Here is a 72089-nt window from a genome sequence, read left to right as displayed (position 1 = left end):
ATAGGGTTTATCAAGAAATTTGGGCTAGTTTGTTGTTAGAATGGTACCCAAATGGGTTTTAAACTTCATGCATCCTCCCCGATCCGTGCTTCAAAACAAGTTTTTGATCCAAAAAGTGGGACTTGAAATTTAGGAATTTTTGTTCTTGCTCGGGTAAGGTGGTACCGCTGCAGAGGTACACTGACCGCGCCAGCCGGCACCGCCCGGTGGCCTCATCGGCCACCGTGGCGGTTCACCATAAACCTTGCCGCTTGCTGGTGGCGGTCTTCTTTTACGCTACAGCGGTATATGCCACGGCGGTCTTCGAGGCTTGTTGTGGCGATGCTTCACGATTCTGTGGCAACCGTGCGCCCAACGCCGGCGCTCTTTTACTCAATTTTTTGCTTTGAAGTTCTTGCTAGAATCGACATGTATGTTTTAACAATTGACATGCTTCTAATTTCCTTGACAGCAATAATGGTCGAACACGGGGAAAAAGTACCTCAAATCAAGGGAGGTGCCCTAAAACGTAGGTCACATTACGAGAGATTCTTCCCTCAGAAATTTAGAGTAAATGGCCACATACGGAACGCAGGTTACGCTTTTTCACTATTAGAGCGGGGTTTGACATGACTCGCCGAGAGGCGGGCTTCGAATTTTTGGAACGGTTGGGTGGCGACCAAGTGGACTCGGCACGGTCCGAAACCCAGATACCGTAACGAGTCTTGGGTCGGGGAGTTCTATTGTCTTGCCCTTCGCCATCGAGACGCCTGTGTTGATCATAATAACGGTACTCCCGCGAAAGTAGGCAAGTGCTATCAACCAAATTCTGCTGTGCTAGATGATCATCACTGCGGAGCCTTGAGGACAGAAACCGCGGAAAAGGATTTGCTGTGGTTGCCACCCAAATGGATGCCGAGCGTTGACATACTAAAGGTTTCAAGGCTCGTGGTAGGAAAACATATACGATGACGCATCGCTTTATCGAAGCAGGAGATGACGCGCATTGTTAGCCATCGGATCCGCCCTTCCTCAAACACTCATAATGTTTCCTATGCCCGTACCCTTGTTATTGCTTGCGTCCTTGCCGACATTCCTATAAATGTGGGGGCGCAAGTCATTGAAGTGAGTAAGGAGTTTGTGGATATTGGTGGAAGAAGCTGATCTTCCTGCTTTGACACCTTTTTATGTGCGAAAAGGCTGAGGTTCCGGAAGGAGGATGACAGTGGGTCCACCGAGGCCCCCTGCCATTCGGCGGGTGGGAAGAGGGTCACGGAATCGCGATTGTCGTGGGAAGAGAAAGGAGCGATGATGCGAGGGCGGGGAAAGTGGAGGGCGGGCCGACGCCGCGAGTGGTGATGCGGGGCCGAGGCTCCTCATGCCCGTGTCCCTTTCGAGCCCATAAAGACGCGCTTTGATGACATTGAGGCCGTATCGAGCGATGCCCATGCCTTTGGCGATTCCGGTTCATCGGATCTTTCTTTGCACCACCCCACTCGCGGGAGATGAACGGGTATTTTGACACCCAGACGCACATAGGTGAGTCACTCACTGGACTCCAGACTGCCTACACCACTCTGGCTAAAAATTATGTTGAGCTTCGCACTGATTTTGATAGGGAGAGGATGAAGAAGAAGGCGCGCGACAAGCTTAGAATCAGGTCTTAGAGGATTGCTAAAGGGATGTGGGGTAAGATGTACCCCAATGAGCCGCTGCCAAAGGAGGATGATGACTCCAAGCAGTACTCCTTCGAGAGTGGCCCCCGAGAGGATGGCGGTCAGGCCGGGCCAGACGATGTTGGTGATGGCCACTCAGGTGTTGATGGTGCGACTAGTATGCGGATGGCCTAGAGATGTCCCCCTCCCCACTTTTATGCTTGGTTGCCCTTGTAAGGCCTTTATTTCTAGACAATCTTTTAGAGGTTTGCCTCTTTCTTTTCGAATAATTTTGTTTTGGTTTTTGGTTGGCCTGGTTTATGGCTAATGTCTGGACAATTTGTTTTGGATGTTGAACTATTTAGCTTCCTTGTCATTGGTAATGGTAGTGGTCTTTGTAATAGTGTCACGACCTAACCGGAGGGCCATGACGGGCACCCCGATCTAACCCACCGGGCACCTCTCATCGTACATTCACGTTCATATCTAGGTGAGCCACATGGCCCATTAACAATTCTATGCCTCAATAATACCATTTCCAACTGCTAAACCACTTTTATATATCAATGTCAACGACTATGCCCATACACATGTACACAAGCCAACAAGGCTAGCAAAATAATATACCAAAACATGAGCCGACAAGGCAAAAGACATCTACTATACACATTTGTCTACGAGCCTCTACAAAGGTATGAGTATCATCATAAGGATGGGACAAGACCCCGCCATGCCCATATATATACACAAAAGAATCGTACCAACGGTACAACGGCTCCGGATCGAATGGGCTCCCTAAGCAATCAACGGATATACGGCCTAAAGATCAAGTCTCTCTCTGTCCACACAACGGGTATGTACGCGCGTCCACAAACAAAAGAACGTCAGTACAGATAATGTACTGAGGATGTAAGGCATAATTAATAACATAATGGAAGCATAAGAAATAACATAAGATAGAAGAGCCATAGGATGATAGAGCCATTTGTACCTCTAGCGACAATCATCATGTTTTCTTACCCTTTTATTAATAGGAACATTCCATTTCTAATGTACTTACTTTATATATTAGTACCATGCGACATAAGGTTTGTTGTTTCACGTACCCGAGGAGCCATGACAAGGCTCGGTGTTATACGTACACACAGCCTGCCAAGGCTCGGTGTTATCCGGCCTGCTCACGCCCCAGGTGGTGTGCGCGCGATAGATATCATACCTGGCCATATAAGCGCGGAGTTACATAATAGCCATACATAGATCTACATGTATACATAGGAGTCCATAAGTATCATCAACGTCACCATCATTGTTGTTTTCACTATATCACTTTCTTAGAGGATCGGCTATCAATACAATGAGGGTAATGGCATCGAGAGAATGCCAAGAATCATGAGCTTTAATAATTCAAAGGATGAAGTCATTCGGGAGACATTATGGAACTCATGAGGAGGTATATAGCAATGGAATCATGCCTTAATAAAAGAAGGGTTAGCCTTACATACCCCATCATCTTCTTAACTACTTAACACTCCCCGTCGAAGCTTGGAGAATCTACATTTAGAAGGATTCATACCATGGTTAAGCCTTAAAGATACTCTTAAAGTCATACTAGAGTAATTCATGAGTTAGCGAAAATTGGGCAGCATTTCTCCTATTTCATCGACTTCCACTATATTACTAAATAGCTCCCAACAACCATAACAACATCCACAATATCATAATCAAGTAATCACATTTCATTAAGTCTTCAATATTTATCCTCATATTCAACTTACGCTAACAATTTCACACCAACCCTTTGCACATTTTTATACAACGCTTCCTCATCATCATTATTACCTTCGATAACAAGATTATACCCATATTATACTAAGAATCACAACTCAAGTTAGCCTACTACTCAAAAACATTATGAAATCTATATTTAAGTTTCACTTTCTACTTCCTTTCCGCATCCAATTATTCAACAACTAAACATGCTCAACAACATGTAATGAACATGAAAACTAACCTTTTATCTCCTAGGAATGAGCTTTGGAGCAAGATATCAACTTGTGTAAAACCTTAGCAACAATACCCAAGTAAATCTTGAAGTCTACTAACCCTAGTGAGCCTTCCAACACATGAACACTTCAATTCTTGCTATTTGATCTTTATTTTCTCTTGGGTTGGAGTGGAATATGCTTGGAGAAGGGTTTTGGAGCTCTCAAGACTTTTAGAAATGTGGGAAATGAAATAAAAGAACAAGGGTCATCTATTTATACAAAAATAAAAAGCTGCCCGATGGACTTATACGGACCACTTATACGGTCCGTATAACTTATACGGTCCGTATAAGTGGACCGTATAATCCCACCACGAAAATACCCTTCTCTGGAAGGGTTTATACGGACCGTATAAGTGGTCGTATAACCCACTATTTTTCGAAACTTTCTCTCGTTGATTCGTTTGACTCCAATCCTTGAGGAACCTTCTTGGCACTTATATAACAAATCCTTGAGGAACCTTCTTGGCACTTATATAACACTTCATTAACCATACAATAAGCCCTATAGCAGCCCCTCAAGACATCGCAATATACGTATCAAATAAACTATCACGAAAACCCTTCCAAACATGACTTACATTCACTTCCTTCAACAAACTTAGTCTCACATATCCATATGACTTCGAAATCTTATGATACGCACTTTAAGCTATCTAATACTTTCCTTAATCTCGTAAAGACTTCATGTTCATCTTAAGCTCACATTAGTCTACTTACAAGGCAACAAATTCGAAATTTTCGAGATGTAACAAATAGTGACTTAGGTGTTTCTTGCTCTTGTCGACTTATTTTTATACAACTAGTTATGCTGCTGGTTTTTTTTTTTCGTCGATCTCGTTGAAGGTTAACGGGGAAATGGTGGGAAACGGTAAGTTCGATTTACGATCGTGATGCAGCTCGGCGGTCTCTCGGTTCAATAGGTACATGCGCGCAAGCGGAAGGAACGCGGAGCGGTCCGCTTTGAGATGGGATCACCGCTTCGGCGGTTGTAGGCCCCTATCGCGAGCGCCGCCCGCGACGTGGCCGACCGTCAGCGGTGTGCACAGGTGGCATGCCCAATTCCTCTCGCATCCAAAATCTAACTCACATCTTACAACGCAGCTAGATCTAACTCCGAAATATAACTTACTTTTTGCACGTAAATACCAATTGGAATCATCTAGATACCAATTGGGTTCACCGAGATACCAATTTGATCGGAGTAGCATGATTTAAAAGAAAGAAAGGAAATTTTCCTAAATGCCCTATAGCCTTCCGTGGACGGGTACGGACATCTACGTACTATTCCATGAGACTGCAAGACAGAACGTTAAAATTTGTGTACACAACAGACCGGTAACCTAGGCTCTAACACCAACTTGTCACGACCTAAATTCGGGCTCGTAGAGGCACCTACCTTTCCACTTTCGTAGGCGAACCCTCTCATTTATAAAACGTTTTATAATACAAGACATTCCATTTAAAAGCATTTGATAATTAAGAAATACGGTAAATTCCATTTATAAATATTCGAATAAACACAAGTTTACATGCTAAATACAACACTAACTTGCTGGGACTAATACGACTTCCCATGACTCCGGTCTAGACTAGTACAGAGAGACTATTGACTCGGTTACCATTACATTCTACACATCCCCCGTCCCGAATAAAGTGGGAGGAGGCCGCATAGGCACCGTGGAGTTCCTCTTCACATCAATAAATACAAAAACAATCTACAACCTTCATAAAGGTGTAGAATGTGCAATATCGTCCTGAAAACATACGCAGGTCTTGGTAAGTATCATAGGCCGACAATGGTTAGTAATACATATTAGTAAGGAATTCACGAATAATGATGATAATCATTAAATCAAATCACATATCCTAAAACGATGGTCTAACGTCACTATAACTTAAGTCACAACTACTCTTCAGTGAATTATAAGTTGGCCAACACCTATACAGGTTCTCAACATCTTTGAAATTCCCAAATCGCTCGCGTGTGTTTTAGGAGCAAGCTCATTGTTAAGACACCTTTTTATCCGACCTCGCTTAAACAATTTACTACCAGTTTTAGGTTAAATCAACAGAACATATGTCAACAATATAGTTCACAATGCTAGAGTCCAAATGTTCGTCATTGCCTATGTATAGTATCTAAACACAAATAGGATAGTCTGAGCATATCCAATCCAATCCAATCACCACAACAGAATCATCACTATCCAAGCATCACAAAGAATTCAATCAAGTCGCCGTGGGTACGGTACGATAATGCAATAATGGATGTCATTCCGTCTAAATGGGTGTACACGTACTTCGGACGAAAATATCAACGTCTCGGTGTACAACCCGGCATGACTCGCGAAGTCTAAGTTCCACCCGTCTCGGATCTTTGCCTAACGGGCGACGGGACCCTAGCTAATATACAGGAGGAGTCTCACCGGCACCACCCTAGGGGACCCGCGGAGTCCATGCACTAACAATGATTTCGGGATAACATCGGAATCGGCCATGCAACAACGATGCCCGAATATAACCATCGGACAACGGCCTCCTCACAGTCACTCAAAAGAGTTTGTCAAATATCAGTTTCATAAATCAATGATTCCGGAATTGAACCTCGGACATCGGCTTTCTCACAATCACTCAAGTAAAAGAGTTCATCAAATATCCGTTTCATAAAATCAATGATTCCGGAATGGATCTTTGGACATCGGCCTTTTCATAATCACTCAAGTAAAAGAATTTATCAAATAGCATTTCGCTCAATCAACAATACCGGATCATCACCGGGTATCGGCCATGCATGATAAATATGAGAAATACGTGCAATGCATATGTCAATCATCAACAATCAAGTTCAATATCACAAGTACCTTAACGGGGTATGCTAACAACGCATCACATCACAATACCAATAGTGGGTATGCCAACATATATCAAGTCAAGTACCAACAGTGGGTACGCCAACATATATCTATAATTCAAGTACCGATGGTGGGTACGCCAACATATATTGGGCACAATACCAACAATGGTATGTCAATTCTATCCAAATCAGGACAACAACATAACTCGATATCTACCAACTACACATGGCGTCAAGCCAACATATTTTAACAATCAAGCACGCATAACGAGGTGGCTAGTCCCAACACACATCAAGTCAATCATTGGCATACGGTATTATTGTTTCCCTAAATCAGCATATTGGCTTAGGATAAGAATCTCACCCTGCACTTGAGTCATTCGTCACCATTTAACTAGGACATCATTCACAACCATGATACATTTTATATTCCCATCTAGTGTTTAGATTCACTACAAATAATTTCATCGATAGGCATAATTAGATTCCGTCCGCTACTCCCAAGTCACATAAATCCACCGATAATCAACAAGGCCACATCAATACCTAAGGAGTCTACAGGCCACAAGCCCGAACAAACAAGTCACACACAACAGTATCATCCTAAAGTTCCATCCCAGATCTCTGATTTTCTATACATGCATTCTCCGTTTCTTCTACATAACAATACGAAAAACTAACCGGAGTCTACCGAAAGGGAAGCCGTAACCTACCTCATGGCCGAGCAGGTGCCACGAACATCCATTGATTCCTTCAAATAGATCACTACAAATTTCGCGTGATATAGTTTGGAGACAACCATGTTACCCGAGATTAAAGTTTTCCACTTGAATCCTTCATAAGAGTTTTGGATTAATAGGGAGGTTTAGGGGTCTTAACCCAACTCTAGCTTTCTTCTATATCAACATTAAGAGGTTTTTCCCGTTTTCAAGATTATATTTGGGAAGAACCCAGTTTCAAAATCCATACAAGAATCTATTTTTAATGGAAGAGGAAGGTAGAGATCTAAGTTATTAGCTCATTTAGGTGGAAGGGGAAAAATATTGCTACTTCATCACTCTTCCAATTCTAGATTACTTGAAACCCACTTGATGATTCTCTAGGTGAACAGGTTTAGGAGTAATTTCTTAGGTGGAAGGAGGGGTTATAGGGTGTTAAGAAAAAAAATTTTGGACTAAAAATCTCATTTTTGAGCTTTCCCATCAAGCTGGATGGCTGGAACTTAGGGTTACGAAAAATGGGACAATTCCCGAAATGATCCCTTAAATAGGAAAATTCACTGTGCGAAACCGCCCCGGCGGTAAGTGTACCGCTACAGCGGTACCGCTAGGGCAGCTAATCTGCTGCTATGATGACTGTGCAGTCATAGGCGGTTACTACTACGGCGATTACCGCTACGGCGGTTAGTATACCGCTATAGTGTCACCACTGTAGCGTTAAAGTGACCGCTGTGGCGGTCTAGCTCTATCTGTTTGCCCACGCTTTTATTGCTTACGCGATACGCACGACAATCTTGGTTTGGCTTGGAAGGTTTTCAGGACGTGAATAGGTGGAGACACTGTTAAGGGCCATAGTTGTCGTCTTCCTTCCAATTTCACAATAATGACGAACCGGGTCGTTACAATCACCAAAACAGAACAGCATTTCCTTGTCATCACAATACCCAGCCAATACCTCTATCAGCTCCGGGTGACCTTTCATTGTCATGATGGAGGGTAAGTGTCCTAAAGTGCAACTGATTGTTCTCTGGTGGGCATCACCCAACCATTCATACCAAGCTCTTAGCAGCTCCAGAGCTTCGGTGACTATGTCAAATTAGATTCTGTGTTCCATCCACAAAAAAAAACACAGTTAAGATTCCCCCATTCCCATAGGATCAATGGTTCATCAAAAAGGCACAAACATGCTTCCACATAGCACATAACTGTAATGCGGTATTTTTCGGGTGATCGACCGTTCGAGAACAAGGTAGTCTCTCTTAATGAGCCTTAGGTAGTTCTAAGATACTCAAGGCCCGTCTAAGTATGAATGCTCTAGTTCAGTAGGGATTTGGCTTAGCTCTAGCCTAGTTTTCACTAGAGTGGGCTTTTCACAAAAGACCGGGAACCCAAGAGGACTACTGGGGCTGAACCGTTAGGGCTGTTGGACGACCACGAACCAACCCCTCCTCATAACGGTTCGAAAATAAATATTTGATTTTATACTGAAGGAACGACGGCGCGCTCCGCGAAGTCGCCTTTAGAACAAAGTGTAAATATAAATGCCAGGAGTGGCGGAATTATGATATACATGCAATGACAGTTAATAATTGCGACAAGGTAAACACATACACAGTTAAGGAAAATATACTCATATTATATCGGAATCCTTATGGTTAGAACCTTTAAGTCCCCAGCGGAGTCGCCATCTTTAACTGTTCACATTTTCGCGCGCGAGGTTAGCGCTTGGAAAAGCTACTTCTAACTTGTTGATGCTCTTTCAGACTTTGTTTCAAAAGAGTCGCCACCTAATTTTTAGAAAATTAGAAAAATCGAGGGTGAAGGGTTTATTCAAATACCGTGAAAAATCATTCGTAATCCAGAGTTCCAGGTAAAGGTTACATGATCCCCTGGGGAGGGTGTTAGGCACCCCAGTATTAAGGATCCATAGAATACAGTTAACCTTCGAATTCTAATGTATGAGTATTTGCATGAATTGTTTATTTAGCATTTATTCCCGCAAAAATCTTTTCATTTGTATACCATTTTTTTGAGAAAAAAGAGTTTGAACATGTTCCCTTTATATATAGGGTACTTAGATTTGGATTTATAAGATCCGGATAAAATAATCTCCGTTCATATATATAGGGATGGTATATTTTGTTCGTAAAGAAAGTACAGAAGTTGTCATCCTTTTACACATGTGATTTTAGAAAATTGTTACGTTTTGAGTATATAATTTCCTCCATGCTTAACTCAAACTTTATTTGGATCGATCCGTTTAATACGTTTGGAGCGCCTTATCCAAGAACTAGTATATATGAATGCTTTGTTTGAAGCGTATTTATATTAAAGAATGTACGTCCTTTATAAGTCTATAAAATTGATCTCGGATTTGGGCTTACAGCCAAAAAAATAATAATAATTCTCCATTAAAAGGTCCGTCCATTTTCTGGGCTTGGCCCAAATAAACTCATGTATGAAATTTTGTTTAAAAGCTCAATGTCACAAACTCTTTTATTTCTAAGTGGGCTTTAGCCCCAAAAAAAGTCTTTATTTTTTATTATTTATTTGGTTGGACTTGGCCCATTATGGGTCCTTATTATTTTTTGAAAAAAGAGAAGGTTAGCGGGCACTTTCTGCCCCAAAACTTTTGCCAAATTTGTTATTTGGATCTGGTCCAAAACAATTTATCCTTAGTCTTGGTTTGGGTTTGAAAACTTAGTTTAATCTTGTAAAAATGTGTGTGCTTTGTTTCAAGAACCAGTCCGTTTTGCTCAAAATGATATTTGCAACCTTTTGTGACTTTGAAAATTCCTCTTATTCTTGTTAACCCGTGTCAAAGTAGTTCGGCTGATTAGCCATTTGATTTTGACAAAATCGCTATGCTAAATTTGGGTTTTGGAAAATTATTTTGGGGACTTAAAGTCAATCTAAATGGCGTAGGTATTGTTATCCTAAGACGACTAGTTCATACAATAGGGATTCCCTTTTTTTTTTATGCAATTCCACTAGGCTTTTAAGGGCCTAGGGCTGTTTTATTAATTTTTCCAAAAGCAAACACAAAAGAATCTTTATATCTGAAGCCAAATTGGCTAATAAAATGCAAAAAAATAAACTAATGATCATCCTAGGTCTAACATGCTCCTGGATGATGCTATCTAGTGTCAAAACTAAGACTAAAAGTGAACTAAAACATAGAACTAAATATCTAAAAATAAAGTTTCTTGAAATTAATCCATGCATCTTGCATTTTCCATCTTCCATGTTGGACCACGTGGCATTGTATCTTGTAAGCATCTCCATGAAAAACAGCAGCCCCAATGGCATATTGAATCAACGTAAAATTCTGCACCATATACCCACCCTGAATGTTGTATATCAATGGTACATTCATGTATCTCAGTCTCTGCCTGCACGTAGAACTTCCCCTCTGTGTTGCTGAATCTTGTATGGCCAATGAGACTAACAATTATTTGTAAACTTATGTAATATACAGTTAATATACCACAATATACATAGAGTATACTGCAGTATGTCTTGTGTCTGTCTAACATATAAGTAGCAGCATTTGTAATTGCTGATTTCAAATAATGTCCCAAGTCTTCACCCTTGGTGCACCATTGAATCAGCCTTCCCATATAGACCTCTGCATGATTGGTTCTTGTGTGTTCCTCACCCTGATCAAAGCATGGTCCATGTCCTAACAAATTCTCTGCAGATTGAGCACACAGTGCTAATACCACTGCATAAGAACTTGTCAATATACAGATCATGTTTGATCTTTGGAAAAACCAAGCCACCAGATTTTGATTATTGAAACTTGGAGTTGAGTGAATTGTAACCACCTGACTATGTATCATATCATACCCATTATGCATAGGATCAATGACACAATGAAAATCTATAGTTCCTGCTAAAAACCAGTACCAAGTCATGTCTTGATAAAGTAGGATCCTTGATTTCCAGTCCTGAAGTATCTCCATAAACCTTGTGTTGCACTGTATTGTATGCTTACTTATCATATCCTGTGCAAGGATCAAAGAAGCATTGTCACAACCTCTATTGCACCACCTCTGAGTCATGTCATTTCCATGATGAACAAGATCAATGACACAAATGTATGCACTTAAGGTCTAATTGCTGGTGTTCCTGATTGTTTTCTTCATACAAATTCCATCTTTGATCAAGCTATAACCTACAAAAAAAGAAAAATATATTAGTAGTAATAGTTCCCGTCTTACTCTCCTCCAAAAAGACTTGAGCAAGATGAGACATGATGATCCCCATCCCTACATCAACCTCCATTAGCAATATCTCCTTTTTGTCCTGATTCTTAAATAGGGACATGATAGCTTGTCACTATTAAGAATCCTTCTCCGCTTTGAGTCTAGTTCTGCAAAACAATTAGCTACCACCTCTCCAATATCAAGAGCAACATTGGCCAAGTGGTCTGCAAGTTGATTGCCGTCCCTCATGATATGCAGAACTTCAACCTCAGCACTGTCTACTACATCCAATAGTTCTTCTACTACAAAAGCAATGTTCCATGGTGGCCTCCACTCCCTATCGAAAATCTTCTTCATCATCATAGAGTCTGTTTCAAGTATAAAAGAATACATATGCTTGGACAAACAATACTTAGCAGCCTCCAATAGAGCCAAAGCTTCTGATTCTGTATGTGTAGCTTCTCCCATTTCCTTAGCTCTTGCATATATTAAATCACCTGAAGTATCTCTTATACAAAATGCATAGCTGCTTCTACCAGGGTTTCCCCTAGTAACACCATCAGTATTGCATTTCCACCACCCATCAAAAGGCAGTTTCCACAAAACTTGAGTCACTTGAAGCTCTGGCTTAAACTGCTCCAAGATTTTCAGAATATCAACCCATTTATGTGGTACCTTTTTTATGCCAAGTTTCCTAACTTTCACTAATTGCTGTATCTAGCCTTTTGCTTCCAATATTCTTCCTCAATAGCTAACACTTGTATATATTCAGCAATAACTTTATTGAGTTTTTCTCTATTCACAAATGAAGGATTTGCTTCAAACATAGCATCTTGATACCTAATAACCTCCTCCATGTTCGTTACTTTCTGAAAAAAGTCTCCATAAGTGGATCTACTCCAAGCTGACAACACTTTCTTCATATTCCTCATTCTCAAATTAAATCTCCAGAAAGAATTGCCTTCAACTTCAATGTTCCAATTTTCCTTAACCATATCCATGAAAGATTCATGTTTGGTCCAGAAATTCAGAAACTTGAATGACATCTTAAATTGTGGCACTTCTTTTTTGAAATCAAGCAACATGGGAGAATGATCTGAACCATTTTTGATCAAATGACTCACCTCTAGGCCTGGATACAACTCTTGCAATTCAAAACTGCCTAGACACCTGTCAAGTCTTTTGAACACAAAATCATCACAACCTCTCCCATTCCACCATGTATAAATACTGCCTTTGTACCCCAAATCTATCAAATTGCAGATCTGAATACAGTATCTAAAGTCTTCAACCTCAGCTAGTGATACTGGCAAACCACCATATTTCTCCTCCTCATCAACAACCGCATTAAAATCACCTCCAACTAGCCAAGGTGTTGTCATATCTAAGGCTAAATAAGACAAGGAATCCCACAGTTCTACTCTCTCAGTTCTGTCACATTTAGCATAAACTAAAGTAACCACCAACTCTATATCAAGATCCCAGTTAAATAGCTTCAAAGTGAGTCACGTTGCACACTGTCAATAAGAATTGTAGCTTTGTACTCTTCATCCATAAATGCCCAAATCTTGCCAGACACATTAGCAATAGCAGTTTCAAGTCCAGGTCTCCTCCTATATGATTCCATCTTATAAGCTTGTTGGATAGGTTCCATCAAGCCAATAAGAAAGAAATGATGTATATTATGCATTGTCAAAAGCCTCTTAAAAGCTTTTTTTTTTTTTTTTGTATTTACTGACCTTATACTCCAAATTAGTGCTTTAATGATCACTAAATGTTGGATTTAGATAGTTCTCCTTGTGTGCACCCCAAGAACCTGAGATGCAGTAGTTTCTTTTGCAGCCTTCTTCCTACCCTTTCCAACCACTTTTTCTACATGTTTAGGTGACAAATCACCTTCTCTTGTTGCATTACTAAAGTTTTGAGCTGTAGATTCCTCATCAAGGTAAATTTGCCATTCCTCATCTCCCACAACTGGCACTGCAACCTGCAGGCTTCCTTTGTTACTTTGAGAGATGGCAACTTGATTTTGATTCTTTTTGGATGAGTCATATAGAATCATTTGTTGCTGAATTGCACTGCCCTTATTCTTGTTATGCCTCACTACTTTCCCACCAGATCCAACCTGTCTAGATGCACTCCTTTGGTTGGTACCTGATTTATCAGGCGGTTTGCTTTGCTTCTAAACACTTGGACTTGCATAGTTGCCCTCCCTATGAACTTTCTGGTCTGATGGAAAATTGTCCACCTCATGACCAACCTCCACAATATCAGCTATTCCTTTTACAATGAAATCATCATTATCTGGTACCCTCTCCCTAGACTGCATATCAGTTCCATTATTTCCCATGTCAAAATCATCAACAACCTTCTTAAACATCTGATTAATCTCTTGTGAGGATGTGATTGAGGCAATAGATTGACTCTTATCAGCTTCTTTATCACCAGATATCTCTTCATCTTCCTTTCCTGATCACTCCAAAGTTTCTAGTCTGTAACAGATGGCACCTTATGACAAACGTGATTCAGAGTAACCACCAAAGGTTGAAAGCCAGCTTCCACCCATTCTTTAGTCTTCTTAGGTGATCTATTCTTTTTTGAAAGAGTATAGACTGGTGCGTTAACATTGAGTGGCTTTCTAGCCTGATTATGTACATCAGCATTCTCCTGACTTGGTGAAGCAACAACAACTTCAATTAAATGTTATTCACCTGCATTAGCCTATTTACCATTCACTCCTTTCTTCAAATCACTCTTGTCTGAACTCTCAGCACCATGAACACCATTTGTACCTCTTGAACACCACGTGCCACTATCAACTGCTTTTGAGAATTATCAACTGCATTTGCCACTTCTGCATTAACTGGTTGTGCTTGAACTTGTTCATCCAAGACCATCAACACACCTTCTTGCACACCATACTCATTTTCTAATGCTGCAAACTTATTAATTGTTTGAACAAAGACCGATGTCACTAATTCACCTTATTTAATTGTACCACAATTCTCTTTCCTCGGGGTCTTCCCTCTACTATGCCATCAGACATTGAATTTAATATTGATGAAGATATGGACGTTCCTAAATTATTTAAAATTGTTCAAGAGGATTCCATGAACATTATTCCTAGCACTTGAGTCAAAAATGTTGCTCCAAATCATCAAGATTCTGACATTTCAGATTGGCCTAATTTTGATTTTTAAGAGCAGCCCATGAACACTAACTTTATTCCTAGCATTTTGAAAGAAAATGTTTCTCTAAATCATCCAAATCTTGACATTTCACAATTACCTAATTATTTTTTCCTTAAAAAGCAGCGCATGACCAAAACAATTATTCGTAGCAGTTCATCAACAAAAGAAGGTGATAAGAATTCTTCTTCAAGAACAACTTATCACATCACCCTTAATAAGGGTGATGACTATTCATTATTTTATATTTATTCCATGGGAGTAACCACGTTGCGAGAAGGAAGAGGAAAAAGCAAAGAAGACCCTATTCTTATCGAAGGTGACATTAATATTTCAAGTAGGAGGGAGCAGGAGAATGCTAGAACCAATGTCATGATTCTCCAACAACCTATGCTAAAAATTTCAATTTTGGAGAAATGAGAAAGGGAGTCCATGAAACAAAAGCTTGTCGTTGATCATCTTCTGGGAATTTCAACAAATACTAGGAAAGAGCAAACAACCCTCAACCCAATGAATTGGTGATCCTCAAACCACCTACACCAAGAACTACTTTTGCTTTATATCATCGAATAATAAGGAATTTCATGTTAGAAATCATGATTTAGGATGAGAAAATTTGGGGGTTCTAACCTTAGGTTGAAATTGGGTTTTTCTTGATGATTAGAAGGCAATCCATGATTAGTTTTGCATGATTTCTTGATTTTAGACTAATTAGGCCATGGGCAAACAAATTCTAAACTAAAATTCCATTTTTGCCCTTCGGATTCGGGTTTGGCTATTTTGGGTTAGTTTTTGCGTTCTGATTAGAGGTATAGAAATATGGGTGTCTTTCGACTCGTATGTTAATGAAGAATCTATATTTAACATACTTCGATCTTTTAGAAGCATTTCACAAAGGAAATATGCCGGCTTGAGGGTTCATGGTTCCCGCTCGACTTTCGAGGTAGGTTATAGTTTATTTCTTAGACTCCGATTGGAGTGTGTATTTAGCCTATAAATTCTTAGGTGTATTGGGTGTGATGGGGGTCCAACCTTAATGATCATGATGAGCACTTGGGTAGGTACCGGTGTATAATGATATTTTGGGTAATTAGAGGAAAGAAAGTGTATTATGACGGGGATTGCATGTCGAGCCTTCGGGCATTGGTTATGGTGATAAATCCACTTATGTTGGTATGGTTGCTACTTTTATGGGCCATGATAGTAATGTTTTTTTGTACTTGCTATGATTTATTTGTTTTACCTCATCGCTCCTCATCTCGTATGAACTATTAAAAGATAATTATTTCAGACATATGCCTTGATGCATGAAATTACATGGTGTTGAACATCCAATCTTTAACTTCATACTATTGATGGCATAATTTACTATGCATGTTGCACTCATTTTATCCTTGTTATGTGCCCTTTAAATGAAATGTGGGAAAATGGAGAATATGAGATGGTATAAAGGATAGGGATAAAGGTAGTTATTGTTCTCACAGTTCGGTAGTAAAGTCGGGCGGTATAGTGTGTTTCTCACAGTTCGGCGGTATAGTCGAGCAGTACAATGGGGTCACATTTTGAAGAAAAAAGACCTTGGGCGGTACAATGAAAGGTATATGGACCGTCTAAGTTCCCCATGGATCATGACTACTTGGCATGGCCTGCAGCATGTGTGTACCGGGATAGTTCTTTGGCCAATACATTGCATTTTATTCCTATTACTCACCTATTTCATCATTCCTCCTATGTGATATGTGATATGTGCTTATCTGTCTTATAAATTTCTTGTTTAATCATATGAAGCATGTTTTAAATGGTCATTGTTAAAGTAGTTTTGTTTTATTGGCTCACTTGGTGGTCATCTTAGTCTTTATATATTTTATATGTAATTCCGTCATTGTTTGCCTATGATACCTACGGAATACTAGTGGTTTGTACTCACCTACATTTGTTGCACTTTTTCAGGTGCACATACAGACATTTGATCCATTTCGAGATCTCGTGGCTGTTTTTGAGGCACAACATTCGAGATATTCAGGTTGAGCTGCAGGGATGACTCGTCGTCCCTGGATTCCTCTATTTATTTATTTTCTGTTTGACTCTTCAGATAGCTTATTTCATCTTAAGGGACTTGTATCAGATTTTCTAGAGCTCTTGTACAATTTAGACTAGGTTTGAGGATGTTTAGACTCATTTACTTTCCGCACTTATTCCTTTATATATATCAGACTGATGGATTATGTTCAAGTGTATTTACTGCTCTTGTTTTATCTTTTAAATGACTTCAGATTTGGGGATGATTCGCTTACCGGTGGAATAGTGTAGGTGCCATCATAACCCCACGAATTTGGGTCCTGACAAATTGGCATCAGAGCTTTAGGTTCACCGGTCTCATAAGTAAGAGAGCAATTTCTAGCAGTGTCTTGTGGATTGGTACGTAGACGTCCATACCCATCCTCTAGAGGTTATAGAACATTTAGAAAACTTCGATTCTTTCATTCATTTTGTGCTGACTTGTTCAAACTAATATCTGAATTCATATTCTATTCTCTTCCAGATGGTGAGGACAACTGCAGATGTGGCTGTGACGGTTCGCATTTTTGCGGATGGGGTTAGCACTTGGAAAAGATACTTCAAACTTGTAAGTGCTCTTTCGGACTTCGTTTTAAAAGAGTCGCCACATAATTTTTTAAAAATTAAAAAAATCGAGGGTTAAGGGTTTATTCAAATATCGTGAAAAATCCTTCGTAATCCAGAGTTTCAGGTAAGGGTTCTGATGATCCCCTGGGGAAGGTGTTAGGCACCCCAGTATTAAGGATCCGTAGAATACGGTTGACCTTCGAATTCCAATGTATGAGTATTTGCATGAATTGTTTATTTAGCGTTTATTCCTGCAAAAATCTTGTCATTTGCATACCATTTTTTGACACAAAAGAGTTTGAACATGTTCCCTTTATATATAGGGTACTTAGATTTGGATTTATAAGATCCGAATAAAATAATCTCCCTTCATATATATATATATATATATATATATATACATACACACACATAGAGATGGTATATTTTGTTCGTAAAGAGAGTATAAAAGTTGTCATCCTTTTACACATGAGATTTTATAAAATTGTTATGTTTTGAGTATATAATTTCGTCCATGCTTAACTCATACTTTATTTGGATCTATCCGTTTAATACGTTTGGAGCGCCTTATCCAAGAACTAGTATATACGAATGCTTTGTTTGAAGCGTATTTATATTAAAGAATGTATGTCCTTTATATATATATATTGGTCTCGGATTCTCCATTAAAGGGTCCGTCCATTTTATGGGCTTGGCCCAAATAAACTCATGTATGAAACTTTGTTTAAAAGCGCAATGTCACAAACTCTTTTATTTCTAAGTGGGCTTCAGCCCGAAAAAAAAGACTTACTTTTTTATTATTTATTTGGTTGGACTTAGCCTATTATGGGTCCTTATTATTTTCTGAAAAAAGAGAAGGTCAGCGGGGACTTTCAGCCCTAAAACTATTGCCAAATTTGTTATTAGGATCCGATCCAAAACAATTTATCCTTAGTCTTGGTTTGGGTTTGAAAAATTAGTTTAATTTTGTAAAAATGTGTGTGCTTTGTTTCAAGAACCAGTCCGTTTTGCTCAAAATGATATTTGCAACCTTTTGTGACTTTGAAAATTCCTCTTATTCTTGTTAACCAGTTTCAAAGTAGTTCGGCTGATTATCCATTTGATTTTGACAAAAACGTTATGCTAAATCCGGGTTTTGGAAAATTATTTTGGGGACTTAAAGTCAATCTAAACGGCATAGGTACCGTTATGCTAAGACGACTACTTCATAAAATTGGGATTCCACTATATGATATGAGTTTTTTTGTTTTTTTACAAGCTTTGTACAAATACACACAAAGCTCAAATGAAGGAAATGGAAACAAACTAAAGGATAGAGAAAGACTATGGGCGTACCAAGCCCCTAGTTGGCCATTTTCACCCATGGCGGGGAGTTCTGCGCGCCAAGCTACTCAATTCTATCTTTGCAGACTCGATATCTTTGAAGAAAAAATTTCCTTATTGGGTCTGAGGCCCAATAAGGCAAGATCTTGACTCGAGTGGTCATGTGGTGAAGAGGAAAAAAGGAAAAGAAAACCCGGTTAATTTATAATTTTATGAACTTATCACATGTATAACTATGCACATATATATCAAACTCTTACAAGTTACATAATTATGGCATTTGATTATGCTATTGGTTTTACTGGTCGAGACCTACACAATGCAAAAGGAAAACAGTCGTCACCACCCGTATTCCCGACGCCGCACAAGATCCAAGGGGTTTCATGAACCCCAGGCATGGCTGGACATCGGGGAATGTCTAAGACTTGTCCCCAAATCACCTCAACTCCCCAGACCAATATTTCCAAAGAATAAATCAAAGTCGCATAATCATGCACAAGTATCACCATATGTGAAAATAATTTATACACTGAAAATAAACTCAAGGCCATAGTAGGGGGACCAAAACAAATACTGTAATATGATGGTATAAGATAACAAAATAACTCCAAAAAGGAAAAAGAACACTTATTCACAAAATGAACCAAAACAGAATTATCCTCTTTATCTCCTGCCCTTGGGACTGGGTGAAGTCTATTCCATTTTTAGCTGAGTCTGAATTGGGCCAGGCCCAAACTGCCTGCTAGATGGAGATTGAAATAAAAATTGAGGCCTAGATGAGGCTTCCATCCCCTTTCCATTTGTATATGCTCTGTATACGACTGACTTGTTTATTCATATACACATAATACATCCCTGATATACACATATGATGTGTATATCATACGTATACCCCTCCCTCTTTTCACTAACTTGTACATGCTTTATGTATCTAGCTTCTAAGTCATATCCCTAGAATCTATGCCCAATGAATCACTTAATTAAACCAGTATTTCATTAAAGGGTTTGAAGTTTGAAGGTCCTCCATTTTTCATCTCTCCTGAACCCCCATATATACTTATATGCCTACAGTAAATCAGTTAGTATGCCCCCTGTATATTTATACCATTATTATTACCTTTCTATCTCTCCTCAAATTTCCTAATCAAGGGATATCAATCCTAAATTAAGGCACACTCAAGTCCAAACTAATCAGCTAAGCATTTGGTGAACTATTCTCATAGGTCTGGTATGAAACTCCAACCTTTGGCAATTTACAGGACAGATATAAAGTTCACTCAGACACCTCATTACTCACAATGTTAGACACTTCCAGATAGCAAAGATATATTCACAAATAAGGAAGGGCCATAAGGAAAGGGTTGTCCATATCAATCAAAAGGCAATAATGTAGAATGCAAAAACTATAATTTAAAACAGTCAAGTACAACACAAGCTGAACAGAATGTAAACAACTTCAATGTTCAAAGACAGCACAGAGCCAACTTTCAAATCCTAGTCAAGCCTCACAAAAGGAGGAAATACACAGGCAGGCATATAAAGCTTGTGTACACAATAGTTCAGACAATGAGGAAGGGACAGAGACCAGTTATGCTGTCTAAAAAGAAGCTTCAAATGTTTCTAATAGTCTTTTAGTGATTCAGCTTATGGTTTAGAACTTATTCCAATTAAGCTATCCTCCTTTATGTCTAAAACAGTCAATTGTATACACAGATTTATCACTCAGTTTTAGTAAGTCATTACGGCAAATAGTTGGTTCCAACCTGTGCCCCCTTTGGTCTAATGGTAGAACCTTGGTCCAATGGTAAAATCTGTAATATCGTAAGGCATCTATGTAATAAACATGTGCCCCCATAGACTTATAGAAATGCCATGGTGCCTTTTATGTGGAGGAAAGGTTTTATGGACTAAGCTACGCCTGGTCCCCCCTTGATCCTCTCCCCAAGACACTCTTTAAAAGGCTCTTCTATGCCATGTGGTTTAGTCTACTCATAAATCCTGTTGATTTATACAAAACCCAGCCATTGAGACCATTTCTTAACTAGATACTCAAATAGGTTCAAGTACACAAATGCTCAAATAGACATAACCATTTAGATAGAGGCCTAAGTCATTTTTTCATTACTAAGGCCTGGTCAGGCTCCTATAGAATCATAGACTGAGTCAATCTGTCATTAAAAGGTTTCTAAAGTCACCCTTTGTTTTACATAAGCATCATAAGTTGGTCTGAATATTAACAGGTTGTGTCATGATGGAAACCATTCCTAACTAAATCACAGAGGAGCAGGTAAGCCAACATAGCCAGGCAAATGCATTTGAACACACAGACAAGTCATCAGAATTCCAAAGACCTTAACAGTAAGATGGATTACAGAAGCATATTATGTAAGCAATCAATCAAGAGATCTTGGATAAGCCTTAGTTCCTAATAATGGTTCCCCAAATATCAAATCTAAACAAGTCTCTAAGAAGAAAGTATATAGCATAATTAGCTTCTAACAATCACAGACTTAATCAGTATCACAAGAAAGCAAGTTTTGAGAAAGCAAAGTGCAGATGCACAGGTTAAAGAAAACAGGAGGCATATGATCATAAGTAAAAGTAGGCAACCAACATTAAGGTCATTACTCAGTCCCTAAATGGTATTGACTTGGATCATTACTAGTACACTCCCTAATCCTGATTCCTTAACAAACACCTAACTCAAATAACAATAGCACAGACAACCAATCACCTCAGATTAAAATCCTTTTTAGAAGACATAGTGAAAACACATGACTTAAGCTTTACAAAGGCTAGCAGGATGTTATTTAGCTCTAGGTGTATCCTTTCCCCCGATATAGATAAGCTTTCCTAATCCACCTAAGGTCCTTGTGTGTCCCAGTACCATGAAAAAAGGGTCAAAAAAGGAATGGGAAGAAGCCTCAGGGTCCTGAAAGGGAAGCAGGACAGGGTGGGGTCATCACCTCCCCATCTCCTTTTCCTGAATCTCCTTTTAGTAAAAAGGGATCCTGGGTTCCACTGGTCATTACCTCCAGTCCATGCTCAGGCTCACCTTTTACTCTCCCAAGACCTTCCCCCCCCCCCCCTCCTTTATGACCTCATCCTCATACCCCAGTGACAACACTAAGAGCCTTGGGAAGGTTTAGAACAGCTTATCACTATCACAAGTCTACCATAGTTAACTTATTAAGCCCTATTTAACCCTTTAAGGTCTAATGGTCAAGTTACAAGCATGGTCAAAGATTACCTAAGTTAATCAATCCCACGGAAGTGTCAACATATTAAGAAGGCAAACAATCAGCTGATGATTCATGTTTGGCATCCCACAGAGTTTACTTAGATTCCAGCTAGTCTTACCCACGGAACATATGAAAGAAATCAACAACTCAATCAGTCACACAAAGCTTGCATTAATCAATTTGTTAACTAGACAAGGATCAAACTCAAATGTGCGTGATATGATAGGTCACCCCAACTTCAAATCAATGATCAAATAATGGAAGAGAGTAGACCACAGAAAAATGCTAACTCACAGCATCATGTTTTATGCACTATATCCCCCAATCAACAGAGTAGAGTATTTTGAGATATGAGGAAAAAAGAAGAAGTACAATCAACCTTGGACCTCATATGCATACTCGACAGACCTTAAACAACCAAGGTAAGGCTGGGAAGTGTAATGATACTAGACCCTTTCTACCTCATTCTTCATCCTAGACCAATGCAAAGTGAAGATGACCCCAGACAGGACCCAACAAACTCAAAGCCTCAAACCTACTGTAACAACTACACCCTCACCTCAAGCTTTGACACAGAGGAAACAGGATAACAAAACTTCATGGAAAAGGATTTGACCAAAGGTGCGCCAGTTTCACTAGACTCACTCATAGTTGGTCCTCCCTATCTAATCACATTCTAAATGACATAATATGTCTCAAACTTAACCAAGACCATCAGACCAAACCAGTTTTAAAACACTTGAGTCATCATACAAAGATATTCAGGTTGAAACTAAGCAAGCAAACCTTATACCTACCCCATGTTATTCCATTTTTAGGGATGCATCCTTCACCTCTATCACTGATAACCACATCAAGTTACAAATTTTAAATCCAAAAACCACATTTATCCTAGACTCAGACTCCCATTATTCAGGTTCAAAGCATCTAGTCAACCATACTTAAACAAAGACAAACAGGTGAAGAAGGCTAGATTACTTTCATTGATAGACTCAAACAAACAAGATCAGATTCTTACTGGCCTAAACTCATTAAAACTCTTAATTAATCATAGCTGCATATGACCATAAACCAATGTAGTGTTAACAGAACCCTGACTTGAACTAGCATATATCATCAAACTAATCACCACTCGAACAAGCAAAAAACCAAGACATGAATGTGACTAAGCAATACCATCATTAACAGGGATTTCAGCAACTAATAGCCCATTACTAATAATCTACTAAAACAAGTAAAGAAATGATAATACAATAACCTAGATTAACCAGACCCACTCTCAACTAAAACAAAGGAAAATGCAGAAAAAAGACAACAAGATTAAATATTACCTTTTGTGTGTGTAGTCGCGCACAAGAATGGACTTGGAAACCCTTTTTGTGCTTCCATTTTCTCAAACTCCAACCACAAAACCAATCAAAGACACAAAGCAAGAAAAAAAAAAAAATTTAGACTGTGAGACATTCTTTTCGAGTTTAAAGCCTGAAAAAATTAACTAAAATAAACTTTGAGTCTTGAATTTTAGATTCAAATCTCTCCTCTCTCCTCTTTCTTTCTAGATGTGGGGTTCTATTTATAGAACCCACAAAAATGCTAAAAGAGTCCTTCACCAATGTGGGACTTTTGAGTTTTTCTTACAAGTTCCACTTGAAATCGACTTTGAACAGACAGATTAAGAGTGAGGTGGTAATCAATGGCTCTCTTGGAGCCTAAAACACCTCAGACCACTTGCAAGTTAAAAAAATCAAAGAAAATGGCAAGGATTGTACCTTTTAAGGCTGTGTTTGGAGAGATTAACCGGAGAAAATGCGAAAAAGGATGAAGCAATAAATGGTTCGTCCTCTTCCTGCCATTACCGCGTCTTACACGCCTACGCCACCCTAAACTCAACAATGGGACAGCAGGAGAGAGGGAGAAGGGTGAGGCGGCGCTAGGGTTACGTGAAAACCCTAGCCGCTTTGAGAGGGGTAATGACCCCTTAGGGGTCTGATTATTTGAAGAGGGAGTATTATGTGTTGTAGGCTGGGTCGGGTTTGGGCAATTGGGCTTGGGCTCGGCCTGATAAAAAGAAAGGGGAAGGGGCCCTTTTTGACATACACATATACACACAATGTATACATAGTGTATATATATGTATACATAGTGTGTACATATGTATGAAGGGGCCAAATAGGCAGTCTAACAAATAGTCTAGGCTAAAAATATTAATTATTAACCATGATATTTTAAGCATGATCAAATATGACGTAATTAATTTAAAACACGACTATTAAATCCGCTTTTTTACAGGTATAGCCTCAATTGGCTTTAAAACTAAATGATTTTTTGCAATTAACCTTTTATCTAGCTGGTTGCAAAAATATCTTTGACTAATCTTAATACGATTAGTTATTTCAAATATATCCTTATTTTGGTATTAATTAACCAATTAAAACTAATTTGTGCTAATGACCTCAATTGATTTGCCAATGGATATGGTCATCTCAATTAAAACCAATGAGAGGCTAAATTTGCAAAAAAAAATGACCCCAATCTCCTTAAACCATGAATTGGTCAATTCAAATGAGGTCATTTATGTAAAAACAATTAAATAATCAAAACCAATTTGCAAATTGACCCCTCTAATTAAATATCAAACAATTATGCAAACACACAGAATTAAAGGTTGAGGGGTAAAATGGCCAATTCCTATAATTATTCAAATACCTTGGATAAAAATAGAAATAATTATTAATTTGATTTTTCCTTGATTCAACAGTTAAGTAATTATTCAAAATTGCTTTGCTTTTGATTAATTATAATAAAATATTCCATAAATGTCATAAAATGTCAATTAATTTCCAAATAACTTATATTGTCATGAAAATCCTTTTTTATCAAAGTAAAAAGGTGAAACATTAACCTGAACAATTTTACAAAATCTATTTAGACCCTTTAAGGTGCACAGCTTATTTTACTTATTATCCAACGACTCTGAGTAATTAAAATAAATTACGGGAGGTAAAAAATTAGGTGTCAACAGTGGTTAGGATTGAGGCACCAGCACCTGCTGCCAAAATTGTGGCATGTTGCATGTGGCAGGGCAGGGGCAGGGATAGAGGTCGTGGTAGCGGTAGACCCCGTGGAGCAGCACTGGCCAGAGGTCGGGCACCAGTGGTGGGTCAACCCTATGCTAGGTCAGTTTCTTCTAAGCTGAAGATTAAGCGTGAGGATGAGCCTATTGAGGAGAAAGAGATGGGACCAGCCAAAGCACCACTTGAGATCATTACTAAACCAGTGCTAAAGGATGCTATGGTACGTATTCTGAGTCTACTTGAGGGATTGACCCAGGACGTCACATTTCAGGCTATACCGGATAGGTCACAGACCAGAGTTGGAGGTCAAACTCTTGATCAATTTTGTACTACGGAGGCACAACCTGCTAACGTTGTGGCTCCCCGCAATGATGAGATCTCATCACCTAATTTTGCACCTCGATTAGTCCCTGGGCTAGTCATGACCCATGATGAGCAGAAGATGTTTGAGCAGTTCACAAAGATGAGTCCTCCCTGATTCTATGGTACTCTAGCGGAGGATATGTATGAGTTCATTGTCAGTTTTCATGAGAGTCTTCACAAGCTGGGTATAGTGGAGTCGCACGGGGTGGACTATGTTTCTTTTCAGATGATTGGGGACGCTGAGCAGTGGTGGAGGTCCTTCATTGATTGCCGACCAGCTTGGTCGCCTCCTTTTACATAGACTCGATTCTATCGAGTTTTTGGGGAAAAGTACATTCCCCGTAGTTTGAGAGATAGAATGAGGGCTGAGTTCTCTGACTTAGAGAAGAGAGCGTTATCTGTGGCAGAGTATGAGTCTCGGTTTCATGCTTTGGCCTGTTATGCTGTGTTGTTACTCCTCACTGCGGCAGAGAGACTGAGGCATTTTATGAAGGGGTTGATCCTTCTGCTCCGATTGGAGACTTTACAGGTAGTAGCTTCTGAGGCTTTATTTCAGGTAGTGGTGGATCACGCTAAAGAGGTTTAGTCAGTAAGGTGGAAGGCTTAGGGTAAGGGTAATGATAAGAGGACTCGGAGATTTGGTAGTTTTAGTGGTTCCTCTTCAAAAAGCGGGGGTGAATATGGCAGAGATCATCTTTACCATTCCAGTCGCCCCATACCAGCCCAATTATCCCATCAAAAGTTTGCATATAACGACCCGTTTGGTCGTTATTGCATTTCCAACACTTTTGACCCTGTCTCGAGCTTGGTGAGCTCACTTTGGACCCCAGGGGACCGTTGACACGCTTTCTGAGGTGTTTAGATTTAATTCGGGAGACTTCTTGTGAAATTATGGCTTAAAGCGAAAAAAAGTTGACTCAAAGTTGACTTTTGGGTAAACGGACATTTTTTGAAAATTCATCGATTTTGAGAGGTCCAGATGGTCATTTAGAACTTGTGTGCATATCTAGTTTGGTTCTCAATGCACTCGGATACATTTTGGAACTTAGTTGGGAAATTGAAATTGAGGTATCAGGTGTTGACTCGATCAACGAGACCTCCGTTGGGAATTTTGAGGCCACGAGTGCGTTTGTAGCGTGTTTTTATGTATGTCTGTGCATATGGGTTGTGAGCAGATGGCCTCGGGAGTTAGTCAGAAATTTAGGTTGAGTTGTGGAAATTGGAATGGTTTTCTGGTGTCTGGTGCCCGCTTTGGCGGCACCAGCACCGCGGCAGCGGTACCGCTATAGCGGTCACCCTGCCGCTGAAGCGGCCGTGCCATTTAGGCATGACCGCTATAGCGGTCAAATGACCGCTGGGGCGGCGCCGCTGAAGCGGTCTGAGTGACCGCGAAAGCAGTGATCGGGCAGTGACTGGGGTAATTAATGATATAAAACCCCAAGTCTTTTCATTAATTTTTTTCCCAAAGTGGCTCATATTAGGAGAAATTCTAGAGGATTCTTGGAGAAGATTCTTGGTGGTAAGTCCTCCTAACCTTCTTGTTAATTCATTATTCCTAATCATCTTAGAATCCTTTTTCCTTGTTAGTTCATTAATAATGGAAGATTAAAAGTGGGTTTGATGGACTTTCTATCTAGGCTTTGTAATGATGAAATTGATTGGGTTTATGCTAGATTATGATGTATCTAAGGTTGTTAATCATATATCTCCCATTGTTAGTGTTGAATTCTTGAATCTAAGAGTTAGGGTTTATACCCAAAATTGGGGGTTTTGCTTGAATTTCGAAATTAGGTGAATCGTTGAGTTAATTTAGAAATTAGTTGATGGGTTTTGATCACCCACTGTTGTATTGGATATTTTACCCCCGAAATTCCCGTTTTGACCTTGTGGATCCCGTTTCCCCAAATTCTAAGGTTGGGTTTAGACCTAATTTGAATGATATCAATATAGGTATCAATCTTCATGATTTCTAATCTAGATTTCAAATGTGCCTAGACTTTCTTGATCTTGAGGCTCAGCGGAAGGGCAAGGCTAAAGAGTGATTATTGGTGTATTGTTATTCGGCCATCCAGGTAGGTTATGGCTTACCCTTGGTGCGACTTTGTGTATCGAAGCATATATTTAGATGATATTATCGGAGACAGCATGTAAACCTTCGGGTATGAAGTTGGGTTGGATATTGTCTTGGGTTGGATGCCCTGTTGTGTGATTCAGGCTAGCCACCCCGTTGCGTTGTGACTTGATTGTTCCATTATTGTTGGCTTGATGTCACGTGATGATAGTAGGTATGGGGGACTATTGTTACATCTTGATTGTGATATTGTAGTACCTTACTTGTTGATGTTGATACGAGGATAGAATTCTATATGACTTGTGTAGTCTTTCATGAAATTGTTGGCGTACCCATGTTTGGTACTTTTGATATTGATTTGATTGTTGATGTTGACACTTACATTGCACGCATTCTCATCCTTCATGGTATACTGTTGATACATTGTTAATACTTGATGAGACACTGTGATGAGCTGGGATCGATTTGGATGAGAGTCTGATATCCGATGTTAGTCTCAGAATCGTGGATTGAGTGAGTGCATGGACTCTGCGGGTCCCCCGAGGTGGTGCTGATGAAAATCCTCCGCGGGCAAAGATCCGGAGTCTCGTCTTTCTGTTGGGCAAAGATTCGGGATGAGTAGCACTTAGACTTCGCGAGTCACCTTGGGTTGTGCTATCGAGATGTCGATACATCCGTCCGGAGTACACGTGTACATAGCATTGCATTGCATTTGCATTCATACATTATTGCATTGCATTATGGCTTATATTGTGATGATCTGGTGTTTTACTTATGATGTTGGTTTCAGATTGGATATATTGAGACTTGACACACTTGGGTTTAGATGCTTCTACCTAGGTATGACGTGTACTTGGTTCTGATTATGTCTGACTTATACTTGTTGATTTATCTTCCTATTTTGCTTTATTGTTTGAATTATGTTAGCTATACTTAGTCGGCCTATGATACCTACCAGTACTGTAGTTTTGTACTGACCTGCACTTGCTGCATTCTTTTATGAATGCAGAATTTCAGGTTGGATCTACTTCTATTTCTCGTGGCTGATAGTCACTCCGAGAATTGCTTAGAGTCTACAGGGTAAGCATGAAACTTCTGCCGCCTTGAAGATTCCTTTTATTTATGTCTTATTTTCTATTCCGAGACATATTCAGTGTTGATGTATTATTGATATTCCAGACTTGTAGTTTCTAGTTAGATGCTCTTGTATGGCTTAGACCAGACCCTGGGTGTATTTTCTTATTCCGCACTTTCTTCTATATTATTATCGTAAGACTTACGTGATTTATTCTCTTTCGCTTAATTGATTTATTTATTTATTCCTTTATTATCGTTGGGTTGAGGGTTCACTTACCGAGGTGGGAAAGGTAAGTGCCCGCACGGCTTAGCGAAATTGGGTCGCGACATTGCATTACCAAAGTTGATCTTCCATTAAATAAGATAGTCAATCTTACCTCTGATCTTCATCATTCTTCTCCAAGTATGTGATTGAATATAGCTAAATTTCCTAGCCATGGGATGAAATCTTCTACAATATTTAGCTTTAAGAAAATCAGTCTAAAGAGAGTTTTTGGTTCTAAAGGTCCACCACAATTTTGAAGCAAAAGTATTAGAAATTTCTTGCAGTGGCCAAATACCAATCCCTCCTTCTATGGTGGGGTAACACAGTTTGTCATAAGCAACCCAATGGTGCTTTTGCTTGCCATCTAAACTGCCCCAAAGAAAGTTAGCAAAAACTTTTTTCAAGCTGGTGAGAAATAGTTTTAGGGGATTAACAGATAGAAAGGAGATGAGTTGGCAAAACATTTAGAACATGCTTAATCAGAATGATTTTCCCACCAATAGAAAAAATGTTGCTATTCCAAGTGCTAACCTTTTTAATGACATTTGTAGCAATGCTAGTGAAAAACTCAATCTTTTTCCTGCCTATGAAATGGGACATCCCAAATAATTAATTGGGAAATTTTGTTTTTGAAGATTCAGGCATGGAGAAATAATAGAGATTCTTTTAGCATGTTCATTATCATCCACTAAGAAACAACTCTTGTTTTTATTAATCAACTAACCAGAGTTCTTCTTATAAGTAGTAAGACATTTGTTAATAAGATTCAGGGTATAGGTAAGACCTGAGCAAAAGATGATCAAATCATATTCATAAGCAAGATGGTTGATCTTAGGGCCCTGCTTCAGTATATAAAATCCAATGAATTTGGGGTCCTGATAAAGGTTGTTCAACATCCTAGATAAAACCTCAGAAGTAACAATAAAAAGATACGGGGAAATAGGATCACCTTGTTTAATTCCCCTATTAGACTGGAAAAAACCATGACTCTTACCATTGATAATAATAGTGCACCACATGCTTGAAAGCAGGTTAAGAACGTTGGCAATCCAATTCTCAGAAAAACCCATTTTCCTCATGACATGACATAAGATACTCCAAGAAAGTTTGTCATATGCTTTGTTCATATCAAGTTTAATAGCTACGTTACTCCCTTTTATTAGGTTTTTAATGTCATGAATAATCTAATGGCTAAAAGCACATTTTCTCTTATTGCCCTACCTTTAACAAAACCACTTTGATTAAGAGAGATTATTTTCCAATCTATCATTAATCACTTTAGAAATAATTTTTTGAGAAACACTGCTAAGACTAATTGCTCAAAGATGGCTAGATGTTGAACAGTTGTATTACCAATATTTTGATCCCAATTCTTATTGGCCAGGGCTCTATCTAATCTTTTCCGAATGATCTCTTGCTCTTTTCTATCATTGCATCATGTGAAATTATTACCAGTAAAGCCTATGTCAGTTAAGCCACAGTTATTTAAACAATCAATAAAAGGAATGCTCTTGTTTAAACTGTAAGGTTTTCCACCATTTTTCTCCTCCTCATTAAGGATGCAGTTGAAATCACCACAAATTAACCAGGGTTAATCAATGGTAGAAGCAAAGGCTCTCATGTATCTCCATAAATTATATCTCCCTAGAGATCTTGATTTACCAGATACCACATAAATGTAGAATATCTTCCCAATATTGTTATTAGTGATCATCCAGGTAACCATTTGATCCTCATTTGCAAAGATGTTACAATTAAAACCAGCTGTCCAGAAGATCCATATTTTGTTACTAGAATTAGTAAAGCAGTCTTGCAGACCTAGAATATATGTGTAGATATCAATCTTATCCTCCTTGATGAAAGGTTCTTGTATGGAAAAGAAGGACAGATTATACTGAGCGATAAAAAGCTTCAGTCTTTCATAAGCATCTTGGGAATTCATGCCCTTAATGTTCAAATTGAGTGCACTAATCATTAATAGACTTCTGAAGATGTGTTTGTAAATTTTTCTTTTGGTTCCTTGTAATGGGTGAAACTCTGATCCTTCTACTTGTTCTTATTTTGTCAATGCCTCTTGGAGAAAGGTTTTTTTTGCATACAACTTTTTTTGATCTCATCTTGAGTAAATTCATCATTTCCTTCTAGTAAATCAGCCTGATATCTATCATTCTGCTATTCCTCTTATGATTCATTAGAAGTGTTTTCTTCTTCTGAAGTTGAATTCTTATCATCCCATTCATCCTCATCTTCCTCCTCTTTAATTTCTGTGGAAGTATTGATAGTTAAGATTTGTCTACTAGAATCAGGAATTTTACAAGTTTGAGAGGTTGACTGTTATTTCCTTCAATTTGATCTTTCTCCTTAGTGCTAAAAGTCTTTATAGGGAGATGTGATTGGTGTACCATGTTGACTAGCTTCAATATGGCCTTCGCCGGGTTTGGATTTGCTATTGTGATTATCTGTTTGCATCTGGGAGATATTTTGTTGACCCCCTTGTTTAGCTTTTAATTTCTTTCTTGTAACTGTTTCCCATCCTTCATCAAACAGAACAACTTGCAACTCATCATGATCATTGTTCTAGTAAGTCTTAGTGATGACTTGCTAAGTTTCTTTAGCCTTTCTATTAGAGTGTTGCAAACATTGATTGTTTCCCTTCTTAGGAGATATTTATTCAATCTCACTTTCTTTTACAGCCTCAACAATCTAAATAGACTTTTCATTATTAGGATTTGGTTTATCAACCCCAAAAATGACACCAGTTGGTTTGTAAATTTGATTGGGGGCTTCACTCCATCCTCTTTTGTTTTTGATAGTAGCTCTCTTATTAATAATTAAATCTCTCCCTCTTCTAGCTTGAGCATTGGTATCAGCATTAGCATTTTCTAGACTAGGGGTTTGATCATTTCTAATAACTGTCTTTCCATTTGGATTGCTTATAGATGTAGTAGTAGTATTAGTCTGCATAGTGATCTTATTTCCCTGACCATTCCTCTCCCCTTGTTTTATTTGGTCTGTTTCATCCTTCTCTCCTGGGATCATTCTTTTCATGGTCATTTTGTTGCTATCACTGGTATTCGCATTGGTTTGTTGTTTAGCAATAGGTTGGCTTGTTGCTTAGCCTATTTAGCTTCAACCTTTTCTCTTTCCAACCTTCTACACTGACGAATATAATGACCCTGTAGTGTGCAGTGATCACAGAATTTTTGTACCCCTTCATACTCAATCTTCTAATCAAAACCATTTAGGGGATTTGTCACGTTTCTTCGTCCTACAAGTATGGTATTGATTCTAGGTTTTAAATAAATCAATATCAACTCGAGGTTTGGCCATGCTTGGCCTAGTTCTACCTTTAGTAGCCATATCCATATTCATCGGAATTCCAATTGGGCTAAGAATTTGCTTTAAAAAATGCCATGTAAAATGGTAAGGTAATTTGGGTAGTAGAACCCATACCGGAATAAGGGGACTGTCTTCTTCTGGTGAAAAATACGGACTCCATCTGCTGAACCACATATTTTATTCTTCCACTTCAATCGCATGTCTACCGTAAATCGAATTGAAATCCTCTTCATTATAGACATCGATGAAGACGTTTTTGTTGTCATAAACTCCAACCTTGACATTGCCTTTGAGATGAATCATCTCCTTGACAAGCACATGAAAAGTAGACTTGCTTGGCATTAAAAGTATGTACTACGACGAAAAGTTTATCAGCAACCCCGATTCTCAACGGAATTGCATATTTGGAGAAAGGTTTAATAATGAATTTCTTAGTCCATTGAACGTCATCCGTATAACTTTTATTCATCACCCATGTCTTAGTATACTTAGAACCATGGTCAATGGAGGCCGTCATGTCATGAGATCCTCTCAAAACCATAAGCTTCCTACGAATCATAGTATGATGAAATCCAAAATCATCAGGAACGTCTAAAAGTTTGAATGTTGCATCTCTTTTTGAAGAAGATCGGGGAGGGGATAAAAATTGAAGATTTCTCATCCATCCCACTACACATTTTGGTGGTAAAATTATAAAGAAATTGAGGCATTTTACAGCTTTACACCAATGGCCTCACGAGCGCAGAATAGAACATAGAGGTGACATTCAATAATTTGATTTGGCTTGGAGTTATTTGTATTAAGGTTTTTAAGTTCTCGTTCTGAAAAAAGTATAAGCTAATTCAAACCAAAATAAGTTCGTATTGATTTGTTTTCCTCCTTCAGTTCATTTTTTTTACTTAATTGTTTCGATTTTTTTAATTTGTCATTCCCTACTAAAAATTATAATAAATTGACGCTGCGGTCATCAGTTAATATTCCAACTTAGAAGAAAGAAACAAGAAATTTCAATTGATAGGAAGAAAAAGAAATATTGTTGCAGTGTGCATGCTAGCAACAAACTAGTTGCTACATGTTGTAGCCTACACTAGTCGTAACAAAAATAAAGACAAAATTAAAACTGATTTTAGCGTTAAGAAAAATGCTCCACTCATCATCAAATTAAACTTTAAATTTTGGATCCGCTTTCGGTAATATTGCCACCAGCGGCAGTGCCTGTTGTGGCGGTGCTAGGGTCATTCATTCCCAAAGTATTCTTGACAGCTTCAGCAGTGTTTTGAGCCATATTTGCAGCTCCATGAGCCACATTAACTGCACCTTGTGCTGCTCCTTGAGCCATGTTCTTCACTTGTGTTCCAGTCTTCAATCATCAACAATTCATCAGGCATATCAATTATCAAGATACCAAAATTAACGACAATATCATACTACTAAGGTTGGCAAATGGGCGGCTTGGATTGAATTTGGGCGGTTCAAAATGGCTGAATCAATAGATGTGTCATTGCCCTGCCCCGCACCGTCCCGCTGAGAAGTTACTTAGACTGAGATTGATTGGGTTAAAATGGGCTAAACAATTGTCATAACCCGACTCGCCCAACTCTTACTGGATTTTAATTTATTTGTTTGTTTTCTTCTAATTTGTTAAATTTCAAAACAAATAATAAATATTTTTTCTTTATTATAGCTTAGATAACATATCAAATGGAAAAAAAAATTACAAAATTTCTCATGGGTCAACTTTGACTGCATACTTAGACCCAAATGAGCCAACTTTTAGATAGACTGAATTTGAGCGGTTATTAACCCCCACTTTTAATGACTCATATTTTGAGAAGCTAATTTTGCCACCCAACTAACATATTTTTTCAAATCCCATCTAATCAGACAGGATTGAGAAACATTACCTCTTGAATCAAATTGGTTGCTTGGCCTTGGTCCGTCGAGTCATCCCTTCTTATCTGCAATTGACGGAGAAAAGTAGTAATTACTTTACTATGTAGAAAGAATTGAGGGTCATCGAAGATTGGTTCTCAAAAAATTAATTAAATGTGTACATACACATAATATAATTAATTTTTTTGAAAAACAATATGTAAGTATACAATAGGCCGATGGTTTGAAAAATAATGTAATGCAAATATCAAATCTAGGTATAGGAAGTAAAGCGTAAAACATCATCGTACAAGTCGAATTGTGACAATAAGTCGGTGTCACTTGTGCAAATCCCTAAAGGAGGAAATGATCTCCTATGATCAGTTACAAATTGAATAAAGGAAAATGAATTCACAAAGATCTCCTATGTTATTTTATCAATTTCGTATTGCTATATTTTAGCGATCTCATGGGAAAGAGTACAATACAAGTAAAATAACAAATGTAATGAAACATAAAATTGATCCCCTTGCTAAATGTAGATCAACAAGTAACCAATTTGGCTAAATTAGACAAGAGAGGGTTGCTCAGATGGTAAGCGTCATCCACCTCCAACCCAAAGGTTGTGGGTTCGAGTCACCAAGGGAGCAAAAAGGTGGGAGCTCCTGGGGGAGGGGTTAAAAAAAAAAAAAAAGATCCAGAAGTAACAAAAGTGTAATAATATACCTGAGCTTGGCCGGGAATTTTGCCACTGTTATAGAAGCTGTTGGCAGCCATATTAATTAATTTTGTGATTCGCTTGTGTTATGAAGTATGGTAGTAGATTCAAGATTGAATGCAAATTTAGATCGGTTGGTTTGATACCTCGGAATATATAGGTGAATTTTATGAGCTTTAGAGTGCTCAAATGATGAGCTAAATAAATGCATTTTCTAACATATGGCATATAACTTGATTGGTACCAACACGAAGTATGGGTTTGGATTGGTTAAGAACATATCAAAACCAATTCTTGATCCGTCTATTTTGGATAAATCGAGAAATAGAAAAGAAATTGCTTATTTCATCACTAACGACCTTTAATTTAAAGTAATTAGAAAATATACAATCTGACTTAAAACCATTCTTATGCGATACGATCTTCATAAAAGAAAAAGGAAAAAAGAAGAGTCCTCTCATAAAGACGACCTTTGCTAACATGTAATGTCCTATAAATGACTTTTCAGAGTCTACATGTAATAAATATAGAGACAAGAATGTCCAATTCTCCATTTTTTGGAGTAGTACGTATATATCTATTTTCTTTTAGTTATTATAAAAAGGGCATCAAAGAATTGCAATAACATATTGCGATAATCAAATCTTTCCCTATGTACTCAACTAATTCAATAATGTATTACATTAAACATCTGATAAGACTTTTAAGGAACTTCTAATTTAAAGAATATTTAAATTAACTTAAGAAAAACGTTATTTATTGAAATTAAATAGATATGAATAAAATGAAATTGACATAGAGCATTCATCTTGGCAATTTATGATTGATTGTTTGTTCACTATAAGGGGTGAGTTCAGCTCATGTACTATAGTTATACGGGGATTATAATGTAGGATTTGTCATGATTGACTAATAATGAATAGATTGTCATACATAAATTACTTACTTTAAAAAGACAATTTTATCTTCATACAGCCAGATCACCGGCATTGTTAATATATATATTATTATATATTTTATTATATCCGGCATAAAATAATATATATAATCCTGCATAATATAATGTGAGTATTATTTAATATCGTAAATCAAACGCTGCATTGGAGTTATGGCATCATTTTCCCTTTATACGATCAACAAAATGATGTATTGTCTTATATAATTTTTTACGTTGAGACTAATTATTCTATCACGTCGATCAAACTATCCCTGAAAGGGGAGTTTGCTTCAGATTTTGAACTAGAGTTTCTGTAAATTAAAAAATTTCTTACTTTTATAAAAAATGTTTCTCAATCCAACATCAAATTAAAGAGAAAAACTCTTTAATGTTAACAAAATCAGGTGGCGTTTGTTTCAGTTCTTGCAAACTCAGTATTTTCGTTGTTTGAAAAGTGGCAAAAAAATATGTATAAAAATTTTAACTCAGGACCCCTTTGGTCACAATTTGAATCACAATTTCAACTCATGATTTGGTACCAGTAATTTGAAGTCAGGTTGATTTGAAGTTTAAATTTTGTTTGTACATGCAATTTATGAATTTCTTATATTACTATACTTTTTCTCATAAACACAAAACCCCACAAATTATGAAGCCTATCAAAACTTCCTCTACTTTTATATATACCATCTTACAAATAAGTAAACAATCGTTCATAAACAAGGTATCGGAATCTCTAAAGCGCCACATTTAATAAATTACATATCTCCATTTTCTTTTTATAAATAAATGCTTGCAATTACATGTTATTACAAACTTTCAATATGCATAATTTTACAAAGATCCACTAGTCAAATAATTCAAATAGTAACTAGCATTCTTTAATATAATCCTTCCACATGGTATGGAATCACAACTTGGAATTGAAATCCTACTTTTTGAAGAATTTGGAACCTCAATTTGCTCCTTTTTTTTCATTTTGGCACCTCAATTAAGTGTTGTTCCTATTGAACCCTTGAACTTGGCCCAAGTGTGTCTATCAAACACAATCTGACTTACATAGCATATATGATGAGTTTTTTTTTTTTTTTTAATTCAAGTATGGTTGGCACAAGACCTTACAAATCACAATAACTGAAATTAAAACTAAAAAGAGCTGAAAATCAAAACACATTTTACAAAGTGAATCAAGAATTCACATATGAATACATCATCAACATAGCATTATCTTTATCTAACATAGTCAAATTTCATTCATATATTAGCTTGACTTTCAAGGATACATAATGTGAGATATTATGTAAGTCGGAAAAATAAACTCAAGGTGACAATCAAGTCTACTAATTACTAAAGTTGACAACTTTGACTAGCCAAGGTCAAAGGCCACTTAAATTTGTGATTAAGTTAATTGGCGTCAAAAATGTATTTTTTAAAACTTCTTAATCTTTTACAAAATAAAAAAATAAAAAAATAAAAAAATAAAAACCCAATCCATTTAACCCGACCCCAACCCATTTATTTCAAAATCAATATCCATTATTTGAAAATAAAAAGCATCAGTCTCAAACGCAACCTCTTCAAAAGCAAAACCGACGAACACACCCAACCGTCCCTCAACCTCTTCAAAAGCAAAACCGTCCCTCAAATCTCTTCAAAATCGACGAACCGCTGTTGCTGCTCTCATTTCTCTTTGTCTTTGCTGCTTATTCTTCAAGTAATTCTCAGGAAAAATCGCTGAAATTTTTCCTCTTCAATAGTTAGGGCAAAGTGAGAAAAAGATGATTTTAGTTAGAGAAGAAGAAGAAGAACATGAGTTTGTCTCCAATGTTATTTATTTTGTTGTTCAAAACTTGAAAAACCCTTATTTGTTGTATTTGTTCCATTTGTTGGGGTTTGTGTGTTTGTAAATAGTGTATGTGGTTGTGAAATTATGGTTTTTGGTGTTGTTTGTGTTCTTGTTCTCTTTAGGGTTTCGAAAAAAGGGCTTGTTGGGCTTGACAAAACCCTTATTCGTTGTATTTGTTCCACTTATTGGGGTTTGTGTGTTTGTAAATAGTGTATGTGATTGTGAAATTATGGTTTTTGGTGTTGTTTGTGTTGTTGTTCTCCTTAGGGTTTCGAAAAAAGGGCTTGAATTTTTTTTTATTTTTTACAACAGCTGAGTAAGCTGTTGCAGCAAATTCAGCATTTGTTTGACAGTTGAGGTTGCATGCTTAAAAAGCCCTATTTTGTGTATTTTGTTGAACTTGTGATGGTTGTGCGTTTGTAGTCAAATAGATGTTTTTTTGCTGGTTCAAAAGTTAGGGTTTGAAATTAAAGTGTGAAAATGATGATTTTGGTTAAGAAAGAAGAGGAAGAACATGGGTTGGGTTTCTCTTCAATGTTGTGTAGTTTGTTCAATTTTTGATGGTTGTGTATTTGAAAATGTACACTGATATTGCTGATAGTGAAATAAATGTTGTTGTCCCCGTAAGGTTTAGGAAAAAAGGTGTTGCCTTTGTTTTGTTTTTACCCAAAAGTTGAGTAATCTATTGCAACAAATTCCTAATCTGTTGGTAAAAACCCAAACAGTTGCTGAGGTTGTTGCAGCAAGTGAATCTATTGTTGCAATAGATTCACAATCTGTTGGAAATTGTTAAAATGGTTGCTGAGGAAGCTGCGGCAAAGAATCGCTCTGATATTTTCCAATAGATTGCTAATCTGTTGGAACAACTCCCCCATATGTTCCAACAACTTCCTCAGTTGTTGCAACAGGTTCACAATCTGTTAGAAAAAATCAGTACAATTGCAGGTGCAGCAACTGTTTTGATTTTTTCCAACAGATTGTGATATGTTGCAACAACTGAGGAAGTTGTTGCAACAGGTTCACAATTTTTTTTCGACAATTGCGGCGGCAAGAATCGTTTTGATTTTTTCCAACAGATTGTGATATGTTGCAACAACTGAGGAAGTTGTTGGAACATATTATACACTTGTTGCAACATATGCTTCAAGTGTTGTAAAAATTCATTACTTGTTTACTTTGAGTGATGCACAAATCAATTGAAATTATTTTCGTTTATCTCAAGTGTGCAGATAAAATATCTCTAACAAGAAGAAAAGGACATAAATCATCTAAGGCATCTATAATTAGTAAAAGACTCAAGGGGCAGTTATCATTAGAAGCTCTTTGATATTATTTACGACGAAACCTTTCAAGCGAGGTTTTTCGGCCATGAACAAATACAAGAAAAGAAAGAAGAAGAAGAAGAAGAAGAAGAAGAAGAAGAAGAAGAAGAAGGAGGGGCGAGGGAGGAGAGAAGAAGGAGGGGGAGGAGAAGGAGAAGAAGGGGGAGCAGAAGAAGGAGGAGGAGAAGGAGAAGGAGAAGGAGAAGAAGTAGGAGAAGAAGGAAGAGAAGAAAGAGAAGGAGAAGGATGCGGGTATAATCGAACTGAACTGCTTGATTCTAAGGTGGGTGATAAGCTAGGAGAAGGATAAGAAGGAGAAGAAGAAGAAGGAGGAGGAGGAGAAGAAGAAAGAGAAGGAGGAGGAGAAGGATAAGGAGAAGGAGAAGGAGAAGAAAAGGAGAAGGAGAAGGAGGAGGAAGAGAAGGAGGATGAGGAGGAGGAGAAGAAGAAGGAGAAAGAGAAGAAGAATGAGAAGAAAAAGGAGAAGAAGAAGAAGAAGGAGGAGAAGGAGAAGGAGAAGGAGAAGAAGAAGGAGAAGAAGAAGAAGAAGATGATGATGATGATGATGATGATGACGATGAAGAATCTGAAAAGGGGAAAATGAAAAGGATAAAATTTCTTCTTTTGAAAGGTCGATGACCGAGGCTGAAATTAGAAAAGAAAAAAAAAGTACATGATGAGAATGCCAAGTCCAGTATTGTTGAGTCTAATATTGGGACTGATATTAAAAGACCTTCCGCTAATGAAGTTGTCAAAAGTTTCAGTATTGAGAAGTTCCGTGTGTGGATGCCGTTAGATAAATATGTTGATTTGAATGGTGATATTGTTATAAAATCAGTCATGGGCAAGCCCTTTGATTATTTTAGGAAGATACTTCAAGAGGAAGACTTGGAGGATTTCTTCAGGTCCAAATATTTTGGAATGTATCTAGATTTGCCTGAGGACAACAATGCAAGGTTTCAAATGACCATTGTGTCTGGTCTTCTTAAACGTAAGATTATTTGTAGCAAAACTGATGAGATATGGATAAACTTCTGCGGCATGCCAGTTTATTTTGGCATCAAAGAGTTTTCCATAATAACCGGACTGAGGTGTCATGCTCATTCTCAGCCTCTTCCTACATTTACATTAAAGAAGGGAACCAAGACGCCCAAGTCATCCAAGACAGCCAAGAAAGGCAAGAAAAGCAAAGTCAAGGTTGATGATGATTTAGATTTAGTGGATATTATTGGAAAGAGCTACAAGATAGAGAAGTTGCTGGAAGACTTGTAGTCAAAAACTATGTCAAGAAAGCACAAGGAGTCATTGTGCTTAGTTTGGTTTGTGCATTCTATTCTTTGGGCAAAATATGTAAGGAATAATATACAACTTGGTTTGATTAAACTCTCGGAGGATCATGAGGCATTCAATAACTATCCATGGGGCATCAAAGTTTTAAGTTAACTATTGATTATTTGTTGAGAGATTTCAACCCTAATGTGAAGACCGTCAACATCTATGGCTTCCCTTGGGCTTTCATGGTAAACTTTCTTTCTTCAATGTTTTATCTTTTTAATTCTTTTACTTCATTGATTTTTTGTGGCATCATTTTTTCTAGGATTGGGCATTTGAAGTCATTCCTCACCTTCGGAGTCAAGTCAAGGACTACACGGAAGAAGTTTGTTTCCAAGAATCCTCAGATGGTTGACTGCTAGAAACAACAATAATAAAATGAATCTTGATCCTTTTAACCCCCCTAAGGAAGCAGTAAGTCAGAATCTGTTGGAAAATATCCCTGAATAGTTTTATAACAAGTAACTACTTGTTGCAACAAATACATTTATCTGCTGCGATAGATTTATAATTTGTTGTAAAAAATCAAAACAGTTGCTGAGGAAGCTGCAGCAACTGTTATGATATTTTCATCTAATCTGTTGCAACAACTCCTAAGATATTGGAACAACTTCCTCAGTTGTTGCAACAGATTCACAATCTGTTGGAAAAAATCAATACAATTGTTAAGGAAGCTGCAGCAACTGATTTGGTTTTTTCCAACAGCTGAAGAATATGCTGCAACAACTGAGGAAGTTGTTGGAACATATGACGGGAGTTGTGCAACAGATTACACACTCTTTGGAAAATATCGAATAAGTTTGACACCTGTAGCAACAGATCAAGTTATTTGTTAAATTGTTAAATTGTGAATCTATTACGACAACTTGTAAATTCTTCCAACTATTTGAATATATTTGTTTGTTTGTTGTAAGTTGTGCACCCATAGCTTATCCCGACAAAACGAGATTTGAACATGCCATGTGTTGTTACTTTAGGGCCCGTGGAATCTGTGCCAGATGAATTGATTGATCAGATAAAAGAAAAATTGGTTGGAGCCACAACCATCATAAGGGAATCAAGGGCTGGTGTTGTTGATGGTGGTGATGTTGGTGTTTGGTGATTTTGAAGGTGAGAATGTTAGTTTTGATATTGCTGTTGCTATTGGAAAACAAGTTGTGGCAGATGTTGTTGATAAAAGAAGAGATAATGATAATAATGATAATGATGGTGATGGAGTTCGTGGTGGAGTTGGTGGATATACTCCCCTTGCTGGTGGTGGGCAAACTACAGATATCCCATATAGGTTGGGTAGATATTCTGCGGTTGGTGCCGGTACCTCCAAGGTGTCTTCTTGTGCTTGTGAATGCCGTACTTGCAAGCAGAAAATGGATGATTTGAAAAACAAGGTTGAGGAGTTGGTTCAGGTACAAAAAGATAAAAATTCGGCTATACAAAGTTTGATATCCAAGAGGGGTGTCAATCCATCCAAGAAGCTTAGCTCACCCTATACTCCTATTGAGATTTGCAAGAGGGTCAAAACAATTTCAGGCACTTGCTGATTGTAGAGCAAGGAAATCAGGTACTCCATGGAAGTCTATTGCTACTCCTCTTGCTGAAGTTGGGCCACAAGTGTGAAAAAAAGTAGATATTTTCAAGCGTGCAAAGCCCCAAAGAAAGAAAAAGCTTGAAACCTTGATCAAAGTCAAAAGAAGTGGAAAAGTAATGTACTCAATGCATGAATTTGGGGTCGAAGACATCAAGGTTATGACAAGCATGCAGATATGGTGGAAGGATTGGGTATGTTTCAACACTTGTATATATCTATCTAATTCAGAAAGTTGTTGCAACGAGTCCTGTAATTTGTTGAACTTTTTGCAGCAAGTTAACTAGTTATTGCAACAAGTTACTAAGTTGTTGAACTTGTTGCAACAAGTCCTTTATTTTGTTGAACTAGTTTCAGCAAGTTAACTAGTTGTTCCAACAAGTTACTAAGTTGTTGTAGCAAATTACTTAGTTGTTCCAACAAGTTAACTATCTATTGCAGCAAGTTAACTAGTTGTTGCAACAAGTTAACTACTTGTTGCAGCAAGTGACAGACTGTTTTGATACTTTTACTATAGTATGTAGATGAAGACAATTGAAACTACCTTTTTGATACTTGGATCCCTATCAGAAATTATGCACAACTCAGTGGTATCATCTACATAGCTTCTCATTTGTTTAAAAAAATATTTGTATGAGGCATCACACTCCTTGTCCACTACTCAAAATGCCACCCAAAAAATATGATTCTCCGCATCTTGTGCCACGGCTGACAACAGCACTCCTTCGTACTTGCTCTTCAAGAATGTCCCATCGACAGCTATGACTTTTCTCATTTGCGCAAAACCAAGCATCCAAGCCACATAGGCTACAAAAAAGCATTTGAAATTCCCATTATCATCAACCTTCAATGCTGTCTTACTTCCTGGATTTGCGGAAGGAAACATATAACGGTATGCATCAAGCACCGCACACCCGTGCTCATGTGTCCCCCTTGTCAAAGCCTTTGCAATATCCATGCCCTTCTATATCTTCCAATAACTTACCTTGCAACACAATTCTGTGCGGATTGAATGGCTCATATCATTTGTAGATGGGCCTTTACCGTCGGGAAACCTATCTCTGAAGTATTCACCAATGACTTTCGCTGTGGCGTGTAGATTATGGCTAGTAATATGCTCAGAACCACATGTGTGATACTTATATAGGTTGTAATACAATCTCTGTCAGAACTTAAAAACTTCATAGCCCTCAACCACCACTTGCACTCTAGATGTACACATCTAAAGCAATATACAGTGCGCGAATTAATCACCTTCTTGAGTCTAAAATCTTTCTTCATGCAAGCAAGTTTCAACATAGTTGCTAGTACTTCCTTGTTCTTGAGTGACATTCATTTAGAAAAACCTGTTTCATCATCTTGAACATGGCTGGATTGTGATAATTGTGCAGCACACGGTGTATTGCTTGCAACTTTGGGTATAGGAATCGACTCACCCCCACTTCCATTATCTAGAATATCCATATCCACCCCATCCAATTTATCATTTAACACATCTTATTGGTCTTGAGCTAAATTATGATTCTTGACTGGGCTTCCAACCACGTATACCCTTAAAATGGGCCTAGCTACATCATTCAAATAAGCACGCAAATGATCCTGATTGGTTATCTTAAATTGCAAGACCCTCTTGTTTTCAAAAGAGCTATGCATGTAAGTGATGGCAAGATTTTTCGGTTCACAAGTTAATTCACAATAGGTGATGATTAAGTTCACAAAATCATCAAACACAACATCTCTTTGGACAGTCATCGCTATCATCTTTAACAGGTCACTACCCTTCCATCGCCAAATATATCGATTGTTCTTCTCGATCCATTCACCATGGCAATCAACACCTATTGTTATTGAGTCCCCCATTAATGGTACCTGAAGATATTTTTTTTAAAAAAAATCAGTCATGACAGTATAGTAACAAAATGCAATAACTAAGTGACTTGTTGGAACAACTAAGTGACTTGTTGCAACAAGTAAGTCACTTGATGCAACAGATGAATCAGTTGTTACAACAAGTGGACTACCTGTTGCAACAAGTAGTTTACTTGTTGGAGCAACTACCTAATCTATTGGAGTCAGCTTCAGTTTTTTGGGTTCTGTTTCATCCAAAGACTGGTGAAGATGTCCAACAGATTAGTGAGTTGTTACAACAAGTGGACTACAAATTGCAACAAGTAGTTTAGTTGTTGCAACAACTAAATAATCTGTTGGAGTTAGCTTCAGTTTTTTGGATTCTGTTTCATTCAAAGACTGTTAAAGATGTCCAACAGATTAGTGAGTTGTTGCAACAAGTGGACTGAACCTGTTGCAACAAGTGGACTACCTATTACAACAACTAACTAATCTGTTGGAGTCAGCTTTAGTTTTTTGGGTTCTGTTGGACTGAAGCTGAATCTAATAGATTAGTGAGTTGTTGCAACAAGTAAACTACTTGTTGCAACAGGTAGTCCACTTGTTGCAACAACTCACTAATCTGTTGCAACTTATTTATATGACGTATTTAGCAACAGTTAGTGTAGAAGTTGCAAATTGTTGCATCAACTACAACAACTGTTGCAGAAACTAAAAAAGCTGTTGCAAAAAAATTCAAAAGCTCTTATAAAGCAACTTTAGCACTTGTTGCAACAACTACAACTGCTACTGTAAATTGTTAGAAAATTAGTAGCTATACCCAGATGAATAATTGAAACAAAACAACATTTTTTTACTTACCAAATGAGCGGAAATCACTTATGAAGTAATGTGCAGTGTTACGCGAACGAAATCGAGTCTAATTGTTTTTTCTTTCTTGAGCAAATTCTTCAAAATGAAGAAGAAAGCAGCAGCAATGGCGGACGAGGAAGAAGAAAGCAGCAGCAATGGCAGACGAGGAAGAAGAAAGCAGCAGTAGAAGAAGGAGAACCAGCGGACGAAGAAGAAGGAAGAAGAAAAATGGAGGGAATGGAGAAAAACGGCGCTAGAGCTTTGGCGGTCTTTTATTTTAACCCATTTTGGTATTTTAGGGTTTATATTGGTTGGGTCAAAGTGTTAAAAATAAAACTTGGGGGCAAAGTGTTAAAAATAAATCTTAGGATCAAAGTGTTAAAAACAAAACTGTTGGGCAAGTGCGAAAATGCCCAAAAGTCCTTAATCACTAATCAAAATTTTATCACCTCTACTCAATAAAAAAAAAAAAACTTAAGTTACCTCCACTCAATTTTAAAACTTATTGGTCACCTATAATTAATTAGCCCATATAAGTCGGATTGTGTTTGATAGGCACACTTGAGGTCAAGTTCAGGGGTTCAATAAGAACAACACCTAATTGAGGTATCAAAATGAAAAAAAGGGACAAGTTTTGGGGGCCATATATGCATTAAGCCTAAATTTAAGGTGTTATATCCCGTCTTTTTGCAAAATCGGAAAATTCGAAATAATTGTGAGTTATGAGAAAGAAGGCCATGTTTGAATTTTTCTTAGTAGGAGTGTGGCGAATATGGAAGTTTGAATGTGGAAACAATGGAGAGGGCCTAAGGGCAAAATTGAAATTTTGGAAATTTGTTTCGGGAATTTCAAAATATGATTCATGACCTATTGGGCTCAAAAAAATAAGGAAATTGAGGCCCAATTTTTTTTGGAGGGTGGCCGGCCATATGGCCAAGGCCCAACCCAAGTTAATTAATTTTCCATGTGACTATTAATTATATAATGATCCTAAGCCTTGGAAGATTCAAGAAAACAAAGGAAAAATCAAGAGAAAAAAAAAGAAGGCCCTTCGGCCTAGAAGAGAAGAGAAAAGAAAAAAATTCTAGGAACTTGGGTGTTGGCTCAAAAATTGTGTCTTCTTGAATTCTTGCTAAGTTCAAGGCGCTTAACAACGTGGCATAATTAGCTAAGCAAAAGAACTACGTTTGCGGAAGCTTGGAATTTGGAAGAAAGGTAAGGAATTCATGCTTATGTTATATTATGCTATGGAAGTTTATGTATATGTTATTATGTGTGGAATTGAATGGAAATCATGGTATGGTGATTGGTAGTGTGCAAATCGTGCATGTGTGTGAGTGTGTTGTAGGCCGTGTGTATATATATATATAGATTTGGCCGTGTATGTGCATGGTTGTGTATGGAAGGTGTGTTGGATTTTATGTTGTATTTTAGTTGTGGTTATGATGTAATTCATGTTGGAAAGGAAGTTGAATGAATTAGGTTGAAGGTAGGAAAGTGGAGGTTGGCCGAGCCATGGTGAATTGGAAATAATGATGAATTGTTTTGTTTGATATGTTAGATGTGTTGTTATGATTCTTATAATCTAAACGAAGGAAAATGATGAAAGTTTGCATTGATTTGGAAGTGTTGGAAGAATTATGGCCTTATGTTGGAAAGTTGGTATATTTTGTATACTTTGTGTGTATATTGTAAAAAATATTATGAAACGCTTCCGAATAAAATTGTAATGATCTTGATGATTAATGGTGATGAAAATATTGATGTTGGTTTGGAAATGTGAAGTTAGTTTGGAAGTCGTCGCTTTGTGTAGAACGAAGACTTCTTCATGTTCATAAATGATTCTAGTTGATGATTAATGTTGTTGTTGGTCTTGTTGTTGGTTGTTCGAGTCGATTCAAATTCTCGGGGTGTCATATTTATAGGGGAAGTCTTTATAGAAATTTCGGTAGCCAAATATAACCCCAAGTTGAAATATTAGCTTGCATGAATAGTAACGGTAAGAGTGACCATTTTACGCTTTTTGGACGAAACGGAAGTGCGATTTGGCAAGCGTAAGGCGCGAATCCGTGTGTAAAGCCTTGCCCTTTATTCTTTGGCATGTTCTGAGTCTAGTAGGCTTGAAAGCGAGCCTCGGTTATGCTTCGCTTCTCGGAATTCAAGATTGAAAATAGCGCCAAATCTTTCGAGCAGATTGAACCAAATTCTTCTAAACTGACCTATAAGTATGCAACTTCCATAAATGGAGTCGAAACACTCTAAGATGATTATGGACGACTCCCTAAGGTTCATTATCTATAGTTTACGTACTTTATTATGATTGGGTCCGAGGTGGGCCCACAATACCGAAACTCCTTGCAGTCCAAATCGATCCGTTTCGTCCTTTTCGTAAGTAACTCTTAATTATGTTCTGTCCGCTAACTAATAAGTATTATGACTATCTTTCTGAATCTGAATATTATTCCGACCTCTGGAATGATTCTGGATACTCTGTTCTGGTATGATCCGCCTATTCTGATCTGACTTATCTTCTGGACTACTTCAGTTTGATTACGTCTGTATGTCGGTCTGTATGTATATGGTTTCTCGTGGATCTGTTCGTGGATGTCTCAATGCTTCCTTCATCGCGCCGGGCCGGTTCTCGTGATTCGTGCACCTCACCGCATTGTTCACCGCGTCCCCTGGAAGCGCGGGCGGATCTCTGCGTATCCGATTCGATCCGATTATGATTATGATCTCGATTATGTGATATTATGGGGATGGCGGCCGTGATGGCATTTGATCGATTCTCGTTCGTCCACCGCGTCCCGTACTACGAGGGCGGATTCGTTACCGCGTCCTTATTAAGGGCCGGGATCTGCCTCGTACGTGACGGGGATCCGATTTCGATATGTCCGTTCGCATATGATTATGACTCTCGCATGTGATTACTCGTCTCGCGCGCTTCCGTATGTCCGATTTGGAATACGACTGTTCGTCACACTTCTCGGGAACACGATTTGGACTCGATTCGTACGTCCGTCACACGTCGTACGTCCGATCCGTATTCCGATTCTCGGCTCCCATACATTTGAGATCCTGCTCGTCCGAGAATCGTCCGTACGCTACATAAGTCCGATTCGGGCCGATGATTACGTACGTACCTCGGTAAGTCCGACTCCGCTACGAATCCGATCCCGTCCGCTCTATTTCTCGTATTTTTAACTCCGTTACGATTTTACATATCGACTGCGTTATTTTAATTATGTATGTTATGTTTAAAAGCTTTTTACATACTCGGTACGTACTTCGCATCGACCCCCTCGCTTCTCGGGGGCGTGTTACATGCCCGCGGTACGGACGCGCGGCACGGTACGCCGCCGCTTTTTAGGTGATCGATGCCCGTTTGGAGAGCTGCCTTTGATCGGAGCCGATACTTTTTGGTATATATTTTTTGTTGTCCGTTTGTCCCGTATATATGATCATTTGGGTATGGCGGGGCCCCGTCCCGTCTTCTCGATTCTCGTCGTATGTTAGAGGCCCGTAGACATGTCTGTGTGGTTATGGTTATACGTATAGTTATATGCACGTATGGTATGTTCGGGCGGTTTATCCCCGCGGGCCTTGTCGGCTCGCCTATATATATGTATATGGCTATATTGGCCTGTGTGCCCTCGGTTAGTATTTTTTGTGGTGTGCAATTTTGGTTAGTAAGAAAAACCAGAGGAAACTCTGCCCAAATTTTTCTAAATATCTGAGTTATTATTGTGGCTTTTGGTACGTACGGGTGCCCAGTTCGGGCGCTAGTCACGGCCTACGGGGTTGGGTCGTGACATAAGGGATGAGTTTAAATTTTAAGTTCAACATAAGGGACTCTTTGAAATATTAATACTCCTATAAACTACCAAAAACACAGCCTTTAGCCACGGTTTTTTATCCACGGTTTCAAAAACCGTGGAAAAAACTAACAAAAAATATAACCTTACCTACAATGTTGAAACCGTGGAAAAAACTAACAAAAAATATAACCTTACCTACAATGTAGCAACCGTGGCTACAATTTCGTGGGAAAATGAGTAAATACACATTTCACTCCCTCCCTTTATTTTTTTTTCTTTCCCCCCATTTATTTTCCTATTTTGATTTTTAGTTTTCCTCTCTCCACAAAATCTTTCCAAAAATTCACTGCTTCACCCCAAACCCAAAAATCCACTGCTTCACCCCAATTCCAAAAATTCGACTGCTTCGAATAGTAGCAAAAAATGGTAGAATCACTTCTTTCAGGTAACAAATTTCTGCTACTCAAGGTTTTTAAGTCAATTTTTTTGTTCAATCTTCAATGGGTTCCTTTTAGGGTTTCTGTTTGTGCAAAATCTTGGAAGTATTTAGGGAAAGGAACAATTTTGGAACAAAAAATTCCCTGTGCATGAAGAAATTTGATGTTTTATTATCTTATTGTTCATAATAGTCATGAATGAAGAAATTTTGTGTTAGATGGGTTATCTTAAATTTTGTGTTAAATAGGTCAGTGACTTCTCCTTTTCTTTTCGGTCCTGAAAATTTGAAATGTATTTAGTTCAGTTCTTATAGCTTTGAAGATTAAAAATTTGAACTTGTATGAGCTTTAGGCTAAAGTTCCTTTTTTTTTTTTTCCAATCCTTAAGTTGGGGAAAGCTTTATCCTAGAATGCATCTAAATGTAAGTGAAAATCCCTAATCCTTCTTGCAAATGTTTTTAGCATCAAAGCAACTAGATAGCTATTGATTTCTTAGCCCATCAAGGTACCATATGATTTCTATTTTGCACTTCTTTATTTGTCTCTTATTTTGGCTTAAAATTATAGGTGAGGATTATTGGCAAGAGAGGATTTGTACTCTGTTGCCTTGTCTTATCCATTGATTCAGTTTTGCTTTGACATTTTCTTGATTTACTTTTTACCCTTGCCCGGGAAGTTGTTGTTGAAGGCGAAGATAAAGTTTTCAAAGATGCTATTGAACCACTAGAAAGTGCTAGCGTAAATTTGGTACCAAGCAGTAAAGAGGACATACGAGATTTTGGTTCGCCACAACAGGTTTGTTGAAAATGCTAGATCGTTTATCCCGGATATTTAGATAAAAGGTGCTACATATAAAATATAACTGTTTGGTGTTTTGGATTATTTTGCTGCAAAAGGTAGTTAGATGTTTAATGGATTTCTTGTGGGCACTCATGAATGTAATCTCACCAGAAACTATTCTTATTGTAGGTTGCTAAAATTTTAATAAAAAAGTTTTTAGTATCACCTTCTCGGGAAAACAAAACTGATTGAAGCGTCAGAGGTGTGTAGTTTGATATTTCTTCCATCATTGAAAAATTTGTAATTGATTGAGTACTTGTCGTGCTAAACTACCATTGGTGTTACTGTTTAGTAAACCTTTCAGAGCCTTAGCATATTTTCATTCTGGATTGAATCAATTGGTTAATATGTTTTAATATCTTGTGCCCTTAAAAGTCCATTTGGCCTTACAAGAAAGAAAGCTTAAGTATTTGTAAAGCTATGTCATTGCAACAACAACTACACCTTAGTCTCAGGCTAGTTTAAGATGTGTTTTCTATGGATCCATGAACTTAAAACAAGAAGCAAAATCATTTCTTAGCCTAGTGATACTTATGTTAAAGGAACATGAATGTTTACAGTTACAATGTGAGCGCCTCTGTGTGATATTCGATGAACTTAAAACAAGAGGCAAAGATGTTAATATGCTCAATTCACAGAAGTCAAGTTACAGTTCTTTTTCTTTTCGATCCTTTTTTCTTACTGTGCAGCAGTTAGTCATGTAATTATCTAATTCTAGTTCAGTGAACCTTTTCAGAAATCCTTGAACTTTGCTTGAAAGGCATATATTTATCTCCATCTTTTACAGTTCATGTTGAGTTGGTGCACTATTTTGACTAGTGTCCTGTGTTCCAATATCCTCTTAGCTTTCTATTGGCACTCAGGTCTATTTGAAGAGCACAAGTATTGGAGAAAATTTTGGTTTTCGGAAAACCGATTTCTTCATTTTCTACCATGCAGTGATCCCTTCCCACCCCCCTTTTCTTTTTGGAATTAGAAAGCTAGTTATTACTATTTTGGATTGAGATCATGAATTGCTTAGATTGGCTTCACTGGAGTAAAGCTAAGCTACTTCTGCAACTGCTATCATATGTAGATATGGCATATAGCATTACAAGATAACTTATTTTCATATGTTGGTACACGTCACCTGTTGTCATACTTGAAATATATAACAGGGGAAATATTTAAACTCACTAGAACTAGTAATCCCACCTAGTTCTGCTGCCTTTCGCAGTCTTTCCAGAAGGTCATGAGAATATCACTTAAGTGTCGGTTGATGTTATAATGAGTTGGCAGATGCTTTTCTAGGTATTATTAAACTAGTATGGTTATAAAATTTCTATAGCTTTAAGTATTTGTCCTCCTAAAAGTTTTGCTTTTTTGTTGTAGTTTGGTAGTCATTTTAATTTATCATGGATCAAGATTATCTGTGTTCATTCGGTTTTTGCTGGAATCAAAATTTGTTACAGTTATGGTGTTTAGAATGGTCCAGAGTTTGTCCAATCCTTGGTATTGGTAAAAAGCATAACAAGGAAACAAGATGTTCCTTTGTTCCTTGTTTCCTTTGTTTCCTGATAAATTGAAGTTGTAATACATACTATTAATTAATCCTGACGATTGATAAAAGAGTGTCCGCCTGTGTGAGCTTATTCACATTGCTTGTCCCAAGCCTAGATAAAGGAGAAGGATTGCGATAGAGTAAAAGTTGCCAATTCATGCTGAATTCCGGTTATGGATAAAAGAGTGTAAAAGCATCTATATATTCAGTGGTTTGGTGCAAATTCCTCATCCGTGATTAGAATTTTTGGGCTAGAATTTGTCTACTTCTTTTAGTTAGCTTATTGTTGATAACTGGTCCTTGCTTTGGTATTGAAAAATCAGTGGTTTTGTGCTGTAATTATCTTATTGCGTAGGTTCTTGAGGAGGTTTCTCAATTCTACTATTTGTGAACTGTGAAGAAAATATCCTGTTGTTTAGTTAGTACTTAGACACGTAAGTTTTGAATGCAACAGTTATGGAAAGTGTTCAATTATATTGGTTGTAACTTGTTGAGTTTTCTTATTGTTGCTAGGGGTCATACTTCCTTAGTTTGTCTTTTGATTTAGTTCACAGAATAGACAATTAAAACAAAGAATTTGGTAACAGAGAATTTGGTAACAGGAGTAGGAAGAATCAAGGTACCATATGATTTCTATTTTGCACTTCTTTATTTGTCTCTTATTTTAGCTTAAACTTATAGGTGAGGAGTATTGGCAGGAGAGGATTTGTACTTTGTTACCTTGTAAATGTAGAATTATAGACTTTTTAAGCACATGAAAATATCACTTAAGTGCTGGTAGATGTTATAATGTGTTAGCAGATGGTTTTTTAGGTATTATTAAACTAGTATGGTTATAAAGTTTCTGTAGCCTTAAGTACTTGTCCTCCTAAAAGTTTTGCTTTTTTAATATGCAATTTTTTCTTCTGATGCTCTTTCAGCTAATTCATGCAGTCTGGATCAGTATCTTTTGGTTTGGTTGTCCTTTGTTCTTTTGTGAAGCTTTGAAATTATAAATAACTGATGAGTATCCATGTATACTCCATCTTAGATTAATTTCTGATCAATATTCTGGTGTGAAAAGTGAAAACCATAGTATATACTTGATGATCCCATCCAGTCAATGATTTAATAGACCATTAACTTCGTTGCTTGGGCATACCTTATCTATGCATTTGCTAATATTATGAAGCAACTCCTAGCATAGTCAAGTGCTGCACTTGTGTTGTTTGCTTAAACAATGATTTGATTCGTAGGTTAGACGTCTTCTATGCTTTGCTAGGCCTGTTGTTATTCAAACACCTGTAGTCCTTAAATTAAGTTGTCAATATTTTCCTCTGTTGTTCCTTCTACAAATTATGTCTTAATTCCTAATCAATTGGGGTCAGCTATACAAATCCTCTATATACATTTGCTCTTTTAAGATTATTTCATTAATTTCAAAATACTCAATACTATGTCAATTTTAAGACAAACAGTGAAGGAGATATTGCTGGTAAAATTTGAAACTTATTTTTTTCTAAAGCTTGTGGTATCCCTATGGCTCCTGCTGGTAGTGCTAAATCTATTATTATCAGGTGGTGGCTAATCAAACCTCTTAATGAGATACATGATGTACATGGTACTCTCCACCCAGTTCCCTTCCCTTCCTTTTAATGCTTCTTTTCCTAACATATTGTTTCAATTAATTGTAGTTGTAGTTATAGTACTACATTGTCCCTTTTTTCAGTGTCTTTAAGTAATTTATAAGTATTGTATTCTTTTACAGCAATTCCTACTTGAGAACTATCATACTTTGGGAGAATATGAAGCGAAAACGCAAGAATTCAGCACAAGCAATGTTAGAAAGCCTACGAGGACAGCAAGCTGACAACAATAGCACAACTTCCCAAGATTTGCAGCAACAAATTAGTGGGGATCAACTAAATGACCAACTTGAGAATGTGAACATAACAACTTCTACATTCGGTAATGACAACTTAAATTCTTCTTCAAGCTCTAATGAAGCTAACTCACAACAGAAAGAGGACCCCTTACTTGTCGAGATTAGAGGTTTGAAGTAATTTCATATTAGAGTTGACTATTCCTTTTTATTATTTATCATTTTTTGTTATTTTTGCTTCTGATTAATGGTGATTGCTTGTTAAAATGATAGATACTTTGACTGGAGAAGTGACAACCCAAAAGATGCAAGCAGATCGAGTTTAGAACTTGGGAAAAAATAAAAAAAATTGTGGTGGAACTCAACGGGGATGGACAAGGAAGTGATAATGGTTAAAACTTGCTTGTGAGATTTCTTGGCAAACTTTCTCAAAAGTCTATAATCTGTCCCATATCAGTTGAGAGATGGGATAGGATGCCCGAGGCAAAAAATCGCCTACAATGGCAGTTAGTTGAGGTAACTATGTAAATTCTTTCAGGTTCAATTAGTGTATCTTCTGTCATTAGATATTGATGTATGAATGTAAATACATTTGAAGGAGAATTTCGAGTTTGATTATGCTGTTGGAATTAAATTGGTGATGCGTACTTTATGCGATAGATGGAGGACATATAAATATACGTTAAGAAATAATCACTTCTACCCAAACAAAAGTAAGGAAGATATACTTGCTAATCCTCCCGAAAATGTGGATTCTATTGAGTGGGCTGCTTTTGTGCATCACTATAAAGAGGAAAATATGAAGGTAATTGTTCTTTCATAAAAGAAAAATTATCTCACTTAATTCATGTCCAATAAAATCTAATATAAATTGATGTTTGAGAACTGCAGAAACAAAGTGAACAAAATGCAAAAAATCAAAGTAAACTTAAGTCCTGCATGCCGGTGGTAGTAAAAGCAATGCAAGGAGAGGTCGTCAAATGGTAAGTTTCTTCACCTTGAATTTTGTTTTGAAAATCACTTTATTGCACCAAATAAAACGTGTTGCATGCTATTTCTTTCTTTCTTTTTTTTTTTTTAATCTATACTTGATTAATGATAGGAGAAAAAATATGGAAGGCCTGTGTGCCGAAGTGAGGTGGTTTTGTCGAATTTACTGAAAAAGGATGGCAATTATGTGAACGCAGAAGGGAAGATTATAGTTGTAAGTTTGAAACACTTGTCCATTTTCAAATTGCGGTTACAATGTTGATTTTCTATAGTGATAATTTTCTCAGTAATGTGATTATATGTCTTTTAGATGTTCTTTTAGCTATTTTGAGTAAGTTCCAAACACTAGTCCCTTTTCAAATGGGCTTGTTTCTTGGGACAAACCTGCTTGGTTTTGACCCATGTAATAGCTGATTTTTGGCTCAGTTAGATGATATTGATGAATATTATATCCTAAAAAACTATACACAAGCTTGTGTCAAGTCATTCCTGGAAAATTTCGTTTCAATTGATTTGTATAAAACATTGATCAGTGCAATCTGTTGCTCCAAGTTTAGTAAGCATGGAAACCAGGAGCTTTGAAAAGGGAAGATATTATAGGCAGAAGTTAATTCAGAGTATCAATTTTAAGAAAAAAAAAAACCATTGGAAATCACGACGGCTGATCAGTGTAAATATTTTTACTGCATAGGTGTATAGAACTTAAATTCTGTATAAAGTAGATCGAGCAGTTGAAGAAAATCGTCACCACTGTGTGTTGTTGTTGTTGTTGTTGTTGTTGTTGTATTGTGCAGCTAGGTTGTGCTTCTGATGATTGTATTGCTCAATAGTATGGGTCAATTTATATAGTCTAAATTTTAACATATAATTTCAGTCCAAAGTATTCAATGTGATTGCACCCACACTTTACATATATTCCCAGATTTGCTTATGGTCAAAGCACATCATTCCCCCGAAAGACGAGAAACCAAAAGACAATTATGCTTTTATCCTTCCCAATTTAATTTGCTTGCCAATATTTATAGTCCATACTAATTTTAGATGCATTGTTAAGAGTATGCTATTGAAGAGGAATACATCATGTACTTGAAGTTTTCTAGAGTAGGAAGTCTATGCAGAATGAGATTTAGAAGAGATCGCATTTGAGATTCACGAGTTATAGAAACTAGTAGCACTGTCGAGAAAGTGGCACAAAGAGTGGATTATGACTGAAACACTAGTTATACGACGTTTACTTTATTTATATGACAATGTTTGATTGGTATCTCATTTCTTCTATTTTACTTGTGGGATAAAATATCTGAGCATCTACTTCAAGATCAAGAACATGCTGCCACTTTAGGTGTTCCTTTGAAGATATTGGCTCGTCCTAATGATGCCATTGGAAAAGTATATGGAGCTGAATATTCTGGTCGTGTGCGTGGTTTAGGTGGTAATGTTTGCCCCTCAGCTGCTTTTGGACTGCCTAGACATTCAAGTAGTCATGCGAATTTTGTTGGTTCAAGTAATATGTCTCATCAATGTGTTGAAGACCTAGAGAAACATGTAGAAACCTTGGAAGAGAAACTGACTGGATATGAAGAGACCAAGGAAAAGCTTGAGGAGACTAAGGAACAACTTGTGGAGACAAAGAACCGGCTTGCGCAAAATGAGAATCACTTGACAACTCTTCATAGGTTTTTACAAGCTAAATTTGGTAGTGAGTTGCCTACTTTCAACTTTGATTCTTAGCCTTTGTAGCATAGTATATTTTTGAACCACTGTATATGGGATGTTCCTCTTAACTTTTTGCATTCCAGTTCACCAGCAACTATGGTATCTTTAGTGAATATTCATGGAAGAAACTTCTGTTTTGTTATATGATAAGTACAACAGTGCAACTAACTTTGATCATAATAGCAATGATTTGTGTAGTAGTGAATGCCTACTAGTTATGTATTCATCCCAGGAAATTGCAGGGAAAAATTGTAATTTTTTTTTTTTCTTAAAAAGAGGTGTACTTTTGCCACAGTTAGACCGTGGCTAATTTAGTAACAGAATTTTTTCTTAAAAAACCAAAATAATTTAGCCACAGTTAAACCGTGGCTACTGTATATGATATATGTATTTCTTTATTTTTTGTAGCCAAATTTATCCATGGGAGGACCGTGGCTAATATACCAACTAACCGTGGCTAACTAAATGTTACCACAAATGCAAAAACCGTGGCTAATATGAGAGCCCGTTATGGGCACGCTAGCAACCGTGGCTAACCAACCGTGGCAAAGTAGTTTTAGCCACGGTTTTGAGCGTGGCTAAAACGCGCTTTTTTTGTAGTGCTAGAAACAAATTTGAAAGTCTTGTTTAATCTATATCTATATATATATATATATATATATATATATATATTATTAAAAGAGGATAGTTTGCCCTAGGATTTTGACAAGTGTTATCCTAGGATCATGACACGTGGTAGTTTTAGGACAAAAATAGTTAATTAGTTATTGTTTCATTTTAATTTTTGTATTTTTTTAAAAAGTTAAAATTTTCACAGTTACTTTAATCTTTACGGTTACAAAAAAAATTCAAATTTTGACAGTTATTTAATAATAATGATGGTTATGTATTTAATCCCGTTTTTAAATAAATTTCAAATACTTTATTAATCAGAAAAAATATAACAAACATAAACTACCCCATCAGTTTTGGGAGCAGTTTAAAAGAAATTTTATGGGTTAAATAAATTTTAAAGATATTGGGTTGTGATAAATAACTACTACATATACACACGAATCACGATGTAGTCCCACGTTGCCAATGTGGAAGTTGTTCCTTCTTTATGGGGTAACTTTAACCTTTTTCAAACAATTTTTAACATGGACAGAGATGAAAGTGGCGGAGGAAATATAACTGTTAAGAGTCTTACTGGGAAAAACTTTGCATCATCAAATGTGAAATCAAATGGGCAGACCTCGTAAGTCTTCCTCTAAAAAACTATTATTGGAAGGAAAAAATCAAATGTGCCAGAATCTGAAAGCGATGAAAAAGAAAAAGAAGAAGATGAAGTAGAAAGCGAGAGTGACAGCGGGACGAGTAGCAAATCTTCAATTCTATTTCTTAGAGGTTATTGATTTACATTCTTCATTCCGTCCATGAATTTGTCTTCGCAGTTTTTCTTTATTGTTCTTTTTGGTACAACATATTTAAGTCTAGGTATTTGATTTGTTTTTCCTCTTTTCTTCATGTTTTCTTGGTGAATTTAGTACATGCATGTAATTATGTGTTTACACTGAATAGCCATCAGGAATAAAATAGTAAGTCAAAGAAAAGGAAGAATTTTGTCGTTACCAATTTCCAAAAAAGAAAAGGAAGAATTTTGATGCGAAAAAGTGTTTGACGAAACTGAACAAATTTTTTACCCAAAATTATTGAACAACACCCAGTTAATGTACTGAGAAGGTCAGGACAAGAGCTTGTATTATTAAAAAGAGGATAGTTTTAGGACAAAAGTAAGTTAGTTAGGTAATAGTTAGTTACTTTAGTTATTGTTTTGAATTTTAATTTTAAAAAAATTGGGAAGTTACCAAGTGATAAAGTTAATAACTACAAAAAGAAAAAGAAAAAATGATAAACGCGGGGAAAATTTGGTTCCACCAGATCAGGATAATGGTCTGGAACTTCTAAACTGTTGCTTAGGATTTTACAGTTTTGCATTTTATTTTTATTTGCATTTGTATCTTTAAAAAAGGAAGAAAAAAAGGGATAAAGAAAAGAGAAAGGGAAAAGACAAAAAAGTAAGGAAAAAAAAAAACTTAGTGCAGGTCTTTCACAAACACACATGCATGGTTAAAACTTTTAAATATTTTAAAACACCTTTTTTTGATCCTCTTTTTAGAAAATTTAATTTTCAGAAAATATAAACAATAAAAACACGTTTTTTGGAACATGGAACATGGAAGTTAAAGAGGGACCGAAAAGTTTGAAAGTTGAGAATGAGATTGAATTTAAACTAAAAGATACAGTTTTTAATTTTTTCATTTAAAAGAAAAGACAAAAGAAGAGAATGAAAACTTACTAATTACATAATACACGTATCCCATTTTCATCCCACGTTCTCGGCAACAGGCATGCACATAACAGACACAAGCACATAAATAACATCAGAAAAGATTTTGTGAGCATTTTCATCTTCATCTTTCTCTCTTAGCGTTCAAGTTTCACCAATTTAACATTGTCACCACTATCCTTCTTCTTTTTCACCATAATCGAACCCGCATTCCCTTTCTATTGCCCATGTTTGTTGAGGTTCATGGCACTTTCTTCATCTGAATATATCGTATTGAGTCGATAATTTATCACTGCTTTTGAAAATATATTACTTAATATTTACTCTTAATCTATGTATATATTTTTATCATCATCTTTAATGGAGTGTGTTTATATATTTTGTTTCATTTTGACGGATGGATTGATCTGTCTCAAATCGCTTTCAATGGCACACAAAAGGAAGAATTATTTGGAGGATTATAGCAGGCTTGAACATAAGCAGGCAATGTATTTTGCTCTTAATCTTTGTATATATTAAATATTTATATTTTTTTAAAGAAGACATATATGCAGTTGAAACAACTACTCCGTGTATGCACAATGGAATCCTAAAACAGTGCAGCCATTATTCAAGGCACGTTGAGGATCTCTCTCTCTCTCTCTCTCTTTTTTTTTTGGAAGTTATCATATTTTTTATATTAATTATTTAAACTAAAAAATAAATTTTAATTAAACTAATCGTTGTCGAATTTAAGTTAAAAGATAAATATTGAGTCCTAAAATCGTGTAACCACAATCAAAGCCACGTTTTAGGACTCTTTTTAAAACAAAAAAAATCAGATTTTTTATATTAACTGTTTAAGATTAGTCTTGAAGAAATAGGAGCTCATATTAATTCAAATTGTTTGATTTCTGTAGCTGAATAATTAGTCAAACTCATTGAGTTTCCAATTACGACTTATGATAATTTATATGTTGAATTAAAATTGTCAAATAACCATCCAACAAAAGACTAATGACTTTAGTAATATAAGGACAGATTAATTATCGTTCAAGTAAATAAATTGATTATTATAGTTTTTATATCCTTATATCTTAATATAATAATTTTTTTTGTCATACAGGATCTTTACAATGGATAAAAGATTATAGGTCATATATATCAAATATCTATGCACAATTGTCAAGGTATATTGTTCATGCTTAATTTAACTTCTTTTTTTAAAAAAAAAAAATTATCTTTTTATTGTTTACAATTAATACTACATTTATCTTTTGTCACAGATAAAATTAAGGAATTTGAAGTTTCTGTTGATCTGATGTATAAAAATAGCTCACAAATGTGAAAGGAATATTTGAAAAATCAACAAGCATAATGGAGAACCGAAATATATAAAGGAGTTTTACTGAATCATTTGTGTAAAGAATGACTGCGAATATATTATGTATGTATATGACTCTTAGATGCGTCCAACGTATGATGTTAGATCTATAGTATATATATATATAAACGCATGTTTGTATGTATGTTTGTACATGTATTTGAATTGCATATGCATGATGAAAGGGTGTAGTGTATCTTTTTCAGAATTTTTTTAATCACAATTTTTTCTTTTACTGAAATTTTTGCATAAACAGAGTTCCATCTTCTAGAATAAGTGCTATATGTAAATTAGTTTTTTGAGTGGTAAGACAAAACTAATTAAAATAAGAGTCTTATGTCTTTACTGTTTTTTACGAATAATATTTTCTACTTTATTCCAATGTTGTTTCTTCTTCCTCTTTTGTTGATGATTGTTAGTTCTATTTATGATTATCAAGTTTTTTATTTTATTTTTTATATTGGAGCTTATATTTGTGTTGAATGAAATTATGAGGACGTAATAAAAGAATAATCATAATCAATTATATTATCTCTAATTCAATTTGCTTTGTAATTATTTATTTATCGTAGTCAATTGATATAAAAGACTTTATACTGTTTGATGAAATGGTCAGTAATGAAGCAATAGTAGCTACATATACATGGAAAATGTTAGTCAATTGATATAAAAGACTTTATACTGCTTGAAGCAATGGCCAGTAAAATGTTAGTCTGTAATAATACCGATACAAAAAATGAGACATAAAATTTGCAATATCACACATGATTCATATACATCTGTTTCTATTATTTCTCCGCTCTTTTTTCTTTGAAACGGTCAGCGCATCGCGCAGGTATGTATTCTAATTTTGAAGAAAACCAACCTTTTTTCAGCTGGTCCCACTTGGTTGCTATGTCGTGGGCCCCCCGTCCTGACTCGATTAAATTTGCATGCTATATCCTCGTCCTCTTTTTGTCTCTGGAAACGTGTCTGAAGAAGCTCCAATCTCAAGTCAACTCTGCAAATGGAGTCTTACGTAAGGGTGTCAAGTGGGCCGGGTCGGGCCGTGCTGACGAAACGTGGGCCACATATCTAGGGGCTACAAAAAATGAGAATTATTTTTAAAAAAAAATTCTAATACTAAAATTTATTAAGTTTGATACTTTAAAATCTATCACATTTTAACATCAAGTTCCTTAAATTATACTTTATCAATCTATAAATACCATTCATTCTTCTCCATATTATCTCATTCCCTACTCTCCTCTTTCCTCTAAATTTCCTACTCATCTAAATGGGAACTAAATGGTTATAATGCACATTTTTGATACTAAACCAAACTTCTTAATTAATTATCTCATCGATCCTAAGTCCTAATGTCATGTGCGGTTGTCACCTCTCCATCATCGGCGGAGACATTTCAATAAGCTAAAAAATATTTAATTATTATTATATATAAAATATTTGAAACTAATAAGATTTTATTAATATATTATTATATATATAACTAATAGTTTATATTATTATATCTTTGTAACCTATTGAAATATTTTTGAACTTGTGTAAACCAGCAAGATAGTAACTTAAAAGGTCCCACTTTCGGAGGCTTGTCATTTCACCGTTTTTGTCTATTATAATGTCTTGTTTCTTTTGGGCCCCAATGTTTGTCCCTCCTTGTAGAAATTTATCTTGGAGTTGCTTTGCTTGTGTAGGATTAGTTTTACACAATTACATTTATAGTTCTATTTGTTTGCGTACAAATTATTATTCTTGTAAATAAAATCATAAATAAAATTATAACACAAATTTGAAAAGAAATTCAAAGGCTCGGTGAGCCTTTAGTTTTATTAATCAATAATTGTCTTTAAACTTTAAAGCTTACAAACTTTCCCAAGTTCTTACTTGAATAAGAGACACATTACATGTTTTAATGGTTAAGTTTTAATTAACTAAAGTAAGATTCTAACTATGGTTTGAATAATTAATAAATATTTCATATATTTGCTTCCAAAATTTTAAGAATCCCACAATTATAGCTACTATTTTATTGGGATACAATGTTTTTAAAATACTTATTATTAGTAATAAATGTAGTACTTATCTTCTTTTTTTTTTTTTTTTTTTTAATTTGAAGTGGGGCGAGTTCGTCCACTTCCATGGAGTCTTACCCACCTATTTGTATCTTTGTTGCACCTCGGGCGGGTTCACGCGGCCCACTTGACACCCTTAGTCTTACGTTATTTGTATCTTTGTGCACCCACTTTCCATCGTTTTCTTTACTTTACGCTATGCTATATGTGCGCACCGAAGATAGCGGGTGCGGGTCCCTTGTCATTAAAAAAAAAAGGAAGAAGACGATATTTGTTTTCATAGGGTTTGTGATGTTCTGATTCTATCTAAGGTTAATAATCAATGAACACGCCTCAATACCAAATCAAAGGGCCAGTTATATGATAATTTCACATATGTTTCCTTCTATTTGGGTCACTTGATTCTCTAATACTTAGTATTTTGACAAATTAGGGGTCGTGTGGTAGCTAATTTGGAGGTGATTTATGCAGATACCACGTTTGGTAGTTGGTTAGGAGACGTTCATGTATAAAATTAATACAATGTTTGGTTTGTAGAAATCCACATACCTAATAGGGAATATATGTATTATTTTATGCAGGATAGAAGATGGAATAACTAATATACGAATAACTAAACTTGCAAAACTAATCCCCGCATAAAATAATACATAGATTCCTCGCATTACAAATACCTGCATAACCAGCTACCAAACGATCCCTTAGGGTTTTCTGAATTGTAATGGTTCTCTAAATTCCAATTACTAGCCAAACTAAAAGGTCTATTGACATTCTGGAACCTAATCCTAATGGCAGAGCAAAACCAACAAGCCTTAGACCTAACTAATAGATCCACGGTTGGTGGATGCTGAATGATTTATGCAATAAATTAAGACATTCCTTTATTACGATGCTATGTGAGAAATCTGAATCGGCTTGACGTTGAGTTGGTCAAGAATATGGCATTGTGTGAACACTTCCACATTCTCATATGTGAACACTTCGATCCACAATCTCATTGCTTAAAAGGGGCAGTTGTTCCGTTTCTGAATTATGCTGGAAAAGCCTTATTCATGGAACTTTAGATGATATGAACAATAATAAAAGTAGTCTCAAAAGATCTACAATCTATCCAGCACATGCAGATAAAAAACATAACATAATGGAAGTAGAAGATCTATATAGGCGATACACGTACATAAGTTCTGATCTCTAACACTAGAGAAATCTTAAGAGAATTAAAATTATTTAGTTTTGGAATGAAACAAGTTCAAATGGAGTCGAATGGATATAGAGAATTCATAAAGCTGATGCCAATTTTCAGTTGACAATGTCGATTGCCTGTGTTCTAGCTTCTATATTTAAGTTTTTCTTTTTTCTTTTCTATATTTAAGTTTTTCTTTTTTCTTTCTTTTTTTGCTTTTTCAATTTAGCTTTTGAATCCACAGATGTAACTGTTTACAAGAAAAAGAGGCCAAAGTTATTGCAGATTCTTTTGGTCATGGGATATTCAAAGGAGAGTACATTATTGAGTATGTTTCCTTTTTTGATGTCCTTCGCACCCCTCCTCCTCGCCAAACAAAACATAAGGACAGCTTTGAATGATGGCCCGTCAGATTAAAATGAAATACCAATCATTTAATAATACGCAGTGATGGAGTTCCTGAATGTGCAGTCATGTTAGCTGTAATCGATTATTTGTTATCTTGCTCTTCTCGTTTCAGAATTGCATTGATGATTTAATTGAATTGGAAGCCAGTCCAGCAGTCCATCATCTCAACATTCCAAAAGATAGAAGGGTGAATTCCTTTTCCTCCAACCGGGCAAGGACATCTCCGTACGCTTGCTAGAAATCTTTGCCACAAGTTGGGACTGAAAGAGAATGGGAAGACATTAGGTGCCTAATATGTATGGAGCATCCACATAATGTAGTCCTTTTACTTCGTTCTTCACGAGACAAGGGTTGTCAGCCTTATATGTGCGACACAAGTTATCGACATTCTAATTGTTTTGATCAATTTTGTAAGTGATCAGCTGTAGGAACTCCACAAGAGGGAAATAATGTATCAGGAGATTCCTACCCACTTTGCCGGCGACATATCGAAGGATGGATTGTTGTAGAGGCTGTTCGTAATTTCATGAACTCTAAAAAAAGGAGTTGTGCCCTGGAGACATGTAATTTCACTGGTAATTATGCCGAACTAAGAAAGCATGCAAGGCATGAACATCCGTTTGAAAGGCCGTCTGAGGCTGACCCTACGCGACAGTCTGACTGGACAAGATTGGAGCTTCAAAGGGATTTTGGGGATGCTTTCAGTGCATATCAAGCACCATCTGATCATGATGATTCTTCTGGAGATGACTTCCTACCAGAGCTGCCTCCTCATGGTGGTCTAGTTGAGCTCTCTGTCTCTTTGCCGACTGGGTTCCTATCGATGCCTTGGGAACGGGATGGGTCTCCAAGCTATGCTCTCGGGGGGTACACCGTAATCGTTTCAGAGAGTGGTTCTAGATCATGAATCAGGAGATCTAGAAGATCAGCATCAGATTCTGATAACCACGAATGAAGTCCAACAGGTTCAAGAAGCACAAATCGGTGGCCTCATTCAAATGAATGGATATGGTTTTAGCATTTGGGTAGAGTTAGGTCTTGCCTTTAATTATTTATGTCATCTCTCGCACTCTTATTACTGACTGTTATAGTCTCAGTCCCGTTTCTTCCATTTTTTTCCAATTAATATCCAAATTCCAGCTTCGCTATAAATGCAATCTTTCTTCTACATAAATATGTTAGAAGGTTCTCTTTTGGGATAAACCTTATTTATTAGAGCGTATAATGGGTTCCACTTAGTATCTTCCTACTTTTCCAGTGGACAGTGCTATCTGCAGACATTGGGCACTGTCCAAGTGACACTTTTGTTGCATTTTATATGACAATTTTTGTTGAAAAAATAAACTTGTTCACATTATATTTAATTTAGTTCATGAACTAGTAGATTAATGTATTAGGAGATACATGAATTAGTGAAAAATTCTAGATTAGTCTGGTGAGTTCTTATTCATGTACTTAGAGGATGTGAAATGTGAAATTATTAATAGTGATACATGTATGCTAGGCTGGATACATGGATGAATTTACCTATAAATAGTCATGTAATCTAGCCATTTGAATCAAGCCAAGTTGAATAGAAAATCATCTTTTCTCCATTTCTCTTCTAGTGAGTTTTGAGTATTATTTGTGTTGTCTTGCTCTCCCAAATTTCCAACATTTGGTACCAGAGCCGGTGTGTTTGAGAGACAACAAAACGTAGAGAGAAAATGACTAACACCAATGGAACTCCATTCCAAGTTCCGATGCTCACTAAAGAAAATTATGGAAGTTGGTGCATCCGAATAAAGGCTTTGCTTAGAGCCTATGATGTATGGGAAATTGTGGAGAGTGGCGTTGATGAAGAAGATATGCTGCTACGACAAAGAAGAAAGACCAAAAGGCACTTACACTGATCCATCAAAGTTTGGATGAAAAGATGTTCGAGAAGGTTGCAAATGCAACCAGCTCCAAGCAAGCATGGGATATTCTTCAAACTTCCTTTAAAGGTTTGGACAAAGTGAAAAAGGTTCGTCTCCAAACCTTAAGAGGAGAATTTGAATCGCTGCAAATGAAGGAATCCGAATCAGTTTTGGATTATATTTCAATAGTCTTGGCGGTTGTCAATCAAATGAAGAGATATGGTGAAGAGTTGAATGATGATAGGGTCGTTGCAAAAATATTACGATCCTTGGATTCAAAATTTAATTATATTGTTGTTGCCATTGAAGAGTCCAAGGACTTGGACACCATGACCATAGAAGAACTCACGGGTTCTTTGCAAGCACATGAAGAAAAGTTGAAGAAACCGAAACAAGAGTCGGTTGAACAAGCTTTGCAAGCAAAACTTTCTTTGAAGGAGAAAGATGAAAGGCGTGGCTCAAAACAAAGAGGTCGTGGACGTGGAAGAGGTCATAGTAGAGGAGGAAGAGGTGGTAGTCAACCTCTGACCAAAGAAAATAAAGTCAAGACTCCAACCAAGGAAGAGGCCGCGGAAGAGGTAGAGGAGGGAGGTCAAATCAAGGAAGGTATGACAAATCAAATATTGAATGTTATACTTGTCATAAATATGGTCATTTTTCCTGGGAATGTAAAAATAATTTGGAGGAGATAAATAATTTTGTGGAGAGCAAAAATGAAGATGAAGATGACACTTTACTCATGGCATGTAAAGAAGAAGAAAGTGTAGAAAGAAATAAATGGTACCTTCATTCCGGTGCAAGCAGCCACATTTGCAGGAAGAAGCATTTATTTGCTAAGTTTGAGGAATTTAATGGTGGAACATCACTCTTGGAGACTCTTCAAAATTTCAAATCAAAGGAAAAGGCACGATTTTAATTCGTTTGAAAGATGGAAGTCATCAATTTATCTCCAATGTCATGTATATACCGGAAATGAAAAGTAATATTCGAGTTTGGGACTGACTTTTGGAGAAAAATTATGACATTTATTTGAAAGATAAAAAGTTGACTATGAAAGATGAAAATGGAGATTGTTAGCCAAAGTTCCTATGGCTAAAAATAAAATGTTTGTTTTGAATCTTCAAAGTGATGTACCAAGGTGCTTATTTTCATGTGTCAAAGATTCATCTTGGCTTTGGCATATGAGATTTGGCCATTTGAATTTTGATAGTCTAAGATTGATGAAAAAGGAAAATATGGTGAAAGGGTTGCCAACCATTAACCATCCTAATCCCGACTTTGCGAAGGATGTCTTTTTGGAAAGCAATCAAGGAAAAGTTTTCCCAAAGAGTCATTGACAAGTGCACGGTGTCCTTTAGAGTTGATTCATATGGAGGTGTGCGGACCTATCAAGCCAGCCTCACTTGGTAAAAGCAATTATTTCCTTCTCTTTATTGATGATTATTCTTGAAAACTTGGGTATATTTTACGAAGGAAAAATGCGAGGTGTTTGAAAACTTCAAGAATTTTAAGAGCATGGTGGAGAAACAAAGTGGCTACCAAATAAAGTCACTTCGGTCCGATAATGATGGAGAATTCACTTCAAATGAATTCAAGGCTTTTTGTGGAAAAAATGGAATACGTCATTTTTTGACCGTTCCAAGATCGCCTCAACAAAATGGAGTGGTGGAGAGGAAGAATCGAACTATTCTCAACATGGCAAGAAGTATGTTAAAGAGAAAAAATATGCCAAAGGAGTTTTGGGCTGAAGCATTTGAAGCGATTTTGTGCGGTGTATTTATCAAATTGGCGTCACACCAAAAGTGTTCATGGCAAAACACCGCAAGAGGCTTGGAGTGGTTTCAAACCAAAAGTTGCTCACTTGCGAGTGTTTGGAAGCATTGCTTATGCACGTATGCCGTACGAGAAGAGATCTAATCTTGATGAAAAAAGTGAGAGGTATGTTTTCGTTGGTTATGCGCAAAGATCTAAAGGTTATAAGTTATATAACCCAAGAAATGGAAACGTTACCATAAGCAGAGATGTTGAAGTTGATGAAGATAGTGCTTGGGAATGAAAATCTAAAGAGCAAGATTACTTTTTTAGTTCATTCCTTGATGATGAACATGATGAAGAAGTTATGGAGTAGCCTACTACACCACCTACAACACCTCCACCGCAAGTTCAAGAAGTTGGGGAATCAAGTTCAAGCAGTGTACCTCAAAAGTCTAGAAGTCTTCGAGACTTGTATGACGCAACGAAAGAAGTAACAGAAAATTTAAGTGATTTAAATCACTTTTGTTTATTGGTGGACGGCGAGCTTTGTAAGTTATGAAGATCTTGCCGGTAATCCAAAATAGAGATGCGATGGATGAAGAAATTAGGCAATCAAGAAGAATGACACTTGGGAGTTGGCAAAACTTCCAAAAGGAAAAAGCATCATTGGAGTCAAATGGGTTTACAAGCTAAAGAAAAATTCCAAAGAAGAAGTAGAGAGGTACAAAGCAAGATTGGTAGCAAAGGGGTACAAGCAAAAGGCCGGTATTGATTATGATGAGGTGTTTGCACCAGTTGCTCGTTTGGAGACAATCCGCTTGATTATTTCTTTGGCAGCTCAGAACCAATGGAAAATCCATCAAATGGATGTGAAGTCGACTTTCTTGAATGGGATTTTGGAGGAAGAAGTGTACATTGATCAACCTTTGGGCTATAAGGTTGAAGGAGATGAAGATAAAGTGTTGAAATTGAAGAAGGCTTTTTATGGCTTGAAACAAGCTCCACGGGCTTGGAATTGTAGAATTGACAAATACTTCCAAGCAAATGATTTTTTAAAGTGTCCACATGAGCATGCACTTTATGTAAAAATTAATGAAGATGGTGACACATTACTTGTTTGTTTGTATGTGGATGATTTGATCTTGACAGGAAATAATCCAAATATGTTTGAAGAATTCAAGAAATCAATAACAAGAGAACTTGAAATGACGAACATTGGCCTAATGTCATACTATCTTGGCATTAAAGTGGAGCAAAAGAATGATGGCATCTTTATTTCTCAAGGAGAATATGCAAAGGAGATTCTCAAGAAATTTGAGATGGAGAATTGCAAGCCTGTTAGCACCCCCGTGGATTGTGGAGTTAAACTGTCCAAGCGTGAAGATGGAGAAAATATCAATCCCACATATTTCAAGAGTCTTCCTAGAAGCTTAAGGTATTTAACTTGTACGAGACCCGATATTCTTTTTGGTGTTGGACTTGTCAGTCGCTTTATGGAAACTCCAACAACTTCTCATTCAAAAGCAGCCAAAAGAATACTCCAGTACATCAAAGGTACACTTGATTATGTAATTTTTTATTCATCTTCCAAGGACTTCAAGCTTGTTGGCTATTGTGAGAGTGATTGGGCTGGTGATGTTGATGACCGGAAAAGTACTACCGGGTTTGTTTTCCTTTTTGGAAATTCTGCATTTACATGGAATTCCAAGAAGCAACCAATTGTGACTTTGTCAACATGTGAAGCAGAGTATGTAGCAGCTTCTTCTTGTGTTTGTCATGCAATTTGGCTAAGGAGCTTGTTGAAAGAACTTCACCAACCACAAGAAGATGCAACTAAGATTTGTATTGATAACAAATATTTAAGTTGTGGTGACAAAAAAGTGTGATAATTAGAAATGGTGACAAGTTTGACCAGCCAAGGTCAAACTTGTCTTAAAAATGTGATTAACTTAAATTGGGACTCAATTACAATTTTTAAAACTTATAATCTTTTACAAAATACACAAAAACCCATACACATTATACAAAAACTTCTTCCAACCCACACACATTATACAAAAACTCTTTCCAACCCCAACCCACTTCCCCCACGACCCACTTCGTTTTATTTCAAAAAAAAAAAAAAAAAAAGCGATTCATTCTTCGATTCATCTCATCTCTCTCTCTCTCTCCGTTCTTTCTTGCTTTCAAAACCGGTGATCACCATTGTTGTTGCTCGTTCCTCTCTCTCCATTCTTCGCGTTGCTCATTTTTCTCTCTCTCCATTGTTGTTGCTTGTCTATTCATTCTCGGTAAACTTTTTTTTTTTCACTTGGTTCAAAAGTTAGGGTTTTGAAATCAGAGTATGAAAATGATGATTTTGGTTAGAGAAGATGAAGAAGAGCATGGATTTTTCTTGAATGTTGTTTGTTTTGTTGTAGTTTCGTGTATTTGTTGCACTTGTTGGGGTTTGTGAGTTTGTAAATAGTGGTTGTAGTTGTGAAATTATGGTATTTGGTGCTGTTTTTGTTCTTTTTCTCCTTGTTATTTCGAAAAAAAAAAGGCTTGCAATTTTGTTGATATTTTCCAACAAGCGAGGTTACATTGCGGACAAATTCGGCACTTGTTTGACGATTGCAAACATCTGCTTGAGGTTGTATGGTTTTGGTGTATTTTGTTTAAGTTGTGAGTGAGATTTGTGATGGTTGTGTGTTTGTAGTGAAATATAGATGTTTTGCGGTTAAATTTAGATGTTTTTTTCTTTGTTGTTGTTCTTTGTCATGCTATGGTTTAGGAAAAGGTTTGATTTTATCCAACATTTGGATAAAATCAAAACAATTGTTGAGGTTTTTGCAGCAACTGAAGCAGTTGTTGTAGCATATTAACAAGCTGTTGTAAAAAATCAAAACAGTTGCTAAGCTGTTGCAACTGTTTTTCTATTTCCAACAGATTAAGATTCTGCTGTAACAAGTAATAAGTTGTTGCAACAACTTCGTATTTTGTTGCAACATATTATTAATCTGTTGCAACAACTGATTACTTGTTGCAACATATTCCTTTTCCCTTTTTACTTTGAATGTTGCACTAACCAATTAAAACTTTTTTCTATCTCTTGTGTGTAGATAAAATGTCTCCGATTAAAAGAAAAGGAGAGAAACCAACTGAGGGAGAAAGTAGTAAAAGAGCTAAGGTGCAAACACCATTAGATAAACTTGTGACTGCTATTTGTCAATCAACAAATGAGGAAAGATTTAGTGAAACTGGGGCTTCAGAAAGAGAGGAAACCCACGAAACCTCTGTTGGGCATGAAGAAGAAAGTGGTAAAAATGAACAAAGTGAAGAAACTAGAGAAGAAAGTGAAAAAGATGATGAAAAATCTGCTGAAGGAGATGAAGAAAATGAAGAAAATGCTGAAGGAGATGAAGAAAAAGGAGATGAAAAAGAAGTAAGTGAAGAAGAAGGAGATGAAGGGGATGAAGGAGCTGAAGGGGATGAAGGAGGTGAAGAAGAAGTAGAAACTGAAAATGGTAATGAAGAAGAAGAAGAAGAAGAATCAACAGATCAGATCTTGGCTGAGTTAAGAAGAAAAAGGAAACATAATGTGGATGCCAATCTTGTTGAGTCTTCTATTATTGCCATAGATCCCAATAGACCTTCGATTGAGGAGGTCGTCAAGAGTTTCGAAAGATTGAAAAGTACGGCGTGACGATGCCGCTGAATGAAAAAAAGGATTTGTCTGGTGATTTTGTGGTTAGATCAACCATGGGCAAGGGCTTTGACACTTTCAGGGGCATTCTCCGGCAGCAGGGGTTGGAGAATTTCTTTAGGGCTAGCTGCTTTGGGCTCTATTTAGATTTGCTGAAGATACTAGTGCTCGATTTCAAATGACAATGGTTTCGAGCTTTTGAAGCGTAAGATTATTTGTGATAGAAAGGATGAGATTTGGATCAATTCTTGTGTGGCATGCCGGTTGCTTTGGCATGAAGGAGTTTGCCATAGTTACCGGATTGAGATGTTATCCTTATGAGCCTCTTCCTACTGTTGTATTAACCAAGCCAGCCCGGACGCCCAAGGCAGACAAGAAAGCGAAAGGTTCCAAAGCTAAGAATAATGTCTCTTTGGTAAACTTAGTGGGAAGGAGCTACACTTCAAAGAAATTATTGCAAGACTTGGAGTCCAAAACTTTCTCAAAAAAGCACAAGGAGGCACTGTGCTTAGTCTGGTTTGTGCATAATGTTCTTTGGGCAAGAGACGTAAACTACAACGTACCGCCTGGATTGATTAAACTTGCTGAGGACTATGATGCCTTCAACAACTATGCCTGGGGTTTTCAAAGCTTTAACTTGACTATTGAATATTTGATGAAGGATTTGAAGCCAACGGGGAAGACACAAAACCTATATGGCTTCCCTTGGGCTTTCATGGTAAATTTTCTTTAATGTTTTACCTTTTTTTTTTATTTATTTCAATCACTATTTTGATTTTTGATGGCATCTTTTTTTTCTAGGCTTGGGCATTTGAAGCCATTCCTCACCTCAGGCATCAAGTCAAGGAATACTCCAAAGAAGTTACCTATCCAAGAATTGTTAGATGGCTCACTGTGCCGAGAACAACACAAAATTGAGTGTTGACCTTTTCAACCCCCTAAGGAAGCTGTAAGCATTAGAACACAACAGATGACTAGGTGTTGCAACAACTTTTATAATCTGCTACAACAACACATTTATCTGTTGCAACAAGTTATGCATCTGTTGGACAATGTCCAACAGATAATTAACCTGTTGCAACAAGTTACCCAACAGATGAATCTGTTATAACATGCAACTAGTTTTTTACAACAGATGAATAACCTGCTGAAACAAGTTACCCATCTGTTGGAAAATGTCCAACAGATGATAAACCTTTTTTTTACAACAAATGCAACAAGTTGACAATCGTTGGACAATTTCCAACAAGTACCACGAAATTGTTGTTGCAACATATCACTTTATTTACTAATTTGATAACTTCGAATCATTACGGTAAGTTTTTACAACAAGTACAATAATGCTGTTGCAACAAATTACTAATCATTTGTATAATATCCAACATATGAGAAACCTGTTTGCAACAAGTTACCCATCCGTTGGAAATTTTTCAACGATGAGATACCTAACGCAACAAGTTACCTATCCGTGGACATTGCCCAACGATGTGTAACCTTTTGCAACAACCTCGTTAACTTGTTTTAAATAGGTTTTGCTTTTTATGATTTAGAACCATTATGATATATCTACTTTTTTGTTGTAGGTTGTGAACCCATGGCTTGTTCCAACAATAAGAGAGTTGGAGATGCCATGCCTTGTCACCTTTGTGCCCATAGAATCTGTGCTGACGCATGATTAATGGGTTCAAAGGGAATTAGCTGAGTGATGACCATCACTAGGGTTGATAATGTTATAGGCGGTGGTGGTGGTGATGTTCTTGGTGGTGATGTTGTTGTTGTTAGTCTTGGTGGTGATGTTCTTGTTGATCTTGTTGGTGGTCTTGATCTTGTTGGTGGTGGTGTTCGACTTTGTT

At 36.9% G+C, this 72089-nt stretch overlaps 4 protein-coding genes and 1 long non-coding RNA gene across 8 annotated transcripts in view; 4 read left to right on the top strand and 1 right to left on the bottom strand.

Moving 5' to 3' along the window:
- Nucleotides 1–32981: 32981 nt before the first annotated feature.
- Nucleotides 32982–34784, bottom strand: LOC132066573 (uncharacterized). Its single transcript, XM_059459865.1, has 3 exons — nucleotides 34628–34784; nucleotides 33934–33987; nucleotides 32982–33389 (listed from the first exon to the last, which is right to left on the bottom strand). The coding sequence occupies exons 1-3, from the start codon at nucleotides 34676–34678 to the stop codon at nucleotides 33198–33200; spliced, it is 297 nt and encodes a 98-aa protein (XP_059315848.1). The 5' UTR covers nucleotides 34679–34784; the 3' UTR covers nucleotides 32982–33197.
- Nucleotides 34785–48397: 13613 nt separating this feature from the next.
- LOC132067124 (uncharacterized) lies at nucleotides 48398–54042 on the top strand. Of its 4 annotated transcripts, none has more exons than XR_009417048.1 (7): nucleotides 48398–49391; nucleotides 49566–49638; nucleotides 52724–53007; nucleotides 53111–53353; nucleotides 53436–53642; nucleotides 53729–53820; nucleotides 53940–54042. It is a non-coding gene; the product is annotated as an uncharacterized LOC132067124 (long non-coding RNA). The 4 variants fall into 4 exon arrangements; XR_009417049.1 differs by lacking the exon at nucleotides 49566–49638 and having other exon boundaries at nucleotides 48399–48585; nucleotides 49273–49391; XR_009417047.1 differs by lacking the exon at nucleotides 49566–49638 and having other exon boundaries at nucleotides 48399–48604; nucleotides 49273–49391.
- Nucleotides 54043–62616: 8574 nt separating this feature from the next.
- On the top strand, nucleotides 62617–63805 carry LOC132067100 (uncharacterized). Its single transcript, XM_059460230.1, has 3 exons — nucleotides 62617–62629; nucleotides 62720–62806; nucleotides 63327–63805. Exons 1-3 carry the CDS (start codon nucleotides 62617–62619, stop codon nucleotides 63803–63805), a joined length of 579 nt encoding a protein of 192 aa, XP_059316213.1.
- Nucleotides 63806–64813: 1008 nt separating this feature from the next.
- Nucleotides 64814–65712, top strand: LOC132067099 (uncharacterized). Its single transcript, XM_059460229.1, has 2 exons — nucleotides 64814–65402; nucleotides 65516–65712. Exons 1-2 carry the CDS (start codon nucleotides 64814–64816, stop codon nucleotides 65710–65712), a joined length of 786 nt encoding a protein of 261 aa, XP_059316212.1.
- A 6317-nt stretch (nucleotides 65713–72029) lies between these two features.
- The window catches only part of LOC132067098 (uncharacterized), a 1444-nt gene continuing 1384 nt past the window's right edge, over nucleotides 72030–72089 (top strand). The window contains exon 1 of the mRNA XM_059460228.1: nucleotides 72030–72089. This exon is cut by the window's right edge and continues 641 nt beyond it. Coding sequence (XP_059316211.1) covers nucleotides 72030–72089 — 60 coding nt within the window.

This window comes from Lycium ferocissimum, chromosome 8 (assembly GCF_029784015.1).
Source record: "Lycium ferocissimum isolate CSIRO_LF1 chromosome 8, AGI_CSIRO_Lferr_CH_V1, whole genome shotgun sequence".
Lineage (NCBI taxonomy): Eukaryota > Viridiplantae > Streptophyta > Magnoliopsida > Solanales > Solanaceae > Lycium > Lycium ferocissimum.
This window is presented reverse-complemented; position numbering and strand designations above follow the sequence as displayed.

What these genes read in the sequence shown, in the direction of transcription:
- LOC132066573 (XM_059459865.1), bottom strand. Translation starts at nt 34,678, where the DNA reads ATGGCTGCCAACAGCTTCTATAACAGTGGCAAAATTCCCGGCCAAGCT. An exon ending in AAATTCCCGGCCAAGCTCAG is followed by an intron (nt 33,988 to 34,627) that starts GTATATTATTAC and finishes CGTCAATTGCAG; the next exon opens with ATAAGAAGGGATGACTCGAC. An exon ending in CAACCAATTTGATTCAAGAG is followed by an intron (nt 33,390 to 33,933) that starts GTAATGTTTCTC and finishes TGATGATTGAAG; the next exon opens with ACTGGAACACAAGTGAAGAA.
- LOC132067100 (XM_059460230.1), top strand. An exon ending in CATGGGATATTCAAAGGAGA is followed by an intron (nt 62,807 to 63,326) that starts GTACATTATTGA and finishes GATCAGCTGTAG; the next exon opens with GAACTCCACAAGAGGGAAAT.
- LOC132067099 (XM_059460229.1), top strand. Translation starts at nt 64,814, where the DNA reads ATGTTCGAGAAGGTTGCAAATGCAACCAGCTCCAAGCAAGCATGGGAT. An exon ending in GGGAGGTCAAATCAAGGAAG is followed by an intron (nt 65,403 to 65,515) that starts GTATGACAAATC and finishes GCAAAAATGAAG; the next exon opens with ATGAAGATGACACTTTACTC.